This window comes from Quercus lobata, chromosome 4, assembly GCF_001633185.2.
Source record: "Quercus lobata isolate SW786 chromosome 4, ValleyOak3.0 Primary Assembly, whole genome shotgun sequence".
NCBI lineage: Eukaryota > Viridiplantae > Streptophyta > Magnoliopsida > Fagales > Fagaceae > Quercus > Quercus lobata.
This window is the reverse complement of record NC_044907.1, coordinates 39,384,495-39,447,263: the sequence shown is the minus strand read 5'-3', so window position 1 is coordinate 39,447,263 and position 62,769 is coordinate 39,384,495. Positions and strand designations below refer to the sequence as shown.

Below are 62,769 nucleotides of genomic sequence, written 5' to 3'. Positions count from 1 at the left end.
TCATTTTTCTTTTTTTGAGGTGGAGAAGAAAGCCCTTGTGTAAGTATGAGAGGGATGGTGATAGTTTCAAAATGTTAGAAAAACGACAGCCATCTTCTTCAGAAAATTTGTCTTTCATATTTTCTTCCTAATATTTTTTAAGATAAGATAAAGTTGGGGTTACTTTTTAAACATCTTGTCACAGAAAGTACTCTCTATGTCTATATATAGGGGCGAGGCTACAGGTAGAAGGCTAACAAATTGGCAAACAGTGGCCAAGAATAAATAGAAATACACAAATTCAAAGCAAAGGACAATGAAAGGTTCATAATATTAAAGTGTCTCTGTCTTCTCTTCTGTTGCCACTGACAATTTATGTATCTCTGTGCACAAAGAAAAAGAGATGTATGAGAGGTCAAATCGGTAAGGTAAACTTTTAAATTTTGTGTGTGAGATATTATGTTATGATTGTGTAAATAATTTGGTGTTGAATTCCCTCTGAAGACACGGAGACGAAGGGGAGTGCTAGTTTTATTTTTTTATTTTTTTATTTATTTATTTTTTTTGACATTCAAGGGGAGTGCTAGTTTTAATCTTTGCCAAAAGTCCCTTTTGTGATACTTAATTGAGATCACTAATTATATGACTAATAAAGTAGACAGTAATATTCAGTGAAAAAGAAAACAAAAACATGTGTGTACTTATTAATTGCTAATTTCTAGCATTTTATTTCTTTCGAACTTCACATTAATATTGGCATTTCAATCTATGATTTACCTCTTGTTCCATAAAAAAAAAAAAAAAAAAAAATTCTATGATATGTACCTCAAACCCCTTCTCTCTCTCAAAAAAAAAAAAAAAAAAATCACCTAATAATCAGCCACTTTCTTTATGAATGTGACAAATACTACATTGATTATAATTAATGAGTTATTTACTTGTGAAAATGCACGGTTTTTTTTTAATTATAAATATTAATGCATATATATATATATGTATGTATGTATATGTGCTGGTTTGTATTTAATTGTTGACTCCCATAAAAAATATTTAATTGTTGACATACACTACATAAAGAAATATCCTTTTATTTAAAAAAAAAAAACCACACACATTTTCAGCCTCATTTATTTAAAAAAAATATATATAATAGGCATAATAATAGAAGTTGTGGCTTGCACACTACCTCCAACCTTGTGGTTTTGGCTTCTTCAATAAAGTATGTGTAAGTTTTGTGTTAAGTCTAGATCATGATAGGGAAATGTTAAAGAATGCTCTAAGAGAATTAATTTAGAAACTATTTTTAGAAATATTTTATAGGAAAATGAGAAAACATTAATTTTTTTTCCAACTTTTTATATTGCTCATGAAAATTGTGTCAAAACTTTTCTAATATGGTTTATTAATAATTACCCTAAGGGCATCTGTTAACATGACCTAAAGAATAAAAAGGAGTTATGCTAATCGTATTAAAAATCATAGTCTCACATTGAGAAGAAAACAAATTTAGAGGAGTGTCAGTTTCAATAAATAGAGTGGTGCTGTAGGTTTGCTTTTTGTGATAGATAGTGTGAGGACACTATTGGGTGTATTTAGATTTTGGATTAGTTTAGTAAAAAAGAAAAAGAATTTTGGATTATTAGTTTATGTTTAATTGAGAGAGATTTTTTTGTGAGAGTTTATTAATTTGTGGTTGTAACCAGGGGCAGAGCTAGGATTTGTTGGCGAGGGAGGGGGAGATTTATATATATGTGTGGCCGTGCGCTTGCTTGCTTAAATGTTAGTGAAACAAAATATCATGCTTTCTAAAAAAAAGAATAAACCAACAACATGTGAAGATTATTGAATCAATTTCTCTATTGAATTAATTTGTTTTTTTTTTTATAAATTAATTTTGAGCATTTTGAAATTTAGGTAGATATCATTTTTTTTCAAAAAAGATAGCATAAAACTCAATAGAAAATGGTCATGCTAAAAAAATGAATGGAATTATACATTTATATTGTATCTATTATAGTTTTTATTCTCATTTATGATATCATATTTGTTTTCTTAAGAGTTAGAACTTGAATAATAGAATTTAAAAGCATTTAACACATTTTTCTTTTGAAAGTAAGCTCATCAATTTTGGGGGTGGGTGGGGAGCTAAGAATATAAAATTTTTAATTAATTTTTTCAAGGAAAATGTATATTGAGAAGAAGGGGGGGGGGGGGGGGGCTTCCACCCCAATATGGTGGCTCTGTCCTTGGTTGTAACTCTTATTATTAAAATTAATATTTGGTTGGCATTGCTTGTGGATGTAGGCTTAGAGTTAGTCAAATCACATTAAAATTTTCTTTTGTGGTGCTAGTTATTTTATTATTTTGTATGTATTTTATAATAATTTTTTTTGTTGGTTTCGGTTAGCTCAATTAATGAAGTCTTTAATGGTTGAATAAGAGATCTGAAGTTCAATCTCCGCCTACACTGAAAACTGATTGATGTCTTAGTCTGATGATAAAGAACATCATTAAGAGTGGACGCTATAGGTTGAAACTCTCTAAAAAAGTACTCCCTCCGTCCCAATTTGTTTGTCCTGTTTAAAAAGTCAAACTTTTTAAGGGAACATCATTTATTATCTTATCTGCCTTATAAAAATGTATAAGTTTACAAAACTACCCTTAAATAAATTTATTAATTTTTTTAAAAAGAGTTATTCTTAATGAGACAACTAAAAAGGTGCCCCAATTAAATTAAATTTTTTAAATATTAGTTAGTTTTCTTTTCAAATAGTTTTGAAAATAAAGTAGGGGTATAATAGGAACATTAGTAAACTAATAATTTTTATTTTTAGAAACAGGATAATATTTTGGGACATCCCAAAATGGAATAGAGGACAAACGAACTAGGAAAAAAGTAGTAACAATAAATTATTTTTTATTTTTTTTTGGAGAAGGTATTTTATAACAATTGATGTCAAAGTTATTGATTCGAATTCTTAGTAATGGCAAGTTCAAACTATGATGTGAAGCTCATTGATGGGAAAATAATTTTAGCCATTGACAAAGCGGTATCGAAGACATTTCAATGTAACAAGGATTGATTAAGGCATAGAAACTAATTAACTGTTTTTTCAAGAGGGTCGGGTTTCTCTGTTGCTTGAGAGCTCAGTTTCTTGTGCTGCACTCTCTTGTACTGTAGAATTGTTTGTTGCCTTCTGTTGAAGGTGTCGTCAGGTCCCTTGGAGTACCAAGTGCATTCCTCGGCTAGTGGGTTTTTTTTTTTTTTTTTTTCAGGGGTGAGGGAAACAGTTTCTATGGAGGATCTTGCCCAATCTTGGACACGCCTTTCCCTATCTGAGAGAGAAGGGCCAGGTTGCTGCCTCATGCCAGAAGATGGTGTAAAAACCTTCTAGATTGCAGCAAAGTTTCTGACTAGAAGAGCCCTTAATGCTGAAGCGATTGCTAGAACTTTTAATCCTTTGTGGCGAGCAAGAAAGGGTTTCAAAATTCAGAATATTGGTGATCATAAGATTTTATTTTCTTTCGAAGACAAAGATGATGTAGACAGGATCATTGGCAGCGAGCAGTGGAGTTTCGATAAGCACTTGGTTGCTATGCAGCGCTATGACAATGATAGACCACTTGAGGACATCAAGTATGATAGGACTACCTTTTGGGTACAAGTCCATGGACTCCCATTGAGGTATATGACCATTGAGGCGGCGGAAAAAATATGTGGAGGGGTGGGAGAGGTGATCAAGCAGTCGGATTCGAAGGTTTATGATGGAGGTCACTTTATTCGAGTCAAAGTTTCAGTTGATATCACAATGCCGTTATGCAGGGGGCGACTTATCTCGTTGAAAGATGATAAGCAAGTGTGGGTCTCATTCAAGTACGAGCGATTACCAAACATCTGTTATTGGTGTGGTCGACTTACGCATGATGACAGGGACTGCGAGATTTGGATTGAGAGCGAGGGGACTTTAAGGAATGATCAAAGGGAGTTTGGTCCCAGCTTACGTGCTCCTCCATTCATGGCCTCCAAAAAGAATACCATTGTGGTGCCGGGTTATTATTCTACGAGGAAGATGAGTACGAAGGCTGGACAAACATCACAGCCGATGGAAGAGGAGCAACCTGACATGCAGAACCAGTCCGGTGGTAACTCTGAAATGGAGCATGACTCAAACGGCATTGACCGTTTCAGGCAAGGAGCTGTTACGCATTCAATGGGCAATGGCCATAAAGGAATTAACCCCACTGATCATGCAGGTCCGGTTTCTTCGCTGCCTTTAAACTCTAATTTAAATGGGCTGCCCAGCTGTTTAAATGGAATTGATTCTGCCTTAAAAGAGACAATTAAAGAGTCATCAAAGTCAGAGAGGTCTGGAATGAGTCCGGATACAGCTGAGTTCTCCATGTCACGTGCCTCTTTAAGTGGAACAAATCCAAGTCAACCAAGTGAAGCACCTCTCCCTCACGTGCCAAGGCAGCCAAGTGCAGAACCACATCCTCACGTGCCTGATAGGGTTTCACAAAATATTGTTCAGGGACGTGTTCTTCCCTCTTGGACTCGTAGGAGCAGACCACAAACAACAAATGAAATCACACCTACTCAATTTACCATAGGAAGAAAAAGGCCTATTCATTCTCAAGTCTCAAGTGTTTTTTTCTGAACTTCCATCGAAGCGGTTTCAGGCGTCTCAGAAAGATGATGAAGGGTTAATTATATTGGCGGAGGCTGACTATCAGCCCTGCCAGGAGCAATGAGTTGCTTAGCATGGAACTGTCATGGGCTTGGGAACCTACGTACAGGTAGAGAGCTTGTGGAAATTACACGGCCAAAAGATCCCTTTGTAGTGTTTTTGGCCGAGAAACTCACAGATGATGCAAGGCTAGAAATTGTACAAAGAAGTATTGAGTTTGACCATCGGTGGGTAGTCCCAAGGGAAGGGAGAGGTGGAGGACTGGCTTTATTTTGGAAGTCTTCAATCAATCTGACAGTAGTGGATTCTTCGAAGTATTATATTCATGCAGTCATCAATAAGGATTCAGAAAATGAATGGCGTTTGACAGGTTTTTATGGTGAACCAGAGACAGCAAGGAGAACTGAAGCATGGGATCAACTTAGGTACCTCAACTCTCATTCTAATACTCCATGGTTGTGTGTTGGGGATTTTAATGAGATCATTAGGCAAGACGAGAAGGTGGGAGGTGGAATTAGGCCTCACAATCAAATGCAACTTTTTAGAGAAGTAATAGATGAGTGTGGGTTTATGGATTTGCGATATGTGGGTCCTAAATTCACATGGGCTAGAAATTTTGAGAATGGAAGCTCGATATGGGAAAGATTAGATAGAGGTTTAGCCACAAACAGTTGGTTTTTGAAATTTCTTGGGACTAAGGTTCATCACTTGCGTTGTGATTCTTCTGATCATATCCCCCTTCACATTATTTTTTCGAGTTTGGAACCACACAATAGAAAGAAGCCGTTTAGATTTGAGGAAATGTGGCTTTCCAATCCGGGTTGTAATGAAATTGTTGAAGCAGTATGGCATAACTCTAGTATCATTGAGTCTAGTGTGGGTATTTTACATAGGGTGGAAAAGTGTGGTAGGGATCTAAGTTGGTGGAATAGGAATGTCTTTGGGAATGTGCAGAGGGAGTTGGATAAATTGAGGAAATTACTCCTCAAGGCCAAAGGTGTGGCTGTCCTTAGTGGGGATAATACTAGGGTTAGGCAGTTGAAGAAGGATATTGAAGTGTTGAGGGATAGGGAGGCAACTATGTGGGTCCAAAGGTCGAGGTTACTATGGGCAAGACAAGGGGATAAAAATACGAAATACTTCCATAGCTATGCCACGAAGAGGTTTAGGAAAAATTTGATTGAGGGTGTTAGAGATGGAGATGGTAATTGGAAGGCCCATCCGGAGGAGATAGCACCTGTTTTTGTCAACTACTTTAACACACTTTTCTCTTCATCGGGATATAATGGGTTTGCAAGAGTGTTGGAGTTTGTACCTAATGTTATTACAGATGAGATGAATTCTTCACTTAGCCGTGCCTTTGATGCAAGTGAAGTTCAAGTGGCGTTAAATCAAATGGCTCCTTTAAAAGCTCCTGGACCGGATGGAATGCCCCCCATTTTCTACCAACATTTTTGGGGCACGGTAAACCGTGATGTCACTTCTTCCATTTTGATGTGGTTAAATTCAGGTACTCTACCTACTCCCCTAAACCATACTTTTATTACACTTATCCCAAAAATTAATTCTCCCGAACATGTTCACCAATACCGTCCCATAAGCCTTTGCAATGTATTGTATAAAATTTTCTCCAAAGTTTTAGCCAACCGTTTGAAGAAAATACTACCTCTCATCATTTTTGAACACCAATCTGCTTTTACTAAGGATAGATTAATTTCTGATAACATTATGGTGGCATTTGAGACTTTACATTGCTTGCAAAGATATAACTCTAGTAGACATGGTTATATGGCCATTAAGCTAGACATGAGTAAAGCCTATGATAGGGTTGAGTGGCATTTCCTTGAGGGGATTATGAGGAAGATGGGTTTTAATGAAGGGTGGATTAATCTTATTATGGTGTGTGTGAGCACAGTCACTTACTCAGTTTTGGTTAATGGAGAGCCTAGTGGTTTGATTTGCCCAACAAGGGGTATAAGGCAAGGAGACCCATTATCTCCTTTCCTGTTTTTACTATGCACGGAGGGGCTGAATGGGTTGATTAAAAAGGCGGAGATGGATGGTGATATCCATGGTTTTTCCTTATGTAGGACAGGCCCAAAACTAACACATCTGCTTTTTGCAGATGATTGTCTTCTCTTTTGCAGGGCAACCATTAAGGAGTGTGGGAGCTGGATATTTTGAATGCTTATGAAGAGGCATCGGGACAAAAAATTAACAAAGCCAAAACAACCCTATTCTTTAGCAAAGCAACTGATGCTGCAATGAAGAATAATATTGTTGAGGTCTAAAACTGGTCATAATGAAATAAACCCAAAACAGAAGAACAAGTCAAGCCCAAAAGGAAAAATCTCAGGCTAAGCCCAAAGTAATAGGCACGGATGACCCATGGGGGATAAAAGGAAGGCCCAGAGGATCCTGAAGCCCAGAAAAGGAAGAAGCATCCCAAAAAGAAACCACGGCAAAATATAAAGAAGCAAGGATCCTCAAATCCCTTCAAACACAAATAAAAAGGAAGACTGGGACAGATCGGTAAAAAGAAGACAGGAAAAGAAAAAAACAAGAAACGCGAGCGACTTCTCATGGCACAGACAGCAAAAGGGCCTCGGGGAACCAGGACAGGGAAGAAGAATGGAAACGAATGACTTTCAAAAATGGCAGAACAGGATTCCGCCCAAACAAGAAAGAAAGGGAAAAGAGGAATACGCCAGAAATGGGGATGCCGAGAAGGGCATACCTTAGCACGTCCCAAAGAGGATGGCCAACCAGAAGCTTTCGAAGGAATCAGAACCAAGAGAAGGAAAGAATGAGAGAAAATGGCAAAGGGACTTACCGAGGCGACAGGGACAGAACATGCTCTGTTTGCAAGAGAACAAAACAGGGGAACCCGGGACACCCAGAAAAACTCCATTATAAAAGGAGGGGACGGGTTGTGAAGAAGGCAGCGAGAAGGAAAGAAAAAAAAACACAAGAAAGAAGAAATTCTCTAGAAAGAACCATCAGAAAAATCTATGCAGAAAGAAAAAAATACTGAAGGAAGAACAAATACTGCTTCCCGATATCCTGTAAAGGCCACTATTGCACATACTCGGATTCAACGAGAATCAAACTTTGCAAGTTTTGAAGGCTGAAATAGCCATTCAAGACTGCAATTTTTGAGCTTGATTGGACCTTGTATCACGTCCTAGTGAGCTTTCTGTAATCAAACAGATAATTTATTAATGAAACACTGCTTCATAATTCCCAGGATCCCCGCAGCACTTTTTTTTATCGTCTTACTAATCCTGTTTTCCTTTCCTTCTGAACTTACGTTGTTAATATTTTTGGCACTCTTCGATATCCTTATTTGTCATTTTTTCTGTATATTGTCAGGAGTATTCTCTGCATCTACTTGATTCTTAAACAGCTCGTTAGCTGCGGTGAGTCAAGGCCCGGTCCACCAAATCCTTCTTTTTCATTCAGGCCTGGGATCCTTGGGCCTGAGTATCCTGAAAAAGGCACTCTCACAAATATCAAAAAAGCTTGGGGAGTTCCAGAAATTATGCAGTATGAGAAGTATTTGGGTCTACCATCCTTGGTTGGGAAAGGGAAAAAAGCAAGCTGCAACTACATTAGGGAGAGGGTGTGGAGAAAAATTCAAGGATGGGAAGGGAAGCTACTCTCACAAGCAGGTAGGGAAGTGTTGATAAAATCAGCCATCCAAGCCATCCCAACATACACAATGGGATGTTTCAAAATTCCCTTGGGACTATGCGATGAGATTGAAGCTATGATTAAAAAGTTTTGGTGGGGACAACGAGGTGACCGGAGGAAAATTCATTGGGTAAAATGGGATGACTTAACTAAATCAAAAGCAGTGGGTGGTATGGGTTTTAAAGATCTTGCCATGTTCAACGATTCACTCCTAGCAAAACAAGCTTGGCGGCTTTTGCATGATCATAATACTCTCTTCTACAAGGTCTTTAAGGCAAGGTTTTTTCCAAATACAACGATCATGGAGGCTAAGGATTCAAGATTGGGCTCTTATGCATGGAAGAGCATTCTCATTGGGAGGGATGTGATTCAAAAGGGAGCGAGGTGGAGGGTTGGCAATGGGAAAAAAATTAGAGTTTGGTAGGATCACTGGCTGCCAAGGAAGCATCCTCCCTTTTTATCTAATTGTCCAATAGTAGACTTTGAAGACTCAACTGTGGATATCCTCATCGATCCACAAACTAGGCAATGGAACGTGGAGATGGTGGAGGGTTTATTTCATGAGGAAGAAGCGGAATTAATCAAGAATATTCCATTAGGCCGAACTGAGGCGGAGGACGTTCTGTTTTGGCCTTATTCAAGCAACGGAGTGTACAGCTGTAAATCTGGATACAAATTCCTAAAAACGGAGGAAGAAATGATGGAGAGAGCTCATGACTCGGCAACAACTGAAGATACACAAGTATGGAAGCAGATATAGTCCATGAATGTGCCACAAAAAGTGAAGACTTTACTGTGGAGGGCGTGCCGTGAAGCCATGCCAACAAAACATGCTCTGTTTCGATGCAGAATTACAGAGGATGATTTATGTGTGAGGTGCCGAGATGATACAGAAAATTCACTCCACGCACTGTGGTCGTGCTCTGAGCTTGATTTGGTTTGGGCAAATCCGGAACAGTGGAGTTTCAGAGGTGAAGTACATTTCTTAACCTTCAAAGAACTCTTATCTTGGATAATCAAACACACACAGCTACTGGAATTATTTGCAGTCACGGTTTGGTCCATTTGGAACCAGCAAAACCGAGTGCGGTTTAACCAAACAGCAGATGCCATCCATCAGATTGCTCTTCTCTCAAAAAAATGGCTAGCCGAGTACCAAGCAAGACAGATCAGTCCTAATCCAGTTCCCATGGCACTCAACCAACGAGATGTAAGTGGAAGCCTCCACCATCAGGTACTTTCAAGATTAACTTTGATGGAGCGAACTTCCCAACAGAAAAGAAATTTGGTATAGGAGTGGTTATTAGAGATAGCAGAGGTCTTGTTATTGCCTCATGTTCGAAGGTGTGCACCAGATGTCAGGTGTTTCTAAGGTAGAAGCTTTGGCTGCGACATGGGCTCTTTCCTTTGCAGCTGATGTAGGGGTGAACCGGGCTGTGTTAGAGGGAGATTCATTGGATGCTATTGCGGGTTTAAGGGAGGATAGGATGGTATTGGTGCCATACGGATTACTTTTGGAGGATGCAAGATTTTTGGCCCAACAATTTGATGAGTTGCGTTACTCTCATACAAAGAGGGAAGGCAACAGGTTAGCACATAGTCTGGCTAGATATGCAATTGGCATACCAGATTTTCTAGTTTGGATGGAGGATGTTCCACCTCAATTTTATTCTGTATTCCAAACCGATTTATCGGGTTTTTCTTAATAAATTACATTGACTTCTTCCTCAAAAAAAAAAAAGAAAAAAAGAAGAAGAAGGATTGATTAAGGCGTTGTATGGAAAATCAAAAAAAGACAAATCATTATATCTGATGACGAATGGGAAGAGTTTGAGATAAAAACAATGAGTACTATTCTGAGAAACAATAAAAGTCTATTTAATCATAATAAATCATTTATGTTTTTCTCCTAATAAATCTCAAATTCAGTTACATGATTGCAAAAAATACGAGCACCATTCGAATGACTGTAAATCTCATGTTCAATTTTAAAATTGCAAAAGGTACTACGAGCATTATAAAAGCGAGTGTATAACCAAAGCAAAAAATGAAAGAGCTTTGCATGCCAATGTTGGTAAAATAGGGGTGATAATACAAAGAATTTGTTGTTGGCAAGTCATGTGAGAGGATGATTTTGAAGATTTCGTATCTTGATTTTTTCTCATAAAATATGTGAATCTTGTGTTCTTGGAACGACCTATAGGGATGTTTTCCCTTAATGAAAGTGTTGGTTAGCTAAATAACAGTACTTTAGTTTTGCCCATGGTAGAAATGCTAGGTTTATTTTCTGAATCATAAATATGAAGTCTTATATTCACATTCGTACTTGAGAAGCAAAGTGGGTATTTTATTAATAAAATGGAGAGGATATCATGGATATGATTATTGATTAGATGCATGTTGCATAATAAAAATTTTAGTAATTTATTTTTTCCGGATGTCATTTCTTGTGCTATATATTTATGTTGAATAGGTACATCATTAATTATTTCATTTTTAAAAAAATTCATCATTAATTAGGACTATAAAAACTCCATATAAATCTTGGTTACGTTTTCGAAGGCTTGATGTTTTGGATGCATTGCTTATACTCATGTTCTTGATGCAAAAAAAAAAAAAAAAAAAAAAAAAAAAATCGACCACAAAGCTAGGAAAGTAATAATAATAATTGGCTACAGTACGATTACATAAGGCTACAAGTTATACACCCCAGCTACTAAAGCGGTGATTATTAGATGTGATGTTACTCTTTTGATGAGTAAGTCCCTTAGGATTGGTCTATATATTGAAAAGGCCACCAATAGTGCTAGCTAGCTAGTCATTATTATTGATAAAAAAAAAATAAAATTAAATTAAAAAAAAAAATAAAATAAAATTGAGTTTCAAAGTGGAGAAGCCAATAGCTTTGCGCCCACTAGTGGGAGAAGGAGCTATCACATTGCCTGTAGTTATTTATTCCAAAAATAAGTTGTAGGAATTTAATCGAAGTTGATTAAACATTACTACGTTAAAAAGTCACGTGTTCATTTTATTGCTTGGTAATAGACCTTTTAATGTAATGCAAAAACATAGAATCAAAGCTTACGGTTTGGGCTATAAATAAAATTGTCAAGGGAGGGTTGTGTGTGGTGACTAATAAATTAAAGTTGCAGCTAACTCTTATAAACCCCATGGTCCTGCAGTTTTGAATTCTTCAAGAACATGGATCCGACGTAAGTTTTGATTAGACCTAGCAAACGGATTAGGTTAAATGGAATTTAAGTTTGATTTGGCCGGGTATAGTTCAAATTAGGTGTAAATCATAAACTTATCATACTAAAATGGGTTGTAATTCTTGTTACCCTTACACATTTCTTGATAGATTGGATCAGCTCAATATGTTTCTCAAAAAAAAAAAAAAAAAACTCAATACGACCCATATATTTTCAATTAAAAAAAAAAAAAAAAACCTTCAGCATACTTTCTAATATCTCTTTTCATATTTTTGTCAATGCAAATTGTACGTTTTTAGACCCCTTAAACACAAACAGATTAACATAGTTATTTAGCCAAGTGATTAATTTAGGTAAATTATGCAGATCTAGGTTAACACAGATAAATCATATCATTGAAACAATGCGGAAAATAAATAACACAACGATATGATAACCTAGGAAAACCGAATCGGTAAAAAACTTGGGGAGGATTTAACCTAGCTATCCTCAAGGTAAAATAGATCCACTATGAAAGAATTGAAGTTTACACAATAGCAACTTAGACCACTAACATCCTATTGCTACCTCGAGTAGGAAACTTACTATCATGACCACATGACAGCTCCAAGTCCATGGACTACTTCTTTCTTGGATTCACAGCAACCACAAGTACTCCCACTTATGTTTTCTTTATGCTCTTTATGCAGCAACTGAAACGATCACCAAACTCTCGACCTCAATTTTGAGATTGGAAATCCTAAGTATGTATGAAGGCAAACACCTCTAGATCTTACAAGAGATTCATACACACAGTATAAACAACCATATTAAAATGTGACTAGGGTTTTTCTTTTTATACTTAAGGCAAAATATAAAACCCTACACGTCAAACGGACTTGGGCTGAGTTGGAAAATTTTACAGAAAAACAATCTGCACAAGCTTCGATTGATCGAGTATAATTCTCGATCGATCGAGCTAGGTAAATTTATACAATAAATCTTGCAGTACACTTGATTCCAACTTTACACATAAACATACTTTGAGCAAGTCTAAAACAAGACTAAACGTTTTGACCATGGTTTGCCAACATTACAAAATGAAGTTCTAATACATTTAAACCTAAAGTCTTAGAACCCAACAAACTCCCCTTTTGGTAATCCGTGACAAAACAAAAAATAAACAAAAAGCTCAAAGTTTACAAAAACAACCCATTACAATAACATTGCCCAACAAAAACAAATTCAACCTAACTACTATCTGTCAATTGCAAGTGTAGACAGCAGCACGACTGAATCAACCTATATATTCTCGAAACACTTAACAAACACATAAATGCGTGTGGAAAATACAAGTAAAACAAAATAAATTCTTGATTTCACATAATCATAAACTACAAGATATATATCATGAATAACCTCATAAATATAAATCAATAATCAATGTAGCACAATGTGAAACAAGAAACAGAAATAAACACAAGATGTCTCCCCCTATCATATACAACTCATCAAAAATAAAGACATCAAAATAAATACATCATGAGCCAAAACTAAGTACAAAGTGAAGTACCTAGATACAATCTAAAAACTCCAAAGCTCCAAAATAATAAAATAAATAAATAAAAATCTCCCCCTATCTCCATCCATATGTACTCCCCCTTTTTGTGATGAAGTGCCGAAGGGCAATCACTCATCATCAAAAGGAGGTGGTGGAGGTGACCGTCTAATGCTCGCCAAATTTGCTCGCAAGGCTTGAAGCTCAGTAAGCACGTCCACCAAAAGCTGACCATGAGTTGCCTGAACGGTCATGACAGTGTCCAACATACGACGAATGCTATAAACATCCGAAGCAGAAGGTGGAGAATCAGCAGTAGTCGGATCAACGAACGCATCAGCAGTCGGATCACCTGAAGAAGGATGAGGAGAAGGAGGTGCACCAGAGGAAGACTACTCTAGGGCGTTTAGAGCTAGCTTGCATCTGAGCAGCCCTCTGCCAAAGGAATGTGGTACCTATAGGAGCTATGATATGAATAGACTCAGATGCCGAAAACTCCTCTAAACCTAAATGTAACAAAATCCGATGAATAAAAAGGGGGAAAAAAAAACCATTAGCAATAGAATTACTCCTATGAACCTCAACCAAAGAACGAATGAAAAGATGAGGAAAACACATAGAAGCGTCTGTGACAAGAGCATACAAAAATGCACATCTCTCTAAAGGAATAGTATGCAAGTGAGAGATGGGTCAGATCGAACGGCAAGAAATCTAGAAAAAGTGATAATGGATCTCAGTCAACTCGTGAGAAGTGATCCAAGGATCAGAACCCCACTGGATAGAAGTCCTAGTAAGATATGACATGATGTCATCAAGGGAAGCAGACTCATCTTAAGGATAAATAGGATGCTGGACCTTAGGAACCCCAAGAGCAGAGACCACTACCGTAGGAGTAATGTTGTACTCTTTACCTCGTATCCAACTCTTCACATACTGAGTGTTGGAATCATTGGAGTGGACAAAGAGGTTCGAATAGAACTCTCTGGTCAAGGCAGCCGAAGGAGGATGATCAACATCCAACAAAGGCAACTAGCCGCTACGTTCAAAGTTTCTCCTAATCTCTAGGTCAAGCTTATCTAAAACTACTTTCCTCTCCACCCACACATTCCTAAGAATGTTCAGCTTCTCATAAGTTTCCTGGTTTTTCTCACTAAGAAACCTCTCACTATCAAAAGATGGAGCAGAAAAAGAAGAGGATGTCTTATGGGCTCTAGTCTTCCTAACCATGATGCTAAAGAGCAAAAAGGATAGAAAAAAAGAGAAAAAAAAAAAAAAAAAAAAAAAAAAAAAAAAAAAAAAAAACCAAGGGCAGACTGTATTAGACACAATTCGAGCAAAAACAATATAAAAAATAACAATCTATATGATGCATGAATAGAATTAAAGCATGATGCATGCTCTAATGCATTGATAATAGTCCAATTACACTTTAGAAACACAAAATTGGCTTGAACATAGAGTTTATACCAAAACCCCCAAATTTTGAAAACCCACTTTCAAAAATCCCAACAAATTGACCAATTGATCATTACACAAGTTAGATAACATAATATAATGACCAAATCAATCAATCAAATAAGCCAATTTCATCAATTTCGAAATTCTCCCCAAAATGTATGAAAATATGCAAGAAATATGAAAATAAATGAAAAAGGAGGGGAAAAAGTGTCTTACCGGAGTTAGAAGACAAAAACCCTTGAAAATTTTTGACAGAAAACGACAAAAATCTTGCTTTGAATTTTGACCAATCGAAGAGAGAGAGAAAGAACTTTTGAAAAAGTTTGAATAGTGATAGAACACGTGAAAAACTTATGATTTTAAAAAACTCTGAACGATTTTCAATTGATTGAAAAACAAATTTGATCAATCGAAAATTATATTCGATTGATCCAGAACCAATCGAGCCAAGCAGATTCAAAACAAATTTTTACTCGTAATTTCGATCGGTCGAGAAACAGGTTCAATCGATCGAAATTCTGGAAATTTTTTTTTTTTTTTGAAAAACAGAGCATTTTAATGCAGAAACTCCTCAAAGCACAATATATTATGGATATAATGCATGAGTATGAGATGAAATGTTTTTCAAAAACACTTCCAAAAATAAGATTTTCAATCAATATTTCCTTAAATCTCAAACTTCAAACACATTTTGCATTAAAATCAAGGAATTTTCAATCTTAGATAGCCACAATAAAATCACACATAATAATATGTATAAAGTTTAGCAAAAAGTAACTTGTGTAGTGTGTGCAACTAGCAAAAACTTGAGATACAAGTGAGGTGATATATGAATAGTAAGCAATCACAATTTCTACAAAATTCATCACATAAATTTGAAAGAGACTATCACCTAAAGAGTTACATCATATAACTTCCACATCTCCTAGAAAACAAGCTTGCAATCATGTAAGTTTCTTAATTTACCTTATAATGTATACACCAATTTTATTTGATCAGTTACTTATTAAAATAGTCAAGATAATGTACACACCAATTTTAATTGATTGAATTTATTATATCCTAATAATGTACACACCAATTTTAGCATTTAAATCGAGGCTACACCTTATGTTCTCTTTGTGCATGTGTTACAATTTTTGAAGCACAAAATCTTATGATATGCACTAAGGTGTTTATGATTGGCTAGTAAATAGTGGTAAGATGGTTATTTATACATTTCTCAATCAGTTCAAGTTCAACAATCAATGGCATGTGACTTCAAGATCAAGATCAAGTGATCAAAAACTATAAACATCTTCCCACACAACATGCACTACAAAACTCAAACTAGTAAAGTGTAATAAATAAGTTCATCCAAGCTAAACAAGGTACATAGACATGTTATGTAAAGATAATATGGCCAACATTGATTTCAAATTCAAGAAAATAATGCAAAACACATTTTGCTTCCCTTTTCCTTTTTTTTTTGAAAAGAAATAACAAAAACAACTAACATGAAATGCATGAATGATATGCAATGCAAATCCTAGAAAAAAAAAAAAAAAAAAAAAAAAAAAAAAAAAAAAGAATGGTCACAAAGAATAGAACGATGAAGCACAAGGACCATGTCAGAAAAACACAATTAGATTGAGCCTTTTGCATCCAAAACTTTTTAGATGCAGCTCTTGCATTGGAGTTATTATTCACATTAGAATGTTGAGCAACTTCAGGATTGGAATAAAGGTTTAAAGCCTTTACCAATTCACCAATAAGTACCATAGGATCTTGTGCCTGAGGCACAGGTACTTTTGGCTTATTTGCTTGCTTAGCAGCTTGCAACTTGAAACAATGTGGACGAATGTGCCCAGAATTTCCACTAAAATGACAAACCCATGTAGGTCTATCATGCACCTTGTCCTTGGAGGGTTAGAAGTCTTAGGTTTAGACTCTTGAAGATCAACCCTAATCTTCTTAGGAGGTGTAACTTCTACAGGTTTGACAACCTCACTCACGGGGGGCTCAGAAGAAGGAGCAAAGTTTGTGAAATGAGTTTCAGGCCCAGAGATGCTTTCTACAAAACCTAAACTAGTTTTGTTTGATTGAGACTTTTGAACACTCAGCATGTGATTAAGTTTGGAACTAGCAGATCTATTTGTTTGTTCTATAGCAACAGATAATTCAAGTTCCAAATTCTTAACTTTATCAAGCAAAAGCACGTTCTCAGTCTTCACATTATTTAACAATTCATTAGCATCAAATAGTTTCAAAAGCAAATTTTTCTTGTTAAGTTCAAGAGATGCAATTTTCTTTAAGCCTAAATCAACACTTATAGCATCCTTTGTAGCAACTTTGCAAAGTTTATTGTAGGTTTCTTGCAATTCTGCATCCTCAGAGAGTTCCCCATCAAAAGGAATCTCTTCAACAGCAACACTTTTATTAACTACAATAGTAGCTATAAAAGGAATGAAGTTTCCATCCTCATCACTACTAGACTCATTGTCAGAAACTTTATCATCACTTAGGGTTATAGCCATAACCTTACCCTTAGACCTTAAGAATGTAGGACATTCTGATTTCACATGACCATACCCTTAATATCTAAAACATTATTGACCCATAGAATTATTAGGGGTTTGACCAACTTTCTCTCTAGGTTTTTGGTATTATTCACCTTAGTGGGATCATTCCTCCTAAAATTTATAGGTTCAGCATTATTTTTACCACTTGCCCTTCTGTTATTGTTCCTAAGAAAATTTCTAAAATTCTTGGCAAGGTAAGTAATCTCTGTAACAGAGAGCTCATCATCAATAGACTTAAGAGCCATTGATTTGGATTTGCTTGTCTTAGATAGGTCCAACTCATAGAACCTAAGAGATCCTACAAGTTCATCAATAGGGATGAAGTCCACATCCTTGCTTTCAGTGATGGCAGTCACTTTGAGTCTAAAGTCCTCAGTCAAGGATCTAAGAATCTTCCTAACAATTTTAGGTTGATCATAGATTTTACCCAAATTATAAGCAGAGTTAACAATATCATTCAATTTAGCATAAAATTCATCAAAACATTCATCATCAGGCATTCTAATACTTTCAAATCTAGAAATTAACTGCTGCAGTTTGTTAATCTTAACTACCTTCATGCCTTCATGCACAGTTTGGAGAATATTCCAAGCAGTATGAGCAACCTCAACATTAGAGATTCTCTTAAATTCCTCCATAGAAACAGCATTAAAAATATCATTCATATTTTTGCTATTAAAAGCGCTGCTTCTTTCTGAGAAATTTGTCACTCATTAATTGGAGTAGTAGGCTTCTCCCATCCGTATTCAACGGAGTTCCAAACTCTCTCATCAATAGATTTTAGGAATATTCTCATCCTTACTTTCTAGTAAGCATATTTGTTCCCATTAAAGTGAGGTGGGATCACAAGAGAGTGACCATGTTTCATGACAGAATGGGTCAAGGATCAACTCTTAGATCAAAGGATCTAAAAAATAGAGCTAATCTGCTCTGATACTGCTTGTACGTTTTTAGACCCCTTAAATACAAATAGATTAACCTAGTTATTTAGCCAAGTGATTACCTTAAGTAAATTATGCAGATCTAGGTTAACACAGATAAATTATATCATTGAAATAGTGCAAAAAATAAATAACACAACGATATGATAACCTAGAAAAACTAAACCGGTAAAAAAATCTAGGGAGGATTTAACCTAACTATCCTCAAAATAAAACAGATCCATTATAAAAGAATTGAAGTTTACACAATAGTGACTTAGACCACTAACATCCTACTACTACCTCGAGTAAGAAACTTATTACCACGACCACGTGATAGCTCCGAGTCCACGGACTACTTCTTTCTTGGATTCACAGCAACCATAAGTACTCCCACTTGTGTTTTCTTTAAGCTCTTTATGCAGCAACTGAAACGATCACCGAGTTTTCGACATCAATCTTGAGATTGGAAACCCTAAGTATGTATGAAGGTAACACCTCTTACAAGAGATTCATACACACAACATAAACAACCATATTAAAACTTGGCTAGGGTTTTTCCTTTTATACTTAACGAAAAACATAAAACCCTACACGTCAAACGGGCTTGGGCTGAGTTGGAAAATTCTGTAGAAAAACAATCTGTGAGTTTCGATCGATCGAGTCTAATTCTCGATCGATCAAACCGGGCAGATTTACACAATAAATCCTGTAGTACACTCAATTCTAACTTTACACACAAACATACTTTGAGCAAGTTTAAAACAAGACTAAATGTTTTGATTATGGTTTGCCAACATTACAAAATGAAATTCTAATACAGTTAAACCTAAAGTCTTAGAACCCAACACAAATAAAATAACAAAGATAAAAGTTAAATAATACATAAATCCTTAAGTTTATAATACAATAATTAATTCACATAGTTTACTTAGTCCAATAATTCAACCAAAAAATAAAATAAGACTCATATAAATATGTTATATTTGAAATATAAAACAAAATCAAATCATCCTAAAAAATAATTAGGCATATGGATTAGCATTTTGTTGAAACTTGAAAGTTGACAAAAGTATAGTTATACTTAAACAATATGAGGCTTTAAAAGTTGTAAAGAAAGTAAATACACTAACATGCTAAAAGAGAAAAAACAAAACTAATCTAAACTTACACTGAAAATATATAGAACTTTATGAATAAAATATAACAAGTAAAAATATAGGTAATAATTAAAAAGAAAATCTATAATGAACTTATAAAAAAAATACTCAATATTAATAGTGGATTCAACATTAAAAATATTTATAATTGCAAATTGAATGTCAAGTTAATGAGTAATATCATAGTACTTTCATCTATATTATAGAAACTCTATTATAATTGTTGTGTTAAAATAGATTGACCTCGGTAATTAATTCAATTACTCAAATTGATTAATTAGGTCAAATTACATGCAAATCGTGGAGTCACCAACAAATCACCAAATAAACTAAATGTAGCAGAAAATAAATGAATATAGTGATTTGTTGACAAATGGGGGAAACCTCTCGTAAGGCAAAAACCCATCGGGTGAATTTAAAGTCACCACTCCCAAGAATCCATTAATCAATAATCAAATGGTTACATGTATGAGAAATCTTATCACTACCCTAGCCTATCCCAAAATACCAACATACAATTGAACATTTACTTCAATACTCAATTGAACTTGATTTTGTAGCAGATTTCTTTACTTTACACAAATTTCCAATCTGTAACTAACTCCTTTGCACGGATTCTAGTACATGACTAACTTCATTAACTTGATTGATTGCTATTGGCTGCAAAGTTCTTCACTTCATAAATGATGAAGATAGGGAATCACTTGGTTACAAAACCCTAAGGCATACAAACGCAGTAGCTTCACATAGAGTATATGAATTCTAAGTTTTTGTTTCTGTACTTGATAACTTTTAAAATAAATCTTATATATGACTAGAGTTGTAGAGGGAGAAACCCTAATCATTCAAGTCATCATGGGCTGAAATTCAAATCTGAAAAATCTGAAATCGTAATTCTCGATAGATTGAGCTTGTGTCGAGCTTCTTCATTAACCTTCGAGAGCAACTAGTGTCGAGCTTTATTGAAACAGCTTTTTTTCACTTGTTTCTTGGATCAAACTTCATGTCTTTAATGATACCACTTGATATGTTTGAACAACATACTTCTTGATACATTAAACCTAACTTAGATCTTCCCAATTACAAGTAAAGTGTATTTTGTCAAAGGATTAGCCAATTACATAGAAAATATTACCCTAACAATAACTATTTTATACAAATATAAATTGAAAATTAGTCAAGGATATGAATTAAATTATAAGGGCTGGATGAAAGGGTTAAGTCTAGTACAGGTTTGACTCCGCCAAATCACATTATAGGAGTATGATGTAGGACAAATTAGGCAGTTTCATTATTTATTTATTTATTGATTTATGATATTTTCATGTAATTTTCAAATTTTAGTTTAGGGTTGTTATTTTCTTGATTTTAATCTTTTTAATGCTTTTATAGTCAACTAAGGGTTCTTTTATGCTAGGGTATCAATTATTATATCGTTTAGAATATTCTTACTTGTCAATCAAGTTTAGAGGAGCCTTTATATTGGCCTCCAAGCTATAAACTATTCAGAGAGATTTTTCTCTTTTCTTTTTTGGTGGATTCCAAGAGTTCATCTTATTGATTCATGGAAACCCTTGTTGATTCAAGAGTTATTATCTTGAAGCAAATGTGTTCTGTTTATTAGGAATGGATTTCTTCAACTTCAACAAGATACCAGACAAATACTACACGAATTACAACAAGAAATTGTTACCCTCTCTTGTTAGTATATCCTCCCATAGCAATATTGGTCAATCTATTAATGGACATATTCCTAAATATAACAAAATTTCATTCTTTGACAAAAGAATGTGTAATTTGTATTTTATTGAATGGATCCTTGATTTGGAGGAATATTATAATTATTGGGTGATCTATGATTAACATAGTAAAATGTTTTAAAGGTAAACAATTTTACAAGTAAACCATTTTCAGTAAAAAAATTTCTAGTGTTTGGTATGATAAGTAAAATTTTTCAAGCAAATCACCAAAACAATTAGCTTAGCCACTGGAGTCGCTAGTGCCAAAGGTCCCGATGACCGAACTGTCAGAACCGATAGCCAGAATAGTATGTCTGGTGACCAAACCGCCAGCACTGGTGGCTTTGGTTATCAAACCTCCAACATTGATCGCTAGAATAGTGTCTCTAGTTATTGTACCTTTGGCACCGGTAGTCAAAATGGTGTCTTCGGTTGTCAAATCTCTGGCACCAATCGCTGGAATGATGTCTCCAGTGATTAGATCGCTAGTACTGGTCATCAGAATGGTGAATTCGGTGATCGAACCCCTGGCAACGGCTCCAGCCACAAAACCACCAACATTGTTTGTTGGAATGGCAACTCCAGCTACCGGTCGCCAACACAACAACTCCGGTGACCGAACCCCAGCACTAGTTGCTGAAGTGGTGACTTTGGCTTTCTGATTACTGACATCGGCTGTGCAATCCATTGGACCTGTGACTTAGCCACTAGATTGAGTGAGGGAATCAACTAAAAAAATCTTGTGAATTGCATGAACACCAAGGAAAAAAGATCTCAATTGATTTTTTTACTCAAAAGAGGACAAAGAGGTTGAAGTTTTAAAAATATTTGTTCACTTGGCATGGAAAATTTCATATCTCCAATATTCGCTTGAGGTCAAATGTAGGATAGAATATGCATTTTAATTTTTGTAATTTATTAATATTGATATTTTTATGTAATTTTTGAAATTATAAGTTTAAGGTTTTTTTTCCCCTTAATTTTAGGTGATTTAAATGCTTTTATAGGAAATCAATGGTCCTTTTACGGTAGGATATCTATTATGACCTTTTTGAAGATATTTTACTTGCTAATCAAGTTTTACAGAGCCCCTTTAATTTTAAATTGGCTTATAAATTTGTAAACAAATTTTCAATTCATAATTTGACCTAAAAACTATTCAAAGTAATTTTTTTCTTTTCTTTTTTGGTGGGTTCAAGGAATTCTCCTTATGGATTTAAGGATATTATCTTGAATATATGTGTTCATTTGTGTGTGACTTTTTGCTTGCGTCAAATTAAAATCAAGCAAGGGTAAGAAATTATCGGACTAATACAGATTGTTATTCCTATTACTACCCACACCAATTTTTATTTTATTTTATATATATTGTGTTGGTTTGAGTGGGTTATCGGGTTTGGATCAAGTCAAAATCAAGTACAGGTCAAAAATTTATTGGACTAAAGAAAAGGTTGATATTCCATTTACCCATACCATTTTTTTTTTCCATGTAGGTTTAGAGTATATTCAGATATGAGTTGGATCAATATTTTTAATTCTTAACAAAGTAATTTAATAGCTCTCCTCGTGTAAGAGCTCTCTCTCTCGACTAAGTGCGAGATTTCTCCATCCCTTAGTCCGCTAAGGGTTTGCCTTTTCTTTTTTCTTTTCTGTGGGATAGGTTCTGTCGTATCATGGCTGATGAGGTGATAAATGGATTAGAGAATATGAGGCTGACAACGGAAGAAGAAGAAGTGATAACCATATCTGATGAGGGTCGAAAGGAGGAAATGGAGAGTTATGCCCTCAGTCTGGTTGGTAAATTCCTCACATGCAAACCGTTCAATAAACGGGCTGCTCAAAACACGTTAAGGCGGGCATGGAGTCTGGAAGAAGGGGTGCAAATCATTGAAGTAGGTTCTAACCTCTTCCAATTCAAGTTTAGCCGTGAATTTGACTTGGACAGAGTGCTGAACGAGGGTCCTTGGTCTTTTGACAATCAAGTGCTCATGCTGCGAAGATGGTAGCCCAGCATGACTGCGACGAACGTGAAGTTTGAGTCGGTGGCCCTTTGGATATAGATCTGGGGGGCGCCCTTTGACATGTCCTCATCCAAGGTTGCTGCCGAGATTGGGAGTAGATTGGGGGAGGTAGTCGGGGTGGAAAAACGAAAGGTGAGGGAAGGGCAGAACCAGTTTATGCGTGTTAAGGTTGCTATCCCTTTATCAAAGCCATTGAGACGGGGTGGTTTCATAGGAGGTTCGGACGGACAACGCTCTTAGGTCAGTTACAAATATGAGCGTCTTCCCCTGTTTTGCCATTTTTGTGGACTCCTGGGCCACGACCTGAAACACTGTGCTGAGTACTACGCACAAAGCAAAAAAGGGAGTGAAGTGTTATGCCAATATGGTGAATGGATGAAATCAGCAGGGAGTTGGGCTTGTTCGCCGGTGAGAATGGGATCCAACAAGCATAGCGGTGACAGGAATGAAGGCGGGGCTGGAGAGGTTAACTTGGAGCGGGCAGCGGCGGCGGAAGCAAAAAACCAGGTGAACCCTATTGTGGCTAACGGTTACGGGTTTGGAAAGGAAGTAAATTCTGGAAATTCTCCGGATTTTGTAGAGGTAGATGCCGTAACGGAAGGAATTATTATGAAAGGGTGTGGGCCATCAGTTTCGGTTACTGAGGCAGAGAAGTTAATTCCTAGCAAAGGGAGTTTGTCGAATGAGTTGGCACCAAATCAAGTGGACGGGGTGACTAATAGGTCTGATGATTCTCACGTGGATTCCAACATGCAGAATGGGCTTCAAGTTTCAAAACCAAAGCCCACTTGGACTAGAATAGTTCGGATGGAGTGTGGGCCGAGCATGATTAAACAAGTAACTGGCAAACCGTTGTTGGGCAAGAGAGGAGTGCAGGAAGTTGACCTTGTAGCAGATACAGCAAATATTGAAAAGTGTGGGAAGCGTGGAAGACTGCAGGAAGAGGAAGAAAACAATGAAACGGCGGGGGTGCAGGAGCATCCTTGCCGAGCCCAATGAAACTATTAAGTTAGAACTGCCAAGGGCTTGGGAACTCTTGGACAGTTTGTAGCCTTCACAAAATAGTGAGGTATCATGTTCCCAAAGTGTGTTTCTTAATGGAGACACGCCTAGACAGAGATGGTTTCGAGTATCATTGTAGAGAATTACCTTTTTAGAATAAGTTTATTGTGAAGAAGCCCACTGGGGGAGGAGGCATGGCTCTTATTTGGAAAGACGAGGTTAGACTGGAAGTTATTAATTTCATTGAGCACCATATCCTAGCTAGAGTTGTTGAGGAGGATGGTTTTGCATGGATGCTTACCTGCTTCTATGGTTGGCCTGAAGCAAGTTAGAAACATAAATCATGGGATCTTCTCAAGCATTTACAGTCATTTGTTGATGGTCTGTGGTGTTGTATAAGGGATTTTAATGCTATTCTCAACTCCTCTGAAAAACAAAGTAGATTTCCCCCTCCGTTTAAACAAATGGATGATTTTCGTAGTACATTGGATGATTGCAGATTGGCAGATTTGGGTTTTGTGGGCTATCCTTTCACTTGGAATAACAAAAGACCGGGGTTGGAAAACACTAAGGAGAGGTTGGATAGAGTGGTGGCTAATACAGGGTGGAAGGAAAAATTCCAAGAAAGCTTGGTCACTCATCTATTCTCTCATGCTTCTAATCATAGACCAGTTTTGCTACATGCTCGGTCTATACTGAGATACTGGGGTAGGAACACAAGAGCATTTCGGTTTGAAGAGGCTTGGTTGACGCAGGATGATTGTGAGATGGTCATTAGGGAGGCATGGAGGCTAGCAGGAAACATGGAACCGGGGTTGCTGGGAGTTAAGGAGAAAATCAGCAAGTGTGGTTCGGATTTGCAGGCTTGGGGTGATTCTAAAACCCACCCAGATGAGGTGGAAATTAAGAGAATCCAAAAAAGGGTTGAGGAGTTGAGCATGGCTGACCCAACAGTGGAGAATAGAGATGAGTTCCTGGCTACAAGTAAAAGTCTTGATGACCTGCTACTTAAACAGGAAATTTACTGGGCACAAAGGTCAAGGGTCTCTTGGTTGAAGCATGGAGACAGAAATACTAAGTATTTTCACTCCAAAGCCTCTCAAAGGCGGTGGAAAAATTTCATCCATGGGTTAGAGATCAGAATAATGACTGGGTGGAGGAACCAGAGAGGGTTGTAGGTGTGGCAATTGAGTATTTTGAGAATATTTTTCGATTAGGTACATGCCAAAGAATGGAGGAATATCTCAATGCAGTGCAACAAAAGGTGACCTCTAATATGCAAGAAGACTTGTCCAGGGAATATAGTGCAGAGGAAGTGAAAGCAGCATTGTTCCAGATGGGACCAACAAAGTCGCCTGGACCAGATGGTATGAATGCTCTTTTTTACCAGAAATATTGGCATATAGTGGGTGATCATGTGACTGCAGCTGTTTTAGATTTCCTGAATTCTGGTTCTATGCTTCCTGATATTAATTTTACTCATATCATCCTTATCCCTAAAGTGAAATCTCCTGAAAGAATGTCTGATTTTAGGCCTATTAGCTTTTGTAACGTTATTTATAAAATTATATCTAAAGTTATGGCTAACAGATTGAAACAGATTCTTCCTCAGTTGATTGCTCCCTCTCAAAGTGCTTTTGTACCAGGCAGACTGATTACTGACAATGTCCTTGTTGCATATGAGACCTTGCCTGTCATGCATTGTAGGAGAACAGGCAAGAAAGGTTCTTTAGCTATGAAGTTGGATATAAGCAAGGCGTATGATCGAGTTGAATGGGATTTTTTGAAGGGCATAATGACCAGGCTGGGTTTCCCCTATGCTTGGATTGACAGGGTGATGTGCTGTGTGTCTACACCTTCTTTCTCAGTGTGTATCAATGGCAAAGCCTATGGAAGAATTTCACCATCTAGGGGTCTTCGCCAAGGTGACCCATTGTCGCCCTATTTATTTTTTTTGTGTGCAGAGGGGTTTTCAGTTTTGCTAGCCAGATCAGAAGAGGAGGGGCGACTTACTGGAGTGGCAGTTTGTAGAAGTGCACCCCGGATTTCCCATATCCTTTTTGCAGATGACTCTCTACTCTTCTGCTAAGCGTCTCAGGAGGAAGTGCAGTGTGTGACAAATATTCTCCAGCTTTATGCAGATTCTTCTGGCCAATGTATAAATTTTGAGAAATCATCTATTTATTTTAGTAATAATACAGATGGTGACCGGAGAGATTTCATAAAAAATATGTTGGGGGTCAAGGAGGTGAACAGGTTCGAATCATATTTGGGGCTGCCTACTCTTATTGGTAGATCAAAGCATCAAGCCTTTTCTTTTTTGAAGGACAGAGTTTGGAAGAAGATGCAAGGTTGGAAAGGGAAGATGTTTTCGAGAGCAGGCAAAGAAGTTCTGATTAAAGCTGTAGCTCAGTCCATCCCCACATACACTATGGGAGTGTTCCTTTTGTCAGCTAAACTTTGCAATGAGCTTAATGCTCTATGTGCAAGGTTTTGGTGGGGTCAAACCGGGGAGGATAGGAAAATTCACTGGAAAAATTAGGGGGTGCTAACTAGATCAAAAAAGGAAGGTGGAATGGGCTTCCGTGATTTGAAGGATTTTAACTTGGCTATGCTTGCCAAGCAAGGGTGGCGATTGATTCAAGATAAAGACTCCTTGCTTTACAAGTGTTTTAAGGCATGGTATTTCCCTCGATGCACCTTCTTAGAGGCTATGGATGTGCCTAATAGCTCCTATGTGTGGAAGAGTTTAATGGCAGCCCAACCAATTCTTAAAAAAGGTTGTTGTTGGAGAGTGGGAGATGGGGCTACAATTAAGGTTATGGCGGACAAATGGATTCCGAATCATGACACAAATCGGGTGCTTCATCCACCGGTAGAGGAGGAATAGGAGTGGAGAGTTTCTGACCTTATAGATTGGAGGACGAACACTTGGGATCGTGTGATGGTGGAGGCTAATTTTCATAGCTCTGATGCAGAGGCTATTCTTCGTATTCCTTTAAGTCATAGATATGTGCCTGATATGGTTTTTTGGTTGCATACCAAAGATGGGGACTACTCGGTCAAATCAGGATACCACATTGCAAGATTATTAGCCAAGCAGGATGCTGATTTGGGTGAAAGCTCAAGGGAGGTGATGGGTAGTTCTATATGGGCAAAGCTGTGGAAGCTTAAGATCCCGAATAAAATTAGAATTTTTGGCTGGAGAGCTTGCATGGACATCCTGCCTACCCGGTCTAATTTAGCTCGTTGTAAAATTCTAGCTGATGACAGATGTGGAGTGTGCCTACAGGCGAAGGAATCCGGGTATCATGTCTTGTGGGAGTGCGGGTTAGCCCAAGATATCTGGGCTGGTAGTTCGCGCCGACTGCAAAAAGGAGTGCCTGGCTTGGATGATATGGTGCAGCTAGTTGAGCATATGCAGAACCGTTTAACGGATGAGGAGTTGGAATTTTTCTGGGTTCAATTCTGGTTTATTTGGAACCAACGTAATGCGATCGTACATGGAGGAGTTATTCAAGAACCTGGATGTCTAAATCAAAGAGCCAAAGATTTCTTAGATGAATTCCGGGCTGCCCAGCTTCGCCTATCTGTTTCGGGCACACATACTGTTGCACAAAAATGGCGTCCTCCATCTGGATCATCATACAAATTGAATTTTGACGCGGCTGTGTTCTCTAATACAAGCTCATCTGGATTTGGCGCTGTGATCCGTAACAACCTGGGGGAAGTTATGGCTGCTATGTCAGCCAAAGGACCGAGTGTGGTTGACAGCGAGGAGGCAGAGGTACTTGCTTGCCAGAGAGCGTTGGAGTTTGCTGTGGATACCAGATTCGAGGAGCTGATGATTGAAGGTGACAACTCCACGGTCATAAGGTGCTTATCTTCTATACGGGCTTTTCGTTCTAGGCTGGGAAATGTTTATACAGACATCCATGTTTTGGCTGCTGGTTCCAGATGTAAGTCTTTTACTTGTGTTAAACATGAAGCCAACTTAGCTGCTCATTCCTTAGCTAGATATGCTAGGTCTATTGATGGGGACATGTTTTGGATGGAGGAAACTCCACCTCCTGCTATTGAGGCTGTGTATTTGGACTCTGTTTCTTTGAATGAATGAAATTCTATTGGTCCGGTTTCAAAAAAAAAGATATGAGTTGGATCAAAATCGGGTATGGGTTAGAAACTTATCTAACAAAATGGGTTGCTATTCTTATTACCCATACTATTTTTATGTGAGTTCAATTAGCGGATTATTGGAACTAGATTCAATTTTTTTCAAGTCTAGTTTTGATGCCTAGCTAATTGATTTTTTTTTTTTTTTTTTTTTGAATTATACACAAGTCATAAAATTTTCCTTTTTTTTTTTTTTTTTTTTGGTTTGCCTGTCCGATATAGATTAGTTCACACTTCACATATATAATTTTTAATTTGACAAGGAAATAGGACCACTTACAAATGAAAATTTTAATGTAAGTTTATAATATATGAAAGATTTCAAATTAGTTTTGTTAGTGCAACGCTCCATATCACAAATCAAGGCTTGTTGTTGTTGCCTAAGACAGATGAAATCCAGAAACCTGTGCATAGAAAAGAGTTTCACAGACTATCTCAGAAAAATGATGACCATATATGGTAAGCAAACCAAAATTTGTATGTTAATGAAAAGACAAATGAATTCCAAAATAGTGTGTGGTGGGCAACAGAGATTGGATGCTTAAGAGCTGACACACAAATGGTACATTAAGCATTGCAAAGGATAATCACTCATTATCTAAGGTTTTTTTTTTTTTTTTAAATAAATAAATAAAAGCTTGACTTCAAACATATTTAGAATTATGTTACTCCAACTCATGATGTGATGATTAAAAAAACTATTCATATGTAGTTATAGTCACATATTTTTTTAAATAATTTCATGCTAACGAGTGCCCTTAGAGCATTTATTAATGAACTATTTTAAGAAAAATTTGATACTACTTTCATAGGGAAATATTAAAAAAAAAAAAAAAAAGTTAATTGCTTTTATCTTGGAGAAATGCTAGGTCCACAATATTTTCACAATAAATCTTAAGTGCTAGGTTGTATGAGTGGGCAAAAAGTAATTTAAGTTGTAAATTCAAATTAGAACTAATAACAACTTGATATTTATAAATTATTGTGAAAATATTGTGAACACAGCATTTCTCTTTATTTTTACCCTTAAAAAATTTCTAACAATATTTTTCAAATCAATACCGGATATCCATTAACTTTTTACTTTTAAATAATATACTTGAATAGATTTATAACTTAAAGCTAAACTTTTTAAAATTTTAAAAATTGAAATGATAACTCCAAATTCTAGCTAAACTTTTAATTTTTTTTTTTAAAATTTTTAAACTTGTAGACCAGACTACGAAAAATATTTTAAAAAATTACCCAAAGTCTTATGAACAAAGATTTGATTTGATAGTGTGGAGGGGAAATCATGGCATGGAATTGTAGAAAACCAAGAAAGCCATTGACACTCGTATTAACTGTGAAAACAACATATGAATGAGCCAAAGCTAATCACTCCCATGCAAACGTCCCTTTCTCTCTCTTTCTCTCCCCCACCTCTGCCTCTCTCTCTCTCTCTCTCTCTCTCTCTCTCACATCCATTGGGAATGCCAACCATACATTTTCTTTACCATTAACCTCAGCCGTTTATTACAAACACATCTCTCTCTCTCTCTCTCTCTCTCTCTCTCTGACCTGTTGTTAATGATACATCAACAACTTGTACAAATTGAATAGATGTACAATACAACACCCATTAAAAACAACAAAATTTAGTTTATACAAGGGAAAATACATCTCCAAGTCTTTTCCATATCCTCCAAGTATATTAGTATTGGCATCTCTCTTTCTCTTTCTCCTCTTCTTCTTTCTTCCTTAATAGTAACCCAACAAACGATCAAAAAGATCAGATCCAAAGGAGGTTTTTTATCTGTCCATCCTCAAAATCCCACTGATCAGTCAATCCCATCAATCAAATCAAACCAAAAACCTCAGAGAGAGAGAGAGAGAGATTTGACAAAAATGTCCGCCTCATCCACTCATGCCTTTTCACCGGACCACCTCTCCCCCTCCGAACAGCTCTGTTACGTCCATTGCAACTTCTGTGACACTGTCCTTGCGGTACCTCCTTATCTCTTTCTCTCTCTGAATCTCTTTATTACTTTATGATCTATCATATCCTTTTGCCCCCACAATCTTCTTCTTGTTTTTCTTTAATGGCTTTTTATATGTTCTGGGTTTGGTTTTTCTTTGTGTTTTAGGTGAGTGTTCCTTGCACTAGTCTGTTCAAGACCGTCACAGTTCGATGTGGTCACTGCACCAACCTCCTCTCTGTGAACATGCGTGGCCTTCTCTTTCCTTCAGCTAACCAGCTTCATCTTGGTCATGCTTTCTACAGTTCTCCTCAAAATCTTCTGGTACATATATAAATGAATAAAACATAGTATTAGGGTTTCGAGAATACAAATCCATTGCTTTTGTTGCCCTTTTCATTTGAGCTATCAATGCACATACTTTTGCGTACTAAATTTCTTTATTGAAACATTTGGTTATTATTGGGTATATTATATCAGGAGGATATCCGAAGCTCACCACCAAACATGATGATCAATCAGCCAAACCCAAATGAGTCAATGATGCCAGTTAGAGTTGGAACTGATCTTGAGGAAATCCCTAAGCCTCCTGTTGTTACTAGACGTGAGATTAATTTCCTTCATACACTTTTTTTATTATTTTTTTTTTTTTGTTTCTTTTATTATCAAAAAACACATGGTCCTTTAGATTTTTCACATGTTTTTTTATTTCTTAAATGTCTCGGTCTTTACAAGTATAAGAAGCCACTCCAATAGCTTTTACTTTAGTCTACGACTTTCTTAGGCTATAATTTTTAGTATTTTTTTTTTTCCTAGAGAGGTGAAATTTCCCTTGACCTTTTCACCCTAGCCTAGTTTGTAAGACACTGGTCTTTTAGGCACCCAAGAAAAAAGTTCAAAAAAGCTAAGTCTGCAAATGCAAGCCCTTGTAGGCTTAGTACCCAACAGTGTCCAAGTATTTTCTTAGTAGCAAGAATCTTTGTGTTATTACATGGCTACTTAGCCATCTTCTTCAAGCTTTTCCAGCTTTGTTCAGCAGTGCCAGGAAGTCCATTTAGACCTGCATGCCTAGCTTATTAGTTTGCATTGAACCTTCATGTTTACTATGTGAACACCGTACCTTTAATTCTCCGCAAATCCCCAAAAACAAATTATACGATTAGTTAATCAAGAAACAAAAAACGAAAAAAAAACGGTTCATTTGTACTTAAGTGCGTCCTCCAAGTTGTTTTATCTTTCTTTTTACCTTCTTTTATATCCCTATTGTTCAAAGTGCTGCTTGTCTTTAATTATTTGTCATATGAGAGAGAGAGAGAGAGAGAGAGAGAAATCTCCCCCGGAAACATAGTGTAGAATCTAGGAGAAGAAAACAGATGGTTAGAGATGATGATAAATGATAGAGAGAGAGACGGACGGACAGAAAGATAATGAATGCACAAAACTTATAGCAGAAAAGGTCAGCGAAGTGATTTTAATGTGTGTCTTTTTGTCTGTCTCTACAATTTCCTTGTTTTTTATGTCCAGCTCCGGAGAAGAGACAGAGAGTCCCATCTGCCTACAACCGCTTCATCAAGTAAGTACAATTTTTAATTTCATCTCAAAAAAAAAAAAAAAAAAAACTTATATCTATACAATACAGTACCACATTATACACTAATTTTTTATTTTCTACTTTTTTGGTATTGTATATAATGTCAAATGTGAATGTTTCTACCTATAGTATATATGGTGTGACTTTGTCATTGATTTATCATATTCAACCTGCAGGGACGAGATCCAACGAATTAAAGCCGGGAATCCTGATATAAGCCACAGAGAGGCCTTTAGTGCTGCAGCTAAAAATGTGAGATCCAAGAAAATCCTTAGGTCTTTCTTTCTTGGGTTTTATTTTCTTTAACCAAGGCTCTCTTTTTTCTTACTAAATTAATATAAATCAGCACACCCTTTATATTATTATTATGCAAAATTTTACAAGGTATTTTACAATTGTACTGTATAAAAAAAAATGTATTTATGGTGTACATTTGTTTTCTTTTTTTCAGTGGGCCCACTTCCCACACATCCACTTCGGACTTCTGCCTGATCAACCCGTGAAGAGAACTAACGTGCGTCAACCGGTACTCCAAAACCCTAATCCAAACTGTTCTTTTTCTGTTATCTCTACATGCTAGCAGCTAGATCATACATACATATACACAAAAGTAACATAATCTGCAAGAGAATTTTGATGTTTGATACGTATAGTGTGGTTAAATTTGTCTAGGAAAGTGAGGATGTGCTCGTGAAAGACGGGTTTTTAGCGCCAGCCAATGTGGGTGTCTCTCCCTACTAAGAAGTGTACTGGTAGTGTGCCTTTGTGTTCTTGTCTCTTCTTTAATTGCTACTTGAAAACTTTTCTAGTTCTTCTAATGGGACTTTTTGTTTAATGTTTGGGTTGCTTTGGTTTATGTTATATATTTGTGGAAGTACATTTTGAAGTCTATTAAATGTTGGTGAACCCTTATCCTCACTTTGAAAACCTTAAACATGAAGGTCATTAGTTAATGTTCTATTTTGAGGCATTTTTATTCCAATTTTTTTTCTTTTTATTCATAAAAAAGTATCTTTTTGTACTTAGACGGAATCATTTATAATCATCCAGGTCCAACTCTCTAACACCCCACTCTCCCATAAATAAATATAAAACAGAATTTGGAATTTAAATTTGCATTATTCTTTAACCATGAAAACTTTATCTTCAAATATATCTATTGTGTGGGTTTCAATTAGCTCAACTAATAAAGTTTTTGATGGTTAAATAAAAGATCTGAGATTCAATTCCCGTCTATATTAAAAACCGATTGGTGTCTTAGTCTGATGAGAAAGAATCATTATCAAGAACGAACACCATAGATTGAAACTCTCGAGTATATCTTTTGTATACACAAATTGAGTTTTTAAGTTTTTATAATTTATTAAAAGGTTGTATTCATATCTAAGACTAATATTGCTATCCATGATAGTTTACTTGATTATAGTACTTACTTGCTAAGGGAAAAGCTAAAGGGGTGGTGAAGATTGCCTCCAACCCTACCAAAATTAATCAAGCCCCGTGGGCTGTAAATTCTAACACAATCAAATGGGGTTAAGAATCTAAGATCCTCTAAAAATTGTAGGGTAATTCTATCGTGGAGTTATTAAATTTTTTATCTTTCCATTTTGAAATGAGTTCATTGAATTTTTTTTTGCTTCATCAATAAATCAAATAAACACGAAAACACAACTTGACAATTTTTTTTTTTTTTTTGTTTTTTTTGAGAAGGTTGTCAATTTTTGTTTAAACATCGAAGATGTGATAAAATCAAATATTAATACAATGAACCCTAACTTTATTAAGGATCATTTCTCAATCTCCAGAACTGTATACCAAGAAATTGGCCTCCAACCACCAATGACCTAACCCACGATAAATTTTTAAAAAATAATAAGAAAAAAAAAAAAGGGGGAAATCATAGGAGTAAATTTTATAAAAAAATGAAAAGAAAGAAAAAAACAAAAAAGTGGAACGGTTACATGATTCAATTGTTATTCAATACTAAGTATTATTATGCACAAGTTTCTCAGTAATTTTTTCTTACAATTACCAATGTATCTTCATACAACATCATCATGTTTTTTAGTGGATTTTGTAGTAGAAGCTCATCCCTCTCTCCTGTGTGTGTTTTTATTTCTCAAAAAAAAAAAATTATTGATATATTAACTATATAATTAAAAATTTAAATGGTGATTTATTTATTCAAAAGTGAAATATATCTTGTTTAGACCCCCAATAACCTAAACAACTAATTGACTAATTATGTCTTAAATCCATAGTTGGCAATTTGCTAGAGTGAACAACCAAAGAAAGTATCACCAAAATTTAAAAATAATAAGAAATAATAAAACAGTAAAAAGGTCCAAAAGGATTTGGTGACGAAATGGAACCTTTGAAGAACTCCTCGAAGAAAAAACTAGTCAGGGTGCCTAATTTCGTTGTTAATTCACTACAGAAAAAGAAAAGATACAATAATCTAGACTTACAAAACCTTTATAAAAAAATAAATTATCTATGCAATCAAATTAATAACCTATTCACCTGTCACTACAATATTGGCCCTAGAACTCTAGAATTTTTCTACAAAAACCTCCTACACAAACAAACTTGTTTGCTACCACCAATACTCTGGTACTCCCAAGTAAATCTATAGAGGGATCACCAATGAACTTACTACTATGGGTAACAACTTATATGGCTTTGAAAAAACTTTGTAAGAGAAATTATAGAAGGAACTAAAAATGAGAACAATCAAGGGATAGAATTTTCTAACTGTTTAGGTTCAAGAAGATTTACTCTTCAAGAAATCTTGATACGACAACCTACAATGGTTGGCTTTATATATGATATCATTAGGTTAAGTTCTCAATACTTCAAAATCAGTTTATTTTTTGTCACAGATCCATTCATGTGAGCCTCAAACGAGAATAAAACAAGATAAGATAATTGGTGTAATCTCTCAGCTTAAGAAGGATGAGAAAGCTACTGTATTTATATCTATATAAATACAAGATAAGATATAAAGATGTAAGGGACTAGTTGAGTTTTCTAACAAAGGTAGTTGATGTTGGAGAGTTTGAGCGATAAGAAATGATGAGCATTTGGAAGTTGAAAAAAGAATAAGTGGAAGTATGGAAAAGAAAAATAGCTCCCATACCAAGTTATGACAAGAAATTAATTTAGAGTAATCTCTCAATTTAAGGAGGATGCGAGGGCTATGGTATTTATAACTATAAGTACAAGTACAAGATAAGATATACAAAAAAATCAATTGTTCAAAAATAAAAACTCAAATATCCAACTCCATATTATCTAATAAATATATACCTTTTCATGCTTATAGTTACTAGCATCTAAGCACACACGTTGTGCTTGTTTAGAGACTTTTCTATTATTTTGGGTAAATATTAATAATTTGCATCTATTATCATTTAGAATTTTTTTTTTTTCAAACAAATAAAAATGATATTTTTTTTTTTTGGAAGCCATAAAAAGGATAAATTTTAGAGATAAACCGTAATTGTAATTTCTTTCTTTTTTGAACTTGAAGGGGAAAAAAATCCTAAATTTTAGGAGTTCTCCTTTTGAATTCAAAATGAAATTTGTTATTTGTTATTTGACATTTATGACCCTATATCTAAATGAAGTTACCCTCCATTAATGAGGGTATTTTTTAACCACAAAAAAGTCAAATTCAAAAAGGGGAATCCTCTTATATATAATATAAATATGTATATTGAAAAAGATCAATTCAAGATTATAAGCAATGGAAAAATCGAGCAACAATTTCAAACTATGGGAATTATCAGGGATAAATATCTAAATTTGACACTAGACAGTAGACATCATACATAATTAATAAAATACACATATTACACTAGCTGTATATTACACATATATATGTACTTAAAAAAAAAACTTTAAAAAATATATGCTTTTTTTATATTTTAAAGTATAAAACACATAATACATGTTTCTTGTATTATACTTGACAAAAATTCAATATTTTTTATTAAAAATATTGTTATTTATTGTGTTTAATACAAATTTTAAGATCACTGTTTTTAGTTCTATGTTTTACAATTTATTATAAACATTAACATTTTCATCTTATTAATTGTTGTAGTCCATAATTTCTTTGTTGATCTTTTAAGATTTTTCTATAATATGGATGATTACATCTTAATGTAATATAATATGTAAGTATGTGTATTAGATTTTAGATAAACAAAAATGAAATATATTAATTATATAAATTGTATGGGAAAATAAATAATTTTTTTTTGTTATTTTGCTCTTTCATATTAAATAAGTAAATGAATGAAGAAATAAGATAAACAAATTTTCCTGATTTGCTTACATTTTTTCCTTCATGCTCTTCATTTTCTTACTTGAAAACATTGCCAAAAGTTGGGGAAAATAGTAAAATAATTTCTTAATTATTTTTTTTTTCATACAGTATTTCATGTAAGTATAATAACGTACCACAGGGATGTTTTTTCATACGGTATTTTATGAAATGTAATTTCCTTTGCAACCACTTCGGACTTGGCATAAACTATTAGGAAATTTAATCCCCAATTGATAGAATTAACAAGTTTTAAACCCAACTTGTTAATTAGATCTACTATGAATAATTCTTGTACAAACAAACAAATATCAATATCATGCATAGCAGAATAGTAAATAAGATAAGATATGATGACCCATGAAAACCAACAAAACAAACTAGTTTCATAGTAAAAGCCTTGGGGGAAAACTTTCCCAAAAAGCAATTCACTATAATAAAGAGAAGTTTTAGATCTAGTACAAAACTTTTGTCCCTAAACTCTACAATCCCAGTAGATAAACTTATAGTAGAAACCTTCTACCGTTTCAGAATCTCTAAACTTTTTAATATATGAATGCTCCACCCACAATCACAATTGGAACCTCCAACTGACTTCAAGAACCTCTTAAAAGTTTTTCTTCATTGTAGCAAGTCTATGGTGGTTGCTATGACTTTAGCTTCTTCACCAATGGAATTTTCAAATCTACTTTGAAACTATTTAGTTTGGTGAAATAGAGAAAACTTGGTTACAAAACCCTAGCAGCATAAACAGAGTCTCTCTCTCTCTCTCTCTCTCTCTCTCTCTCTCTCTCTCTCTCTCTCTCTCTCTCTCTCTCTCTCTCTCTCTCTCTCTCTCTCTCTCTCTCTCTCTCAAAATCCTCTTAATAGATGGCTTATGATGTCCTTTAAATACTTGTTTAAATGGATCTCAATTCAAGTTTTAAACGAATAAGTTATGGGTTTTTTCGCGTAGTTGATTTTTGCTAATTTGCGATGCTTGAGTGCTCGAGCCTATTTCGAGACTTCTATTGAGGAGACAGTAAGTTTTGAGCTTCTATTGAGATGTATCGAGTTTCTATTGAGTTGCTATCGAGGTACATGTTGAAAAAGTACTGAAAAAGTGTTTTTCTTAACCTTTTTTTTAGCAAACTTTATGTCTTTAACTTGATCTTCAATAAAAGACAAATAATTTGACATGGTTTGACGAAAGCAAAACACATGACCCTAACATAAACTATTATGGATGAAAATTAAGTAGAATTCATTTAGATATTATACATTAGATTTTTCTATTGAAACACATAGTTTTATCGACCAATAAAACACAAATAACATTAACTTTTTCAATGAGAATTTTTTAAGAAAATTGTGAGAAGAAGAATTAAATTTAATGTAACTATACATTAAAATTTAATTAAGAAACATAATGTATTCATGGGCGGTTTGATGTATTTGAGGGCCTAAGGAAAAAATTGAATTGTGACATTTTACATATTTAAATGACTTTTTAAAAAAAATTAATATTACTTAAACTTTACTCTCTTATTTTAGATGCAAAGTTACTAATTAACCACATATAATTTTTTGTTATAGAAAATCTATAGACAAAAAATTTGACAACTTCACTTCTATGATGTGGCAAATTAATAGTAATAAGTAAAAACTTGATATTAGTAGTGAATCTATATGAGAATTAATAGAATAGTTTATCAACTTAACTATTGTGAAAAATGTTATGAAATTTTTTGTGTATTGCTCTTTTTTTTTTTTTTTTAGATATACTACGCTCACAACATTTTCATAACAAATCATAAATGTTAAGTTGTTACTTGTTATAATTTGAACCCACCACTAAAATTACTTCTTTACTTACCAATAACTGTCAGTAACAACCAATCATTTCAAATTTGTGGTGAAAAATGTTGTAAACGTAGCATTTTTTTTCTCTTTTTTTTCTTATTTTTCATTTGATAAAAAATATTATTTTATTTATTGGCTAATATTTGGACTTAATTAATACTATTACAATAAAAGAAATAGCTCTGTTCCTTAAAATTTGTGGGCCTTTTTTAACTGTGAGTCATCAAGTGGCTGTCTCATTTGTCTATACTATAAAATGGGCCTTGAATGCATCAGACCAAAAAAATTTTACCAGTATAAATTTTACCCATGCAATTATTGTTGACAAAAGGCAATAAATTTCCTCTATAAATATTACGTGTCAAATATGTTACGCATATAATGTAAACATAGAAAAACACACATTTTATGAAAAATACTTTAATTAACTTTAAGGTGTTCTAAATAAAACATACTCATTGATTGATTATGTCAACAAAAAAAAAAAAAAAAAAAAAATAGAGGACTTAAAGTACACCCTGCTGAAGTGTTTCTTTTCTGATCCACCAATATATCTATTGCATTTATTGCCTCATGGGAAGAAGGAAAATAAATTTTGGGTGTTGAATGTTGATAACTACCTTTTTTCTTTTTTCTTTTTTGAGGAAGGTGTTGATAACTGCCTAGTATTGCAGCTTAATGTGAATTTATATACTTGCCTCCTCAAATGCTTCTCTCACTGCTTTTGGTTTAATTCCTCCTTTCCCATTCAAATTCGTTTGTTCCCTGACGCGCAAGGAACTAGGACTTAATTAGCATCCACCCTTTGGTGACCTACCTCTGCATTGAAAAACTAAGGAGAAATATACAGACTCAATTATAAGCAAACTGGTGCAATTACTTTATCATTGTCTACATCGAAAGTCGAGGACAATAATAAATAAAGAACATTAGTTATCCAACCAAATGCAAAAGAAAGAGATGGCTGTGTAGGAAGCAACAGAGTTGGACAACCATTATGAAAGAAGCCTGGAATTAATAAATTCACAGCACAGACGAATCCAGCTGGAAAATGCAAATTTGTGAAGAACCAACGATACATATGTATTTAGTATCACTGTTTCCCATGCAGTTTTTGTTGGTATTTTAGGTTTACGACTGTGAGAATTTGCACATTCGGAGTTTTATGAGGGTTTAGTAAATGTTAAAACTACCCTTTATCCTAAAAGTTTTTTTTTTTTTTTTTGGAGAAAACTTTATCCTAAAAGTTTAATTCACTGAATTTGGATCTAATAATATTATGGGCAAGACTTAGGTGTAGTACTTAGATGCTATTCCTTAGGCTCCCCTCTTAAAATTCTGTCATGTGAATTTTTTCTCATAAAATAGAAGTGTATTTTTTAGTTAAGTAACCACATAGTTGAATCCTAAGAGTGGAACCTAAGAAACAGCACCTACGGTACTGTACTCAAATTTTATTATTATTATACATATCACATTCTTAAATATCTTCACAATTTCATGGTGCATATTAGATATTGAGTGCTTATCTTTAGAACTGATTCAACATTTCAACTGTTGTTTCCATCATCAATAATGTTTCCAAGCCTTTGTTCGTGACTATGCATCATCAATAATAAAGTTTCCAAGCCTTTGTTCGTGACTATGCTTGTTATTAGAGTAAGACACATTAATCCATAATATCAAATGACAAAACGTCTCGTCTCTATGCACTAGCTAAACACATGTTAGAGGTGGTTAGTTAATTATGTGAGTGAGTCAATCTAAGCTCATCAACATCCCTTTTTGCCTTAGAATATAATATAAAAACTTGGTGAATGTGTGTGCTCTATGTTAATACATGATTTTTCCACTATTTTCCAAAGCCAGCTCCAACGTGCTAATTCGAATGATTTGGACAATAAATCAAGCATATTTAGAAAATAGACATCACAATCTTTCCAACATCTTACTTGATCAAAATAGAAGTCAGCAAAACCATAAACTAAGTTCACAAATTTGAAAGAAAGTGCACGAAGTATTATTTTTTAGGTCAAAAACTAATTTTTGGGGCGTCTTTTGTGCAAGAAACTGTACTGATTCACTCACAATTGATGCAAAAAGATAAAACTTTATTGAAGTATGATCAATTATATACACCACTTAAAAAGCAGCTCGACAATATCATCTTTGGATTGGAAGATATTTACACTCACAAGATAGGCAAAAAACCAGCTTTGTAAATTTCTATGCTACATCAGCTCTCTTTTGGGTGGAATATCTCTACGACAACTGCTCCAAATCGAATAAGGCTAGAACCGTTGTTGAAAGTAGACATCCAAACCTTTTCAAAGATATAAAGAATGAAGAAGAGTTTCAGAATACCTCTAAATAGCTACTCAAAGATGGGATCCTAAAGAGGAGGGAGAAGGGGGGGTGAGGGTGGAGAGAACTAGAGAGGTGTAGAATTTTGTAGAAGCTTCCAGAAGCAATTGTTGGAGGATAAGCATAAGCTGGAATTTAGATTCATCCCCACCATGCACCTTTCTCATGGTGGGAATGAGCCTAAATCCCACCTCACTCCCCTTTTAATATTCAACATATTTCCCCAATTGTAATAGGAACCAATATCCACCAAAAATCAACTATCACTCTCCTCCATCCTTTCCAACTTAGGCTAGGCTCCAAAATCCTCACTTTAAAATCCTAGCCCGTATTTTCTAAAACCTAAAATACCAAAAATATCTTAATTCTGTAATTAATTCTTTCTTTCCTTTTCCATAAAATCTCCTATTTAGTTTTAGGTTAATAAATTGTCTAAGTAATTAGGAGAATCAACTAAGGAATGCAATCAAACTTTAATGGAATATAATTTCCTAATTTAAAAGTGTTAAGATATGGAATTTGAACTCAAATTGATTTTTCAAATTAAAAGCTTCGAATGAAGAAAGTCTCTTAACAATTAAAATCTTTCAAGAAGGATTGACTAAGATTTAAAGATTAATTTGAAGAATCAAATCTTTCCTTAAGGGATTAATCACTCAAGACTTAGAGCCTAATTGACATGAGTTTTAGCTTTTAGTTTTTATGTACGGTTTTTGAAAACCTCACTTTTTTCTACATTTTCTCACTTTTTCAAATTTGTTCAGGGTTCAAGTATATTTTAGCACACTTTTAATAAAAAAATTTCAACAAGAAACTAGATAAGCTGTTCTCAAATGGACACTTAATGGTTGGAGTAAGATGGAATATTTCTAAAGTCTAATTAATTAAGTTTAAAAGTATTTTCAAGATTACAATTAAGTTTAATTCATTAAGTCAAATAAGGCAACTCACACAAGGAAATTCAATTGATTTTTAATGAGTAATTTAAATCAAACTTGAATTTAAACTGAAAGTATAATAAGGAATTATGTTTAACTAAAGATTATCTCATTCTTAAAAGACTTGGATGTTCAGATTTAATTAGTTTGATTCAAGGAAAGTTGAAGATTAATTAAGCATAAAAGATAATAAATAAGGAATCAAGATTCAAGATCACTTAATTTTAATAAAGGAAGACATCCAAGACTTAACAAAAGCTTCACTTCAATTAATATTCTTCTTTCATAAGACTTAAGCACTCATCCTCAAGTAATCCCATAACTCTTGATTGGTACCCATGCTTGTGTACTCACATGATTGGGTATACACATACACATGCTTATCATGTTCACATGTTTGAATGTCCCTATTCACATGCTCATATGTTTAAATGTTTGAGTGATGTCATGATCCTATGCTTGTATGTTCTTCCACATGATTGGTTATTAGCATGCTTATTTTCCTCTTGATCTTTTTTTGCCGTGTTTATTGCTTTCTTCTCACATTCCTGTTGATACACTTTACACTGTAGACATAAATGCACATTTTTAGAGCTTATTAAATGACTTCCATTTCAATCCGATTAAGTAACAACCTAATGAAGGCCAACTACTAGGCAGACTTGGGTACTTGTTTCTTCACATCTTGTACAGTTGTACCCTAACTTCGGACCTAGTCTGGTGCATGGATCTTCATGGAGTCATTTTTTGGTTCTTGGACCAATAACCAGGTAACGAATTCTTCATCTCTCTTGTAGAGATGTTAGCACTTAGCATACTCCAAGACTCGTTGATTTCAAGTCTAAAACCACATCTTGGGTGATTGAGGATTGCATACCTCGCCTTCACAAGAATGTACCGCATGGAGACATGTCAAAAAAGGAGGTACAACCACAAAACTCACAAGGGCTACCAATTACACTAAAGGGTAGTGTATGTTTTACATGCACCATGTCTCTATAACTTGAAAACATGACTTTAAATCACTTTTTAGTTATAAATCACAGTGTAAAACAAGTTTTTTCCTATACTAAATGGTTAACCACAAATATTTAATCTAAATATTTAAGTAGTGTTTTGAGATTATTTAATCTACCTATAGTGACTGATGCCCATGCTTTGGTTAACAAAGACACTCCATTTTTAAGGAAATGCAAATACAATAATAAATACCCACAAATTAGCAAATTGTTTTACATGCAATTCTGGATTCAGTTAGCAAGCCCATCCTACAACCATAAAGTTAAGACCATGTCTCTTAAGCAATAGAGATCATTTCATACCGAATTAAAGGAAAGAGATATTTTTGTACTAGTCTATACTGTTGTACTGTTTCAAAATTACCATCATGTATATTTCATAACATATATTTATATATACTTATAAATTAATATATTTAACCAAGGCTAAAGCCTTTAAAAATGCAAGCCCAAGTCTTATATATATATATATATATATATATATATATAATTGCAAGAAGTCTCTATATTTAAATTCATGTCTAAGCCCATCTCTGGTCTAATAAGAATTTTAAAATACATAAAATAAATGGAAAGAAAAGATGGAAGAAGACAAGATATCCATCAGTCCATCAAAATTTGTAATAGGAAACAAAATCGATAAGCTTTAAATGAAATAAAAAATTCAAAATTGTTTTTAAAGTAATCAAAGATGGACTCTGCATATTGTAACATCAAACTCTACCATAAATTGTAACAACCTTTTCTTTTCATATATACTCTCTTTCCCCCAAACACAACTTTTTGAATAGTAACCAAGATGTTAGATACGATAAAGGAAGCTACCATTTTCTATTTTAAACCATTATTGTATAGTTGAATGTCATACCTTTTTTAAATCTCCCATTTTGCCCTAGCTAATTGTCAATTTTCACACAACGGAGGAACTTGTAACATCACTATTGAATGCTCATGCAGCAAAATCAGATTCAATTGGGTGAACTCTCATAAAATCAACAATTAACCTAACATTTGGGAAAATTTTGGTTAAGTGTTGGAATAGTTCAACATTATTATTTACCTTATGTTGCCAAATTTTTGAAAATGAGATGCCACTAGAAAGGGCACCACATGGACTTTGATTAGAAGGGCGTGACTATTTGAAATGTTTTGTTTCAAACCATGAAAATGAGCAAAGTTAAATGTTTATTCAAAAAATATTCAAGGTATCACTTTCTTGTGCACTTAAGTCCTGAAATAGGAAGCTATAAACTATAAATGTGGTGAAGTTAAAAAAGCTAGTATTAAAATGTATTTTCTTTTAAACTATTAATAACATGATTAGATCAAATTACTTGAATTGAAAATCTTGTCAACCCAGTCCCAACCTTAAAAAAAATTAGAACCCACAATACTCATGAACCTATAAAAATCCAATCCAAGGAGTGAGGATGGATTGGATTGAATCTAACTTATTGGGTTTGTGGGTTTTTTTTTTTTTTGAGATAACTGATAGAAATATTATTGAAAGTAAAACTAAAGTATTACAAAATTGGCCATTTGCATCCTGGGCAGGTCAGGAGGGCCACATATAGATAACTACATCAGGGAAATAACACTATATCAAAATACTACGTCAGGCCTAGACAAACAAAACTACACACATAAAACCATATGCCTGACAAAACACTGATTGTAGAGCTCAGCAGAACACGGAAAGAGAAACCAAACATTCTACTCTTGTGCTGCGTTCAGTCTCTGATACTCCACCAAAAAACCAGTAGCCTCTCGTAGAATTTGTTCTGGATGCCGTTGGGTTTTTTCAAAACAGAACTTATTTCTCGCGTTCCAAATCGCCCATGACACCGTAGCCCACTGCTCTAATTCCTGTGGAGTAAGTTTGTCAAACAACAACCTGAATAGGGAGTAAAATTCTGGAGCCTCATTCGGGCATTTCTGGATTTTTCCGCTGCTTAACGCCCACACGTTCCTAGCTAACAGGCACTCCCACAGCACATGTTCAACAGTTTCTGTACACTGGCAGCACAGCCCACACGTTGGCTCTACCTGCACCTTGCGCCTATGCAGATTTCCCCTTGTAGACAGAATATTTGAGCACGCTCGCCATAGAAACATAAGTACCTTTGGAGGGACATTTAGTTTCCAGATTTTCTTCCATATTGGCCGATCCATCCTAGCCCTTGAGTGCTCACTTTGTGCTTGGTCCTTAATTTGCAATGCTACCTGGTATGCCGATTTTACCGTGAATTTGTTGCTGCCATTTTCCTTCCAAATTAGGCTGTCTCGTGCTGTGTTATTCTACAATGGAATGGACTGGATTTCCATTCGAGTTCTATACGCAAACAGGTCAAAAAAAAATTTCCCTATCCCACTGCATTGTCTCAGTGTCCATCAGCTCACATACAAGCATTTTTGGCCGAGCCTCCCCAAGAAACACAGGTTTGTGGGACAACCACTTATGCGTTGATACTTCAATATTTCTGCCATGTCCCACCTTCCAACACGCTCCCTCCATAATAATCTCCCTTGCTGCCAGCCAACTCCACCAAACATAAGAGGGATTGTGGCCAAGAGCTGCATCCATGAAAGAGCAATTTGGGAAGTATCTTGCTTTATACACCCTATAAAACAGAGAGTGGGTATTATGGATTAGGCGCCATGCTTGTTTAGATATTAAAACTAGATTAAAAGCTTGAATATCCCTAAGGTCCATGCCACCCTTTTGTTTAGGAGTGCATAACTTCGACCAATTGATCCAATAGATTTTCTTTTCCTCCTTTGTCTGCCCCCACCAATATTTTGCCAAAGTAGAGTTTATGGTATCATATAAGGACTTTGGGATTTTGAAAATTCCCATAGTGTATGTGGGTATTACTTGAGCCACTGTTTTGATTAAAATTTCCCTTCATGCCTTTGAGATGTATTTTTCTTTCCATCCCATGACTCTCTTTGAGATTTTCTCCCGAAGCTCCCTAAAAGTATTCACCTTTGACTTGCCACCAACCATTGGGAGACCCAAATACTTTTCACAATCCTCCATAATTCTTGCCCCCATCATTCTTTGGATATTTCTTTTAACATCGGGCCTTGTATTACGGCTGAAAAAAATAGAAGTCTTCTACCTATTAATTGCTTGGCCAGATGCTTCTTCATAACACCGTAATAATCTAAGGAGTCGTTGGCATTCCGTCACAGTAACTTGGCAAAAAATGAAGCTGTCATCTGCAAATAGAATGTGAGATATGCATACCCCATTATTGCTGGATAAAATCCCATGAAGATTTCGAGTTGCAACAGCGTGTCTAATCAAGGAGGATAGGTCCTCTACACATAATAGAAACAAATAAGGGAACAATGGGTCTCCTTACTTCATACCCCGAGATGGATTGATGTATCTTTAGGCTCTTCATTAATAAGCACCGAGTAAGAAGCAATACAAACAGTCTCCATCACTAGTTGAACCCACCAAACATCAAAACCCAATTTGAGCATAATGTTCCTGAGAAAATCTCATTCCACCCTATCGTATGCCTTGCTAATATCCAGTTTGATGGCCATCTGCCCCTTCCTCCTTGTTCTTTTATTTCTCATCCTGTGCAAAACTTCAAAAGCTACTGTAGTATTATAAGTAATTAAGCGGTTAGGCACAAAAGCACATTGTGAATCTGAAATAACATTTGGCAAGATCAATTTCAGCCGGTTTGCTAATACTTTTAAAACCAATCTGGAGATAACATTTGCAAGGCTAATTGGTCTATAGTCAGCAATTGTTTTAGGCTCATTTATCTTAGGTATGAGTACAATGTGGGTGTAATTCATTTTTCTCAAGAAATTACCCGAATTCAAAATAGAAAACACAGCTTCTATGATATCACTCCTTACTATATTCCAATATTTTTGAAAAAAGAAAGGAGACATACCATCTGGACCTGGAGATTTTGAAGGGTGCATTTGGAAGAGAGCCTGCTTGATCTCATCAGGTGAATAAGGTTGGAGAAGTGTTTGATTCATAGCAGGAGTGACAACTTGATCCACCATGTCCAAAACTTCCCTTATCACATTCGGATTTGTAGTGGTATAAAGCCTCTGAAAATATTCCTCCGCCACCCTTTCTCTTCTTTTGATGTGCACCACTGCCTCCAATCATCCATAAAACCCTCAATGTGATTTTTTTTTTCCACGTTGTTGACTGGCTCGTTGATGGAAATATTTTGTGTTTTTGTCACCCGCAGGTAACCATATAGCACGTGATCTTTGTCTCCAAGAGAGCTCCTCCTAAAATAGTAGGTCATTGATCTCTCCTTTAACTGCTTGAATCATGTCTAAATTGCCAGCATCATTCCTTGCCTTAAGTTGCTCCAAGACGCTTTCTTTTTCTTTTAGCCTTCTCTTAAAACTTCTCATATTCCTACTCCATGCTACCAAGGCCGATTTGCATACCCTTATTTTTGAGAATAGCCTAAACATGGGGCTGCCCAAATGAGCTTCTCTATTCCAAGCTTCTCGTATGATACTTTCACACTCCGGATGTGTAGCCCATCTTTCTTCAAATCTCTTTGGAATTTTTTTTCCTTCTTCCATTATGTGTATCCCCCTGTAGAGTGAGTAAGATTGGATCATGATCTGAGTATGATGCTTGGAGATGCCTTACTGTTGCCTATGGAAATAATTCCCTCCATTCAATTGTTGCACAAGCCCTATCAACCCTCTCTTGAACAAACGCTTCAACCCGTCTACCATTTCTCCATGTAAAAATATTACCTTGGTAACCAATGTCCACTAAACCACAATGTAGCAAATGCAATGCACCCCGAAACTCATCCATGAACCTAGGGTGTCTTGGACAACAACCATGTTTCTCCGATGAACTCAAAATTTCATTGTAGTCTCCAATACATACCCACGACACTATATCTCTAGAGTGTAGATGTTTCAAAAGACCTCAAGATTCGTGCTTCCTTTGTTCCTCCAGTTTGCCATAGAATCCTGTAAGTCTCCAAGGGGAGTTTTGGTCAGTTAGGATATGAGCATCGATGTGGTTCAAGGAAAAGGTTTGAACATCTAGCCTCACCTCATCCTTCCAAAGCATGGCTAAACCACTCGCCCTCCGAACACAAGGAACAGCAAGCAAGTTGTCGTATCGTAAATCCGCTTGAACTTTTCTCATCTCATCCACTGTTTGTTTTGTCTCCATCATAAACAAATCATTGGGAGCTTTCTCCCTCACCAAGTGAGAGAGCACTGCACCTACACAGGGGTTCTCAAGTCCCCTGCAATTCCAACTCATGATTTTCATTGTGCTTGACGGGGCTGGACATCAACCTCCACTGTTGTGCATGATTGATCATCCCGGCTGTGTTACCCTCCTTCTGCTCAGCCCCAAGCCTGCGTTTTTTCCCCACTACTTCACTCCTTTCTTCGCTTGAACACCCTTAGGTCGGTTTGTTTTGTTTCATGACTCTGTCTATTTTTTTCCACTTTCGAATTGCAACTTCTTGGTCTTTTTGAATATCACGTGTGAGGCCATGTGACACCTTAAAATCTGTCCCAGCTGCTAGGACTCCTCATTATTTTTTGATGCACCATAGGACTCCTCATTATTTTTTTCCAAATACGTAACCGGCACAATTACTAGACTTCCTCCTAAAATCTCGGTTTCGTGTTCCCCTTCTGCGTTACCCATTACCATATCTGAATAATTAAGTGTGTGATCCACGCTATTATGATTTTCAGCGCTTGCAATTACTCCTTTCTCCATGCTGTCAGTTACAATTAATTCCTCGTGTAACGGTTCCTCGGACTGCATCAGTGCCATTAGCCTCAGCCATCTGTTGATCTTGTGGTGGTTGTGGCTGATCCCTTGCTCGTTCATTGGCTTTTTCCGCCTTACGTCGTGGTGGACTTGCTTGCTTCTTCCCTCGTGGATCCTTCGCCCCTCTGCTTCCAGCCCTGAGCCACTCTCCATAAGGCTTTTCTTCCTCAGTGTTTGATAGTGGATGGTGGCACTCCCTAGCTTCATGTCCAATTAGCCCACAGTTGAAACACAAGCCAACCAATCGCTCATACTGGAAAGCGGTCCACACTTTATCCCCCTCCGGACTTAGAACTGGAGCCCCTCTCTTGATTGGCTTCTTCAATGGCAATTCCACCCAAATTCAAAGAAAACGGGCTTGGTTGGCTGCAATAGCCTTACAGTCAACCTCTATTACCTTCCCAATGCTCTCTCCAATATCTTGGCCAGCCTCCACAGTAATCAAATCGAACGGTAGTCCCCACACCTGTACCCAGATTGGTATGCACTCCAACTCCATGGGCCATTTTCTAGGACCCAATTCAGTTGGCTTTCCATAGCAAATTTAAACTGAAAAAAGCCATCGCCAACCTCAGTGATCTTCAAGTCTTGACAAAATTTCCAAACCGATTGGAGAAGATTCTTAGCAGCTCGAGTGTTTATTGGTCTCGTCGTATGAAAACGCCCCATCAGGCTCAAAGAGCATTCTTCGAGTACTTTCGCATGATTGTCTGATCGAACCTTTATGATTTCCCCCTCCTCCTCTGTCAAGCTTATCCGCTGGATTCTGTCTACGAAATCTGAATCCATGCGAGTGGAAATAAATTCCTATGGCAACTCAGAAAAAGTGTCTGGTAGTTGAAACGAAAAAGAAAAACTCAACTCCCACTCACCACAGTATGTAGTGATGGGAAGGGAATACCACTTCTCCTAATAAGTGGAACAAAACTGATCACCCACGATGAGAAGAAAAGCTCCTACCGAGAGGAGAGAAAAAAAGTTTATATATGTCTATATATCTGAATTAGTGCTAGTCACACTATATCTGAACGTATTTGAAACCAAAAGAATATCTATTGGGTTGGTGGGTTGAACACACTCATTTAAAAACTTGGTCTCAAAATTGGAAGGCTGTCACATACATTTCACCTAAGCACAAACAAGATTATTGGAAAATACAATAACATAGTTAGGAATTAACTAAAATTTTACTTGAATTCAGGTGAATATAAAGTGTTTATATATACCGTTTGGATGGGATCAAAACCCACATAGAATGACTTTGTCAGGTTGAACTTGGACCATTAAAAGTTGTAAATACATGTATGTCCAAACTTAACATAGACGAAGATATTTTAATTCTAGGATTGGGCTTGGGCCATGGCTAATTTCGATGAACAACCCAACCAAACACGGTAGAAGATATTTTCTCAAAAAAAAAAAAAAAAAAAAAAAAAAAACACACACACACACGGTAGAAGATACAAAAACTAAACAAACTCTCATCCAACCTTGAAAACATATTAAACTAAGGAATTAAAAGCTCATTTAAGCTGAAAATTATCATCAATTCATCAAGCTTAAACGGAACAAAAAATATAATAATAACGCAATACGACACAACAAAGAAGATCAAAAGCATCGATATTTTGCGTAGAATGATCAGATATAGAAGCAATCAATACGGTATAAACAATCCAAGAAAATTAATTAAATAGAAAGCAAAAACAAAAGATAAATAAATAAAAAGCATAATGACAGAAGCTGGAGGGTTTTTGTGATTCATCCCCAATCCCTAGAAAAAATAAAACAAAAACCCTTTTGTGATACATGAAACAAAATTTTGAAAGAAAGCCAAGCAGACTTGATGACTGTCAATATTCCTATGGATTGCACTATTGCGTGTGAGAGCATACCCAAAAAGAAATGAAATGAAGAAAAGTTATTGAAATGATAAACTATAAACGATGAATCATCACTTTTGCATAGCACTCACAACTTTTTTTTTCCATTATTCATCATCAACCACTTCAGAGTTATGGTAAAAATTATACCACATTTTCATTTAAGAAAGAACAAAAAGAAAAAAAAAAATGATTATAACAATATTATTTTCACACACACCCACACACTTTTCAAAAAATATATTAGAAAAATGCTAAAAATATAAACTTTTTTACAAATTGCTAAGGTTGGTGATTATTGGTAAATAAAAACGTGATACTATTAGTGACAAACTCAAATGAAAATCAATAAAAATTTGACACATCTATGTATACAGTTTGTAAAACAGCAACCAAACCGTCCTCTCCTTCTTATTCCCCCATCCCAAATAGCATTCATGCTTTTCCATCCCTCCAAAACAACATCCAAAGGATTCAACCGTTCACTTTTTATTCCTTTCCTACCTACTCACCTCCTCCAGATGGGCTGCAAGCGATCACACACAGCATCTAAGACATCTGCAGCATAAGCAAATCATAATAACCAATTTATGAAATAAGAAATTTTCAATTAGATATCTAATAATTATATCTCGAACACATAAATGGTTATTAAAATCATTCATTCGTGACACTATAATTATTTGTTAAGAGTGACTGATTAAGATGCGCAATTTAACTATGTATTTGTGTCAAATGAAGACAAAAAGGCTCTATACAGTGACTAATTAGGAAAACTGAATTCACAAACCAGATAGAATTATAGCTACATATCACAAGAGAGACGAGCCGTACCATAATAACTCCCACTTCAGCATAGTAAGAAGCTTGTATTTATTAGTGTGTATTTCCATATATAGTTTCCTTCTTCAGCTTTCTAAGACAGGCATTCTTTGAATTATAACCTCCAACATTGATTTCGTGGAATTCAATCACTAAAATTTGACCAGCAAACCAAGTCCAAAAACCAAAACAATGACCATCGACTACTACTTTGTACATTTCAAGCCATTTAAACAAACCTATGCTTGAATTATCGTCCTTACGATTTAAAAACCTGGAATCACAGTGAACCCACCATTGCTCTAGTTTTACCTGGCAACATGCATCTCCTTGTGACATCTTTCATGCACACCATCGAGAAATCCACATGAAGTCATGAATCCATATTGTCAAATGACAAAATGTCTCATCTCTACTCACTACCTAAACGCATGTTAGAGGTGACTGCTTATGTGATTGAGCCAATATAAGCTTGTCGACATCCCTTTTTACCTTGGAATCCAAAAACATGGGGAATGTTTGTGCTCTCCAAACGTTTACATTATACCACAATAATTATAGAATACTTATGTATCATGTAGACAACAATTAATTAGGAATAACCAATTATTGAAGAGAGCTACCAATAATACTTAAGGGTTAACCACTAACATTTAATCTAAAGTTTTAAATAGTGTTTTAAGACTATTTCTCTCAATTTGATGCTACGTAGAGTGACTTGATGAAGCCGAAACTTGACCTCGTCAGTATGCTCCTCGTCAATATCGATGGACGATCTCCAGTACTTGCTATTAAGAAAAGAAAGGCAAAGGAGGTTTTTACCGGCGTGATGCCAGTTGAGAATGCTCCAGTGCTAAAGTCAACTTATCAGTTCTCAAAAAGTTTCTCACAAGTGTCTCTCTAGTTTTTCATGTGTCTTTACCTGAGTTCCATTTCCCTTTTTATAGTTTGCTTTGGGTTGGTGTAGTTATGTCTGTTAATGCTGCTCTGAGCGTTTTTCTCCTGAGAGGAATGCAGCATTAATTGACAATGATGATTCCATTTAAGGTGTAACAGATGACCGTTGGGCCATCATTGCTCTTATAACTGTTCCGGCGTAGTCATTGCTTGTCAGCTGTCCTGATGGCATTTATTTGTGCCTTCAATGAATGCTGGCCTAGCTCATCTAGAAGGACGACATACGATGACGGGATTTTACGTTTACTCTCATCCCTGACTTGAGTGTGGCTAAGGTTGTCTTTTATCTAGACGATCTTATCTTGATACTCGTCAATTGCCCCCTATTCCTAGTCGTCAAGAAGTTGGACGATCTTAGGAATATGATTGGACATAACGCTTCGTATCTTCTCGATTCCTAGAATTTGGCTCTTGTTTTAAATGTGAAATGACTACTTTTCAAGAAATGAACATGTGTTGGTCTTTAATTCGTGGTATGTGTGAAGTTTCCTTGATTCTGGTGCGCCTTAATTCCTAGTTTTTCTTTTAGAAAAAAAAAAAAAGAAAAAAAATTGTTCCTTTTCCTCCGCCTTATTTGGTCTGAACTTCAGGGTGCCTGAGAAATCTTCATTCTTCACAACTTCCTGGTAAGGCCTCTTTTCTCTATGTTTTGATGGTTGGTTTTGAATTTCTTAATCAAGAGTGCCCCTCAGTCTCGTTTTTCTTTGCTCAGTAGGGAGTTTTCTTAGGATATTCCTCAGGTCGACGTCCTCAAGTAGGCTTATTTGCTCCCCGTTTCTCTGCCCTTAGGCTCGTCTTACTTTTTCTTTATCCTTTAATTTGGCAATCTCTAATAAAACACCACTCGGAGATGGCCACCATCGAGTATAGGGTGGATGATGTTCGGTCTAGGGAGTTCGAGACTGGGTTGTCTTCCAATGTGGATTCTTTGAGTAAAGTAGTGGACACCGCTGCTTCAAAATTTCCTTCATCTTCGTCTTCACCCCCCTTACATGATCTTTCGAAGTCTTGCTCCTTGAAAGAAAAACATCTGATCGGTTTTAGGAAGAGGTTTCAGTTTCCCAGAGGGACCTTTGTTAGACTACCTCACCTAGGTGAGAAAGCTTGCAACTTTGCTCACAGAGAGGTGTGTTTTTATGAGGCTAACTTTCTGTGTGGATTTCACTTCCCCGTTCATCCGTTTATCTTGCGTCTCCTAAATGAATTTCAGATCACCCCTGGTCAGCTCATCCCTAACGTTTGGAGGACGATAATAAGCTGCATGTCCATTTAGGTGTCTACTTGCAATGGAGAGATGATTACTTTAAACGAATTTTTGTTTTTGTACCGTTTGAAAGCCTTTACCCACTATGGGTATTTTGAACTTTTGCCCTGGGATAGGAAATCTAGGATTGTTATGGGTTTTCCTTCATCTTTTCGTGATTGGAAATCACGATATTTTTTCATTTCTAGAACGGGTTGGGAAACCTCGTCCGACGATTTTTGGGGGGAAGTCCCAAGATCACTACGAAAATGTGAAGTCCCAGCACTTGGTGCATATTTCCGTTATCCTCTTTTTTCTTTCTTCCATGTCTTGATTACTCGTTTAACGAAGTTCTTCTTCTGATTCTTCACAACTCTTGATTGTCCTAACCTGGAAGATAAACATCACCACCGGGTTTGTGTTGCCCTTGCCTACACTCGTGAAGTAAAGGATTTCAACAACCTTGTTAATCCTCGTCACTTGTTTGACTGTTGCTTAGGCCCCAAACCTTCAAAGTACGCTTTAGAGAAAATCTGCCGAGAAGAGAAAAGTAAGATCGTCTATCCCTTACTTCATCTTTTTTTAATTCCGTCTAACTGTCTAATTGGGAATTGCCTCTCTCTTTCTCTCTCTCTCTCTCTCTTTTTATTTTTATTTTTTTTACTTAGCAAAAATGGTCACCAGATACAGTAAAGATAAATATGCCTGCATTAAAAACTTGAAAAATGAACCCCTAGCCAACCTAACTTTTGATTCGAAGAAAAGAAAGTTAAGCGACAAGAAAGCTGATACCGCAGCTCTTCCACGTGTTCATGTTGCCCCTTCTTCTCCAACCCTGTCTTTGGAAGTGACTACCATTACCCCTCCAATTACCTGTGCAAAAGGTAAAGGAAAAGTTGGGATGAGCATATGAGATGACCCTGGTATAGCTCTGGGCTACGCATACAACATGATTACCAACGATGAACTGAAGGGTTTATCGTTCATTCCCTCCCACGAGTTTGTTAGTCGACATATCCATAAGTTGGTGCAGGTATGTAGTTCTGTTCTTCTAGCATCTCTTTTGGATTTGTCTGTGCAAGTGGGTATGCATAATTTCCTCCCTTACTTACTTGTTTCCATTAGTTCCTTGGGGAGTCATTGCGTATCACAACTGAATATTTGGACACGGAGGAGAAGGTTGTGGTGGCTACTTCAAAGGTAGAATCTGTCAAGGTTGAATGCTCCAAGTTGAAGAAAGATTTGATTGCTGTCATAAACGAGAGGAATGATGCGAACCACAAAATAAAGGAGCTTACTAAGGCCCTGCGTGTAGAAAAGGCTCTTGTCGTTCAGAAGGATGAAGAGATTCAGGCCGCCCTCCTAAAGACTGATGAAGAGAGAGACAAGATCATCTAGAAGTTTAAGCAGTCAGAGGAATTTTCAAATCTTCAGTTCATGCAGTACTTTAAAGGGTTCGAGCTTCTACGCCGGTGAACAATGAAGCACCACAGCTTGGCCATGGACTTTTTTGGTTTGGATTTTGAGAAGATTGATATAGAGATTCTTGAAGACGAAGCAAAGGAGCAGGAAGAGATTGAATATGGTGCCATGCAGAGAGACCCCGCTATGAACAAGGCTGCTAAAGGAAAAGATGTTAATGAGTCTACTGTTCCTCCTTCATGATTTCTTTCCCTTTTTTTTTTTTTTTTTTTTTTTTTTTTTTTTGAGAACAATGGGTTCCCCTTTTGTTTTGGGGTTTTTCAACAGACATTGGCTGCCTCCTTGTTTTAAGGCTTTTATCTTGGACAACTCTTTTTTAACTTGTTACTTTGCTTATGCTATAACTTGTTTCTTATCTTCACAAATTTAAATTTTATCACTTAGCTTATGAGCTGGACTTGGCTGAGTCTTTTGTCCTTGTGATTTAACTTCGTTATTCATATTGACGAAGTCTTTCATGAGTTGGATTTTTAATTTTGACATCCATTTTGACGAAACTTTTATCCTTGTGATTTAAACTCAATGTTTTTATCACTTAACTTGGATTTTGATCTTGTCATTTATATTGACAAAGCCTTTATCCTTGTGATTTCAACTTATTGTTTTTATCTCGTAAGTTGGATTTTTAACTTCGTCATTGACGAAGCTTTTATCCTTGTGATTTAAACTTATCGTTTTTATCACGTAAATTGGACTTTTAACTTCGTCATTTATATTGACGAAGCTTTTATCCTTGTGATTCACGTACATTGGACTTTTAACTTCGTCATTTATATTAACGAAACTTTTATCCTTGTGATTTAAACTTATCGTTTTTATCACGTAGATTGGACTTTTAACTTCGTCATTTATATTGACAAAGCTTTTATCCTTGTGATTTAAACTTAACGTTTTTATCACTTAACTTGGATTTTGACCTCGTCATTTATATTGACGAGGTTTTTATCTTTGTGATTTAAACTTATCGTTTTTATCACTTGATCATGATTTAAACTTCTCAGGGTTTCTATCATGACCATTCTGCTTTGGACTTTCCTTTTCGAATGAGGTAGATTTTCTCCTTGAAGTGTTTGTCATCAAAAGAAATAGCTTCAGTAAACGTTTTGTCTGTTTTATTCATCCTTGTTTATAAAGAGGGGTTACAAGGGTAATACTTTATGGAAACACAAAAGGTGCTGAAAATAAAGTATTGAAAGAAAAAAGGGATAAATGCATAAAAACAATGAAATTGATGGCCCGCTTATCTGTGGATGAGTAAACGAGATGTTCCAAACCCTAGAACTTATTAGGGCTGAGAATCCGCTCCCTCAATGATAATACTTTTTAAGGTACTCTGCATTCCATGGATGAGGCAAAGGTTTCCCATTTGTGTCCTCTAAATAGTAGCTCCCTCTCCTTGAATAACGGATGACCCTGTATGGACCTTCCCAGTTGAGGCCTAGCTTCCCTTCGTTTGGATCTTTGGTAGCTTATGAAACCTTCCGCAAAACCATATCTCCAGGATTAAAATGCTTCAGCTTTTCCCTCTGGTTATAGTACCTTGTCATCCTCTCCTGATACAAGGCCATCCTCTCCTGATACAAGGCCATCCTCTAGGCTGCATCGTCTCTGACCTCAGGTAAACAATCCAGAGCTTGATTGAGGCCCTCGTCATTACTTTGTCCGTCACAACTTACCCTTCTGAGGCTTGTCACTCCAACTTCCACAGGAACTACTACTTCGATTCTAAACGCCATCTTGAAGGGTGTCTCGCTCGTTGGTGTCCTTGCCATTGTTCTATAAGCCCACAATACTCCTGGAAGCTCGTTAAGCCATGCCCCTTTTGCCCCCTTAAGTCAGGTTTTGATCAGTTTGAGCAAAATTCGATTTGTGACTTCTATCTAGCCATTTGCCTGTGGATGTCCAGGTAAAGAATAGTGATTCCTTATCCCCAGCTCCTTGCAAAAATCCCTAAACTTGTGGTTGTCAAACTGTCGTCCATTGTTAGAGATGATGACCCGTGAAATTCCAAATCGACAAACAAGATTTTTCCACACGAAGTGTTGTATCTTGGCCTCCGTTATAACTGCCAAAGGCTCTGCTTCCACCCACTTCTTGAAAATAATCAATAGCGACGACCAGGAATTTTACCTGCTTCTTACCAGGGGGTAGGGGGCCCATTATGTCGATTCCCCATGTGGAGAATGGCCATGGTAATGTGATGTTAGTCAAGTGCTCCACTGGGACATGCTACACATTTCCAAACCGTTGGCACTTGTCGCACCTCTAAACAACCTAAGCTGCATCTTTTTGCATAGTTGGCCAAAAATATCCTGCACGAACAACTTGCCCAACGAGTGATCGTGGTCCAGAGTGATTTCTGCATACCCTTTCGTGGATTTCTCTTAGTACGTACTCAATGTCTTCTGGGTCGAGGCACTTCAAGTAGGGTTGTGAGAATCCCCTCTTGTAAAGCTCATTGTTTAGGATTGTAAATCTAGACGACCTAACTTTGACTTTTCTAGCTTTCGAGGGATGTGTAGGGAGGTTATCATCCTTGATGTACGTGATTATCGAAGCCATCCAGCTTTCTCCTGACTAGACATAATTCACATCAAACCCCTCAATACTCGGAAGGTATTGTACCTCTATGTACAATCTAGGTCATTGTTCATTGGTCTCTGACAATGCTAGCCTAGCAACCTCGTCCACTTCTAAATTTTCTTCCCATGGTACCTGAGTAATCTTGACATCATCAAAGTTAGAAATTAACTGACTGGTCAGTGCTAGGTACCTCTTCATCCTGTCCTCTTTGGCCTCATATTTGTTGTTCATCTGCCCTGTCACAAGCTTCAAATTAGAGTTCAGTTTCAAGTTTCTCACACCCAAGGCTTTTGCAACCCTCAAGCCTGTCAGGACAGCTTCGTACTTTGCTTCATTATTCGTTGCTGGGAACTGAAGCTGGACTTTGTACTTGAGGATGTATTTCTTAAGGGACAAGAGAATTACACCTACTCCACCCATGCCAAACGCTGATGAGCCATCTGTATACACTATCCAGTAATCTGATTCTGGATCTTGATCAACCATAGTGAATTCAGCGACAAAGTCTACCGGTGCCTGGGCTTTGATTGTCGTTCTAGGCCTGTAATCGACGTCGAATTGACTTAATTCCACCACCCATTGGACCATTCTTCCTGTTGCATCCGGCCTACCCATCGCCTTTTGCAGAGGCTGGTCCGTCATGACTAATATTGTGTGTGCCTGAAAGTAGGGACGGAGCTTTCTTGATGCGACGATTAAAGCGAGGGCTAATTTTTCTATCTTTGGGTATCTTGCTTCTGCACCCTGGAAGGCCTGGCTTGTGTAATAAATTGGCTTTTAAATCTTGAGCTCTTCACAGATCAATCTTGAGCTTACAGCTGTTTGGGAGACAGCTAAGTACAGGAATAAATCTTCTCCTTCAATGGATGGACTTAGGAGTGGGGGTTTGGACAAGTAATCTTTGAGTGCTTGGAAGGCTTCTTCACACTTGTCCGTCCATTGTAAGGCATGCTTTAATGTTTTAAAGAACAGGAGGCATTTATCTATAGCTCTAGAGACGAACTTGTTCAAAGCTGCTATACGTCTCGTCAGCCTCTGAACCTCCTTCACACTCTTTGGGGATGTCATATCCAATATGGCTTTGACTTTCTCGGGATTAGCCTCTATGCCTCGTTGTGAGACCATGAACCCTAAAAACTTGCTCGATGAGACCCCAAACACACATTTCGTCAGGTTCAACCTCATCTGATACTTCCTCAATGTATCGAAAGTTTCTTTGAGGTCGTCCAAGTGTAATTCTGCTTTCCTGCTCTTCACAAGCATGTTGTCCACATAGACCTCCATATTCCATCCAATTTACTTGCTAAACATCTGACTCACCAACCTCTAATAAGTAGCCCCTACATTCTTCAGGCCAAATGGCATGACCTTGTAACAATATAACCCTTGACTGGTAACAAAAGCTGTTTTCTCCTGGTCCTCTTCGTTCATGCGGATTTGGTTGTATCCTAAAAATGCGTCCATAAAGGTCAACAGCTTATGGTTTACTATTGAATCCACTAGCTGATCAATCCTGGGAAGCGGAAAGCTATCTTTTACGCAGGCGCGATTGAGATTTGTAAAGTCAACGCACATGTGCCATTTCCCGTTGGACTTCTTCACCATGATGATGTTGGCTAACCATTCAAGGTTAATAGACTTCTTTGATGAACCCAGCAGTCAAAAACTTCTCTACCTCTTCCACAACAGCTTTGTCCCTCTCAAGGGCAAAATCTCATTGTTTCTACTGGATAGGATTTTTGGTGGGATCGACATTTAACTTGTGTTCTATCACTTTGTTGTCTATTCCTGGCATGTCTTCGTGAGTCCAAGCATAGATATCTAGATTCTGCTTTAGGAACTCCACGATCTTTTCCTTCAAGTTTGAGTCAAGTTCTGCTCCCACCTTTGGAACCTTGGTAGCGTCTTCTTCTACTAGGTTCACATCTTCCAGCTCCTGTGCAGGCTTCTTTGTTTCTTCTTCCACCATCCATGCATGGTTTTCTCTTGAAGCTAATACCACTTGGTAACATTTTCTAGCCAAATGCTGATCCTTGCATATTTGTCCTATCCCATTTGGGGTTGAAAACTTCACTTTCAGGCAATAAGTCGAGGTTATAGCCTTAAGTCGATTTAGTGTAAGTCGTCCCAGGATGAAATTATAGGACAATGGGCAATCGACAATCAAAAAATCAACATGTTTTGTTACCTGGGTTGGATGTGTTCCAGCTGTTACTAACAACAAGATGATTCCTTTTGGATAAATTCGATCTCCACTGAAGCTAAACAATGGGGATTTGAAAGGTCTAAGCCTCTTCAGATTCAACCTCAACTGCTGGTAGGCCGTTATGTACATTATATCAACAGAGCTCTCGTTATCAATCAATATTTTCCTTGTGTTGAAACCTTCAATTTCCAGTACAATGACAAGTGGATCATCATGGGGTTGCTTAATCCCACTTGCATCCCGCTTAGAGAACGTGATATCGTCATTTTCTGATCGTCGATACTTTGGAGATAGATGCTATGTGAACACTGTTGATCTACCTATGATGAGTCTTCTTTAAAGACTTGTATGACCCTTCTAATACAGGTCCCCCAATTATCATTCGTATTTCCCCCACAACCTACTTTAGATGATCCCGACCATCATCCTTGGCATCATCATGAGACTTGTCGTTAGTCCTTGTCCGAGGGTGGTGGTCCCTCTTAAGGAACTTTTGGAGCTTTCCCCGTTGAATCAATTCTAAAATTATCTCTTTCAGATCACGACATTCGTCAGTGTAATGGCCATGATCCTTATGGAAATGACAGAATTTCTTCGGGTCCTGCTTCCTGGAAGAAGTGCTTAGCGGTTGGGGCCATTTCAAGCCTAGTTCGTCCTTAATCTGCATTAGGATTTTATCCGCGGGCATCATCAATGGGGTGAAGTTCATCTTCTTCTTCAGGGTGTCAAGACTGCTTTTGTTGGCCTTATTCTCTGAATATGGGTCTTTACAATCCTTCTTCTTACCTTGGGAATCACTAGACTCGTCCTTCTTCTATTTTCTTGCTAGCCCCTTTGCTGTAAGGGCATCCTCTCCGTTCATGTACTTCTGAGCTTTGAACAGGAGATCTGTCATAGAGGTTGGCAGTGTCTTTCCCAATGAAAAGATAAGATTAGGGTTGTTGAGCCCAGCCTGAAAGGTCGTTATTATCACCTGGTCATCAGCTTTGTCAATTTCCAACACGGCCTTGTTGAAACATTTCATATACTCCCGTAGGCTTTCCCCTTCTTGCTGCCTTACTGTGAGCAAGTAAGAGGTTAGCCTTTTGTGATGTTGCCCTCAATGAAATGGCAAACAAACGAGTCACTGAGCTATTCAAAATTCGCTATTAAGGATGCTGGCAGCTTACTAAACCACACCCTAGCAGCCCCCCTTAGGGTGGCAGGGAAAGATTTGCAGATGACTTTGTCCGGGGTCTACTGAAGATTCAAAATGGTCTTGAAGGCCCCTATGTGGTCGAGAGGGTCCTTCATGCCATCATAGAAATCCAGTTGCGGCAAACGAAATTTCAGAGGCGGGGGCATTCCAAAACGCTAGCTGTGAAAGGTGAATATATTTGTTTGAGCATGCCATCAAAGTTCATTGCCGTCTTCCCATTCATAGCATACTTTACTTCATCAAGTTCCCTTCGTAAGCTCTTCATCATGTGATCGTTGTCATGGATGGACTGCCCTGTGTATTCGGTTGCATCTTTTCCCTTACTGTTTTCAGGGCTACTAGCCTCCTCGTCATGTTTGCTATGGCTACGTTGGTGATGCGATGCATTGCTACCCTCTAGACGGGCTCAACGCTTCAACTCTTCATTTTGCTTCATTAGCTCTTGTACATTTTCTGTTAGAGCTTGGATCTGTTGAGCCATCACCACAGGATCTGGGGGTGGTGCTGGTGTGGAGTCCATCAAGCGATAGAAGCTTCATCAGTAGGAGCACGATGGTTTGAGAAAGGATCAACTTGTCGTCCCCACAGATGGCGCCAAACTGATGAAGCCGAAACTTGACCTTGTCAGTATGTTCCTTGTCAATATCGATGGATGATCTCTAGTACCTGCTGTTAAGAAAAGAAAGGCAAATGAGGTTTTCACCGGCGTGATGCTAGTTGAGAATGCTCTGATACTAAAGTTAGCTTATCAATTTTCAAAAAAGTTCCTCACAAGTGTCTCTCTAGTTTTTCATGTGTCTTTACCTGAGTTCCATTTCCCTTTTTATAGTTTGCTTCGGGTTGGTGTAGTTATGTCTGTTAATGCTGCTTTGAGCGTTTTTCTCCTAAAAGGAACGCGGCATTAATTGACAATGATGATTCCATTTAAGGTGTAACAGATGACCACTGGGCCATCATTGCTCTTGTAACTATTTCGGCACAGTCATTGCTTATAAGCTGTCCTTATGGAATTTATTTTTGCCTTCAATGAATGCTGGCCTGGCTCATCTAAAAGCATGGCATACGATGACGGGATTTTACATTTACTCTCGTCCTCGACTTGAGTGTGGCTAAGGTCGTTTTTTATCTGGATGATCTTATCTTGATACTCATCATGACTTATACACTTGCTTTGATTAACAATGACACTTCATTTTTAAGGAAATGCAAATACTACAATAAATACCCACAAAAGTAGCTAATTGTTTTACAATTTTGGTTTCAGTCAACGAGCTCACGCTACAACCATAAAGTTAGAACTGTCTCTTAAGCAAGCCAGTCAATTTCATGTTGAAGACTATTTCAATTTAGTTAAGGAAATGAGATATTTCTATACTAATCTATATTGTTATGCCGTTTCATAATTACCTTTTACATACTTATCTATTAATATATTAAACCAAAGGCTAAAGCAGTTAAAAGTGTAAGCCCAAGTCTCATTATCAAAAAAAAAAAAAAAAAATGCAAGCTCAAGTCTATATTATATTCAAATTCAAATCCATGTCCATGCTCATTGGCTAGTCCAATAGGGGCCCACAGGCGGCCGAGGCAAGTAAGGGTGTGTCGCCAACCAGCCAAAACCGGCCCAATCCAACCTAAACCATTAAGTTGGGTCGGTTTTTAGGAGTTGGTTGGTTGTGCTAGGTTGTGATTTTTTTTTTTTTTTTTTTTTTTTTTAACAATAGGTCATGTTGGATTCAAGTCATAATATTCACAAATCTACCTAACTTGACTCAACCCACCTGTATTTAATATATACTTAAAATTAAATTAAAAAAACATATATTTAATATATATTTAAAAATATATTATACAACTTTGTTATTTACATTTTACCCCTCTTCCTAATATTCAAATTCATGTCCATGCACCTTCTCAAAAAAAAAAAATCCATGTCCATGCTTATTGGCTAGTCCAATAGGGGTGGCCGCGAGGGGAATAGAGGAAGAAAAAAGGGAGTGCCGCCAACCAAAACTGGCCCAAACCAACTCAAACCGTCAAGTTTGGTTAGTTTTTAGGAGTTGGTTGGTTGTGTTGGGTTGTGAATTTTATTTTTTATTTATTTATTTATTTACAGTAGGTCAGGTTGGATTCAGGTAATAATATTCACAAATCCTCCTAACCCAACCCAACCCACTTATATTTAATATATACTTAAAATTTAAAATATATATTTAAAAATATATTATACAATTTTTTTGTTTACTTTTTACCCCTCTTCCTAAATAAAATCCAAACTCTAAGTTCTTCTCATATAATTTGTGTTGGTTTGTTGTTATGCTCAAGATTATTCTACTCAAATTTGTGATGGTGTTGTTCTAATACCTAATTTAATAATAATAATAATTTTTTTATAAAA

General features: G+C 36.3%; 4 protein-coding genes across 6 annotated transcripts; 3 read left to right on the top strand and 1 right to left on the bottom strand.

Moving 5' to 3' along the window:
- Nucleotides 1-8,208: 8,208 nt before the first annotated feature.
- LOC115985173 (uncharacterized mitochondrial protein AtMg00310-like) lies at nucleotides 8,209-8,784 on the top strand. Its single transcript, XM_031108135.1, has one exon. The coding sequence runs from the start codon at nucleotides 8,209-8,211 to the stop codon at nucleotides 8,782-8,784; it is 576 nt and encodes a 191-aa protein (XP_030963995.1).
- Nucleotides 8,785-24,434: 15,650 nt separating this feature from the next.
- Nucleotides 24,435-25,148, top strand: LOC115985172. Its single transcript, XM_031108133.1, has one exon. The coding sequence runs from the start codon at nucleotides 24,435-24,437 to the stop codon at nucleotides 25,146-25,148; it is 714 nt and encodes a 237-aa protein (XP_030963993.1).
- A 4,630-nt stretch (nucleotides 25,149-29,778) lies between these two features.
- Nucleotides 29,779-32,674, top strand: LOC115988182 (axial regulator YABBY 1). Of its 3 annotated transcripts, none has more exons than XM_031111830.1 (7): nucleotides 29,779-30,129; nucleotides 30,270-30,425; nucleotides 30,582-30,705; nucleotides 31,626-31,674; nucleotides 31,869-31,944; nucleotides 32,144-32,206; nucleotides 32,370-32,674. In XM_031111830.1, the coding sequence occupies exons 1-7, from the start codon at nucleotides 30,031-30,033 to the stop codon at nucleotides 32,370-32,372; spliced, it is 570 nt and encodes a 189-aa protein (XP_030967690.1). In that variant the 5' UTR covers nucleotides 29,779-30,030; the 3' UTR covers nucleotides 32,373-32,674. The 3 variants fall into 3 exon arrangements, with proteins under 3 accessions (XP_030967690.1, XP_030967689.1, XP_030967688.1); XM_031111829.1 differs by having other exon boundaries at nucleotides 32,365-32,674; XM_031111828.1 differs by having other exon boundaries at nucleotides 29,780-30,129; nucleotides 32,144-32,218; nucleotides 32,365-32,652.
- A 26,016-nt stretch (nucleotides 32,675-58,690) lies between these two features.
- LOC115985170 lies at nucleotides 58,691-59,840 on the bottom strand. The gene is made up of 2 exons (XM_031108132.1): nucleotides 59,594-59,840; nucleotides 58,691-59,442 (listed from the first exon to the last, which is right to left on the bottom strand). The coding sequence occupies exons 1-2, from the start codon at nucleotides 59,838-59,840 to the stop codon at nucleotides 58,691-58,693; spliced, it is 999 nt and encodes a 332-aa protein (XP_030963992.1).
- Between the last annotated feature and the right edge of the window lie 2,929 nt (nucleotides 59,841-62,769).

Coding starts and splice junctions, on each gene's coding strand:
- LOC115985172 (XM_031108133.1), top strand. CDS start 24,435: ATGGATGATTTTCGTAGTACATTGGATGATTGCAGATTGGCAGATTTG.
- LOC115985170 (XM_031108132.1), bottom strand. CDS start 59,840: ATGCAGATTAAGGACGAACTAGGCTTGAAATGGCCCCAACCGCTAAGC. Junction 59,443..59,593: donor TGATGATGCCAAGGATGATG/GTCGGGATCATC, acceptor ATCGACGATCAG/AAAATGACGATATCACGTTC.
- LOC115988182 (XM_031111828.1), top strand. CDS start 30,031: ATGTCCGCCTCATCCACTCATGCCTTTTCACCGGACCACCTCTCCCCC. Junction 31,675..31,868: donor GCCTACAACCGCTTCATCAA/GTAAGTACAATT, acceptor TTCAACCTGCAG/GGACGAGATCCAACGAATTA. Junction 32,219..32,364: donor GAACTAACGTGCGTCAACCG/GTACTCCAAAAC, acceptor AAATTTGTCTAG/GAAAGTGAGGATGTGCTCGT.
- LOC115985173 (XM_031108135.1), top strand. CDS start 8,209: ATGCAGTATGAGAAGTATTTGGGTCTACCATCCTTGGTTGGGAAAGGG.